The 71,633-nt window shown below is 41.1% G+C and overlaps 1 protein-coding gene across 1 annotated transcript; it reads left to right on the forward strand.

Moving 5' to 3' along the window:
- Positions 1-37,638: 37,638 nt before the first annotated feature.
- LOC122549562 (tyrosine-protein kinase FRK-like) lies at positions 37,639-54,626 on the forward strand. The gene is made up of 8 exons (XM_043689403.2): positions 37,639-38,138; positions 39,948-40,069; positions 41,711-41,874; positions 49,712-49,877; positions 52,355-52,513; positions 52,644-52,822; positions 54,014-54,170; positions 54,253-54,626. The coding sequence occupies exons 1-8, from the start codon at positions 37,651-37,653 to the stop codon at positions 54,444-54,446; spliced, it is 1,629 nt and encodes a 542-aa protein (XP_043545338.2). The 5' UTR covers positions 37,639-37,650; the 3' UTR covers positions 54,447-54,626.
- Positions 54,627-71,633: the final 17,007 nt, after the last annotated feature.

A 71,633-nucleotide genomic window follows, 5' to 3' on the forward strand; every position in this document is an offset into this window, starting at 1 on the left:
GCTACAGCCAGTGAAAAGGTAAATTAAAAAGAGGGTTAAATTAAATGATGGTAGGTATATGGAATTATAGGTGAGGACAGATCAAGGATTTCGGATTTGTGATTTAACTGGTGAGAAGGTTTCATTGTCTAATGTTATTAAGACACAATGCAAGACTTACTAATAGAAAACTAACACAATTATAGCTCTTTTGCTGCTTTATTGGCAAGTTATTCCTGTCATTTTAATTGCATTAAGCATCATTCAGCAAGGCAGTTGAGTAAAAGAAGTATTCACTACTGCTCTTTGATAATTCTAAAGTAAGCGTGAGGGAATCCACAGGTGATAGCCCCTAAGCAAGGCATCTAGGACAAATGGGCATGTGTTACTTGCACAATGTGATGCAGCCGGTTCACCAACTTCTTACTGACTATAGATTATAGTGATCAGGTAGTGCGAAGCATGGTACTTACTAACAACTGTACACATGACAAAGAGACCCAAAATTATAAGAGGCTAACGCCAATTGAAACAAGCCTGCGTAAAACAAGTCTGTGACTTAATATAATGTGTGTTGGTTAATATATTGTGGCTAAAGCAGGTATTGGAAGTTGTTCTAAAACTGATTCTGAACTGTGAAATACAGAGAAATGGAACATCATTGCACACAGAAAACTTCAAGTCTTGGATAATGTGCTGGAAGTTCCAGGAGAGATGATGGAAAGGAGGAGTGATATCATGTGTCTGCAGAGAGCCAGGCATTGTTCCATTAGCAAGTTCAGAAAATATTCATGGTGTTCAACATTCTGAGGACCTAGCTGCCACCTGACAAATGCTATGTGAACTCACATGAACACACAAGATTTGTGAAAGAATCTGCAAATGTGATATCCTAGCAACAGTGCATTAGCTTCACTCATTGCACAGTTCACCACAGCTCTACCAGTCTGCAAACAAAACTCTATCAATTAGGAGATAGCAAACATTCACCTTCACTTCATCCTCACACACTTAGAGTTACCGCAAGTACATACCCACATCTCATAGTGTACACATATTACTAGATATTAAGGCAACCCACACACACACAGACACACACACGCACACAACTCTCTTTCTCTCTGCATTTCATACAACATGGAGGCTGCCGTGGAATTATTTCTTCAATACCTCAAGATAACAACTGTGGTAAAAGTCCATTCATGCCAGGCGAAAGAATATTCTGATTACATGTGAGTTACAACTTTAAATCATAGAATCATACAGTACAGAAGAGGCCCTTTGGCCCGTCGAGATGTTTCACCAAAAAACTGTCGTCACCATTCCTACTTTCAAGCACTCAGCTCGTAGCCTTGAATGTTATGACACTTCATTTACTCATTCAAGTAATGGTTAGAAGTTGTGAAACTTCCTCACTCAATTACCCTCTGAGGAAACGCATTTCAGGATCCCACTATCCCCAGGTGAAAAGGTTTTCCCTCAAATTACCTCTAAACCTCCTGCTTTTTACTTCAGGATTATGGTCCCTTTTTTTATTGACCCCACAATTAAAGAGTATACCTGTTTTCTAGTCTCCCTATCCATGTCCCTTATAGTTTTGCACACCTCTAGCAGCTCCCTTCTCAATCTTCTCTGGTTTAAAGAAAAGAGCCTGAGCTTATCCAGCCTCATGGCATAGCGGAAATTCTCCATTCCCAACAAAGTCCTGTTGAATTTCCTTTGCATTCCCTCAAGTACAATCATAATCTTTCTACAATGTGGTGTCCAGAATAACAAGCAGAACCCCAACTGGGGCCTAACTAAGTTCTGGGAGAAAGTGAGGACTGCAGATGCTGGAGATCAGAGTAAAAAAATTGCAGTGCTGGAAAAGCACAGCCAGTCAGGCAGCAGCTGAGGAGCAGGAGAATCAACATTTCAAGCACAAGCTCTTCCTGATGAAGAGCTCTTCTGCTCCTCAGATGCTGCCTGACCGGCTGTGCTTTTCCAGCACCACACTTTTTAACCCTAACCAAAATTCTGTACCATTTCAACATGACCTCCCTGCTTTTATAATCTATGCCACAACTGATAAAGGCAAGCATTCCATGTGCCTTCTTAACTACCCTATTAACCTGTCCTGACACTTTCAGGAATCTGTGGATAAACATCCCAAGGTGCCCCTGTTCCTCTGAGCTTCCTAGTGTCTTGCCATTTCTTGAGTGTTCCCTTGCCTTGTTCTCTATTCCAAAATTTCACACTTCACATTTAACAAGGTGAAATTCCAGTCATCACTGATCTGCTTATCTGACCAATCTGGTCATATCCTCCTGCGACCTAAGAGCTTCCTCCTCGCTGCCAACCATCTGGCCGGACTTTGTGTCATCCACAAACTTACTTATCATCAGCCCCATACTTTCATTTACATCATTTATGAATATCACAAATTAATACTGGACCCGTCACCAATCTCTATGATACACTACTGCAAAGAGTGCTCCAACCCAACAAACAGCCTTTTATCAACACCATCTGACTTCTATCACTGAGCCAATTTTGGATCCATCTTACCAAGTTACCCTGGATCCCATGTGGCACCTTATCAAAGGCCTTGCTGAAATCTATATAAACCACATCAATTGCACTATCCTCATCCAAATACTCAGTCATCTCCTTGAAGTATTCCACCAGATTTGTTCGACACTACCTCCTTCTGACAAAACCATGCTGACTATTCCTGATCACACCTTGCCTCTCTAAATGGGAATTAATTTTCTCGTTCACTATTTTCTCCAATAGATTCATTGATCTATACTTTCCTCATCTATCACTACTGCTTTTCTTGTAAAGTTGAACCACATTAGTTGTCCTCCTATCCTCTGGCACTTTCCTGTGGCCAGAGGAAATTTAAAAATTTGGTTCAACAAACTACAACACAACCTACCAGACCTCAGATGTGCACACTTGTAAATCCTCCAAAATTTCTAGTATCTCCTCACTTCTTTTATCAATCTGCCCACAAACTTCACAGGAGAAAGTGAGGTCTGCAGATGCTGGGGATCAGAGCTGAAAATGTGTTGCTGGAAAAGCGCAGCAGGTCAGGCAGCATCCAGGGAACAGGAGAATCGACATTTCGGGCATAAGCCTTTTCCAGCAACACATTTTCAGCCACAAACTTCACAGTCTGTCTCCTTGATTTCCACACATGCATCCTCCCTTTCTCGAGAAAAGACAGATATGAAGTATTTATTTAAATGTGCCACTGTTCTCCAGCTTCATGTTCAGATTGACCTCATGGTCCCTACTCTGTCTCTGGTTATTCTCTTTCCCTTGATATACTTGTAAAATATCTTGGGATATTCTCATGTCCCTCTTTGCTCTCCTAATTGCTTTCTTAAATTCACCCCTGCAGTTCTATACTCCCTGGGACGTCCATTAGTTTGCTCCCTTTGTAACTGTCATTTCTCTTTTCCTTTTTATTCAGTCCTGAATATTCCTAGACATCCATGGTTCTCTGGACTGGGATAATGTTGGAGCCGTGGCTGAGATACATGGAGCAGTGTGTATAAAAGGTTACAGCTGAGGATCTGGGCTGACTTACTTGAGAGTTGGACCCTGTGGGGGAAGTTCACAGTGAGTTTACATCTGAGAATAAATTCACTCATCCTGAAAGAGGAAAAGAAATTCAGATTGAAAATCAGTGAGCAGATTGGCTATTAAGGGAACAAGTTTAAGGAACTCTCCCTAACTTGCAGTTATTTTAAAGAAGTGCGAAGCTATTTAGGGATAATTTGAACTTGTAAGACTAAGGAAGTATGAGGGATTAGGCATGTCACTGAGCAGCTGCAGGGCATCCTGAAATAAGAGTGTGATAAGACAGAGGTCATGGTACATATTAGTACATATTGACAAAGGTGGAATGAGTGATAAGGCCTTGCACCAAGCGTTCAGGGAGCTGGGCAATAGTTTAAGAAGCAGGATCACAAAGTTTGGAATCTTGGGTATACTATTGATGCCACGAGCTAACAAGTACAGAAATAGGGGAATATAGCAGATGAATGCGTGGCTCAAGAATTCATGCAGGAGAGGAGAGGGTTACATTCCTGGATCACTGGAACTGTTTCTAGGGAAGGTGGGACCTTTCCAAATGAGGTGGTCTGCACCTGAACCAGACTGGCAACAACATCCTTGTGGGAGCGTTTGCTAGTGCTGCGTGAGGTGTCTAAACTATTTTGGTGGGGACAGGGGACACAATATGTTAATTCAGTTGTGACACAGCATGCTCTACTGAAGGAGGCAAGACAGAGGGTGGTCACAGTTTGCAGTCACACCTTTTAACTCTGGCACATTACGCAGTGAGGGACAAAGGGGACAATAATCAAGGGAAGGTTCAGCACAACATTATTGAACACTTCATCAAGGAATAATAATTTTATCAGTCTCTACTATTGTACTTTAATATAGGTCTATCAAACTCCAGCAATCTCTTCACACAACTTTTCAGTAAACTGTCTTAAATCTCTAAGTGAACAGTCTCAAATCTACTTTTGACACACTTCAGAGAATTCACATCACCATCTCCACAAGACTGTACCACTGTATTTGAATTGTAAGTCTGAAAGAACTGATAGTACTCCTTGATAAGGCTGTTCCTCAGACTTTGAGGGTTGGCTAATGATTCAGGATCTTGCGATTGTCGATTTGGGCTTATCCTGTCATCTAGGTCCGGTCTTTGAGGTGTCTCACTGAGGTGGTCTCTCTGGGTCTGGCCAGCCTGGTTGTGCTCCCCATGAGGTACTAGGAGCTGGAGAAGCTGTGCAGCTTGTTACCAGTCGAAGGTCCTCTCTGAAGGCACTGTTGATGAAGCTCCAAGAAGAAGTGTGAGCTGTGACTCCAATTTGCCCCTTTTATTCACCCTGATCACGTCTTTCTCGAAGATTCCAAAATCTGTGTCCTGTGTCCAATGCTAGCATCAAATGGGGGGCAGGAAGATCCTATAAGGGGACTACCTTCTATTTTTAGATGTGACAGAACATGGTTTTGAACTGTCCTTGACACACAATGCCTCTAGCCTCCTACTGAACAGTATGCCACCAAGCAGGTTCACTGGATACATAAACAACAGTTCATTCTGAGAAATGGCCATTAGCACAGGGCCAGGTGGCTCCAGGCCTATCTGATTTCAACAGGACTTTGATTGTCCAAGTTCTGGTTGCATGAATAATGTCTGGTTCAGCTCTGCAATTTGCAATTTGCAGAGTCCAGTTACATTTAAACTTGGCTTCCCCATTTTGAGATCTTATCCATGGGCATGAAAAATATCAATATTTCTGAAATAATCCTGGAGGTCATTGGTTACCTGACCACATTCCTTTCTGTTCATTCAGTGAGCATCAAGTGAGTTGGATTGCAGTTGCCGAAGTCATTACACAGTTAACCACCAGGTTTCCAGACAAAGGAACACTAACACTAATCTACGCTATCTTATAATAATACTGTTAATGAAATAACAATGGAAAAGAACAATGAAGGAAAACATTCATTAGTCAATTCTGAAATATTGCACAAATAACTATGTACGTGGTAATGCAGAATCTGGAGAGCAGCGGTTATTTATTTACAAGTTGTTTGGGATATTATACACAAGAAATTAAGGTACCTGATGTTGGCTGAGCAGGAGTCTCTGCTCGTGCCTGTTCAGCATTGATTGTACATTCAGGAACTTAGTGAGTTCCCTTTTCCACTGAAACATTTTACTGCCAGGAGGTTATAAATATTGAAGCAAATAAAATGCAGAACACACTGAGGTGTGATAGCAGGTGAATCCAAAAAAATTTGTATATTTAAACGAGTCATCCCATCAATTGGTATCTTCAATTTCTTTAACGCCTTTTTATATTTTCTGTTTGCTGGATTATCATCATGATTTTTTTTGTGCATTAGTCAATGTGTCTGGAACGTTTATAATTTTTCTGGTAGAACTTCAATAACAGCATCAAACTTTTCCAGATAATCTCCTAAAATCTGTCAGAGTTCATAACTGTTGTTAACAAAGATCTCATTTCTTCTGTGTATGTCTATGAATTCAGTGAGGCCTGCACTGGTTGGTATGTGGGGCTTAAGGCAGACAACACTGGTGAAGGGTCTGTATCGTTAATATGTTTGGGACATTGTGATGTAGTGTTTTCCCTCAGGTGATGTAAGTGTCCAGGCCAAGATTTCTATGGTACTGTTTAACTTGATGTTTGTCCAAACAAACCAGACAAGACATGTTCATCTGAATACATTGGATAGGGCACACAATTACTTGTTTGGTTTGCTAACATTTATTAAGAGTGGTATCTCTAAGCCTTTTTCAAGCATGTACAGTATTCTAATGACATTCCCTCTCAGATAACCGTGATATTTTCAACCTCAAAGTAGTCTACCTGATTGTTGCATCTATAAATTATGGCATGGTCTGGTTGGACTTGGCCGCTGTGGCAACAGAGAACTGCATATAGCCCAGCTGGTTCTCTCTGGGTTTGACTGGTCTCTCGAAGGTGAAGTAAACAATAACAAGAAGGGCTGTCTGCTATTTGCCACTTGATTCCTGAAAGAGGCCCAGGAAGCATCTGTCACTATCATATTTCAAAGAATTAGTTCATCCCAATTCCTCTCATCATTCAAACATTTGGTCTGCTGTCAATTTCTTGTTCAGGAATTAACCCAATGTTTGGAGTTGGAGTGCTATGGATGCCTTTGAGAAATGTTTAATGAACGATAAACAATTTTAAGTCTACAGGCACCAGAATGGTGCTGTGGAAATGATAATAAACATGATGAAAGGATGAAAAGTGATCAAAATTTTAAAAATTCAATGAAGCCCGCAGATACAAAGACCGTGTTGTGAGGTTATAAATCTGGAGAATGATGGCAAAGCTTCACAGACTTCAAAAGAGTGCAGGATTACGATGGTTACTAATCGTAATGTTGCATGATGTGGCTTGCTGATGACCAATACCAGTCATACTTGGATAATGTGACGGTGGGCTGTAAGACCAAGATTCTGAGCTGTTGTGTGACAAAAATGGATACGTTGTCTAGGGGTTGCAGTTAATGGGCAACCCTGTGGCTATGGGTGGCAGGGTGGCTCAGTGGTTAGCACTGCTGCCTCATAGCGTCAGGGGTCCAAGTTCGATTCCACCTACGGGCTACTGTCTGTGTGGAGTTTGCACATTCTCCCCGTGGGTTTCCTCCGGGTGCTCCGGTTTCCTCTTACAAAGATGTGCAGGTTAGGTGAATTGACCATACTAAATTGCCATATTGTTCAGGGATGGGTACGTTAGGGGTAAATGTAGAGTAATAGGGTACAGGAATGAGGCTGGGTGGGTTACTTTTCGGAGGATTGGTATAGACTTGGTGGGTGAAATGGCTTGTTTCTACAATGTAGTGATTCTATGAAATGATCAGATCAAAGACTGACAAATACTGTAGGCTCTAGGCTATTTGAAAAAAAAACAGACAGGAGGTGAAGGGTAGCTGAGAGTGGGTTGACCTCAGTAACACAGTCAGGTCAGTGTTTGATTCAGGCTCTCTGTGCAATACATGTGCTGGGGGAGTGTCCTGGCCTAAATGAGAGGACTCTGACTATCGGGGACTTGTTCCTCCATGACATCTCGGTGGAAGCACTGGAGGGAATGCTTCAGCAAAGGAACTATCTCATTCAAGACCTCTGGGCTAGGGCACTGCACTGGAGCCTTCCTCAAGTGGACTACTTTTATCCATCTCTTTCACATCAGGGCTGCTGCACATTGAGGCTTTACTATCCCAGCTGGGGTGGGTGGGGTCAACTGTGGGTTGGATATTGAGGTTGATACCTTGGAAGGGACTGTCCTCAGGGGTTGGCTCAGGATCAGGGCCTGGTTCAGTAACTGAGCCTTTCTCAACATCACAGGATTAGGACTGGGCTCTCTGTCCTCCAACCCATCTAAAAACAGGTTGAAATGGTGGCTATTGCTCTTGGCTCCATGCACCTTTAATTGTTTCACAAGATACCCAAGACTTCCCAATGCACATTTGCCATTTCTAAGGCACAAGTCAGCAGTGTGATGAAATGGTCTCCACTTTTCTGAATGGGTGCTGTTCTGACAAAGCTATAGAAGCTTGACATCGTGAATTCAAAGCAACCATTTACTCCCCTCACCACAGCAGCACTTTGTATCATCTGCAGGATACACACCAATAACTCATCAAGGTTCCTTAGATAACACCTTCCAAAGCAATGTTCAATACCATCTAGAATGACAAAGGCAGCAGATTTACAGGAACACCATCGCCAGTAAAGTTCCCCTCTGAACTCTTACCATCCTGAGTTTCAAACATATTGTTATTCATTCAGTTTCACTGGGTCTCTCTTCCCAACATCACTTGGCTGTTCATCACCACCTTCTCAAGGGTAATTAGAGATGGGCAATAAACGTTCACCTGGTCAATAACACATGAATGAGTTTTAAAAATCCATAAAAATTCAAGGTCACAGATTGACCGCACAGAACAGAAGATTAGATTTCTTGGAAAATACACTTCTTAAGATACGGAATTACTTCATAATTAAACATTACTTGAGGCTGAATAAGTTAATACTCTACTGCATTTGGCAGACAAAACAACAAAATACTAAGAGTCAGTGTCAGCACTGAAATAGCAAATCCTCCCATGCACAGGAAATGACCAATCATGACAAAACAATTTAACATTTTGTTACATTGTAGGCCACTTATCCATCATGCAGAAGTAGAACATCATTTCAGGAATTAGTGATGTAAGTAGTAAAGGTACAGCTACAATTACAAATTATTTTAATCTGCATATAGATTGGGCAAGTCAAATCAGTAACAATGCTGATTAAAAAATCAAATGGAAAACAGACCAATCTAGACTCGATGTTGAGTAATGAGAAAATAACCTGGATGTGTGAGGGTCTTTAGTGTGACATTGTCGATTCTGAAATTAGACCGTTGAATGGAAATAATTGAAATGATATTATGCGCCATGAGCTGGCTATGATAAATCAGAGGAGAAAGTGAGGTCTGCAGATGCTGGAGATCAGAGCTGGAAATGTGTTGCTGGAAAAGCGCAGCAGGTCAGGCAGCATCCATGGAACAGGAGAATCGACGTTTCGGGCATAAGCCCTTCTTCAGGAATGAGGAAAGTTTGTCCAGCAGGCTAAGATAAAAGGTAGGGAGGAGGGACTTGGGGGAGGGGCGTCGGAAATGTGATAGGTGGAAAGAGGTCAAGGTGAGGGTGATAGGTCAGACTGGGGTGGGGGCGGAGAGGTCGGGAAGAAGATTGCAGATTAGGAAGGCGGTGCTGAATTTGATGGATTTGACTGAGACAGGGTGGGGGGAGGGGAAATGAGGAAACTGGTGAAATCCAAGTTCATCCCTTGTGGTTGGAGGGTTCCTAGCCGGAAGATGAGGCGTTCTTCCTCCAACCATCGTTTTGTTGTGGTCTGACGATGGAGGAGTCCAAAGACCTGCATATCCTTGGTGGAGTGGGAGGGGGAATTGAAATGTTGAGCTACAGGGTGGTTGGGTTGGTTGGTCCGGGTGTCCCAGAGGTGTTCTCTGAAACGCTCCGCAAGTAGCCGGCCTGTCTCCCCAATATAGAGGAGGCCACATCGGGTGCAGAGGATGCAATAGATGATATGTGTAGAGGTGCAAGTGAATCTGTGGCGGATTAGTGAAAACAAATATAGATCCCTTATGATCAGTAAAAGGGGAAGTTATAATGGGGACCAAAGAGAAGCCAGCCCAATTAAATACACACTTCGGTTCCATATTCACAAAAGAGGACAAAAATTATGGCCTAAGCATATTGGGGACAGGATCGAATGAGAGTGAGAAACTGAAGAAAATCAATATTGGTTGCGACATTGATGCGATCAAAGATCAATAAATCCCTAGGGTCCGATAATCTACATCTCAGTGTACTTAAGGAAGTGCATTTTAAAAAGCATCTTAGAGGAAGAAAGTGGGCCAGGGAGGTGGGGAGGGATAGTCAGATCATTCCAAAGCCTGGAGCCCAGACAGTTGAAACCTTGGCCATTGGAGGTGAAGGAATTATGATCAGGAATACACAAATGACCAGAATGAAAGTTCAGATTCTCAGTGGGTTATGAGGTTGAAGGAGATTACAAAGATAGAACAGGGATTCAGAGGTTCAAAGACTACGAAGGGATTTGAAAACAAGGTGTCTGGCTTATTTGACAACCACAGTTCGTCTGGCAGTAAGGATAATCAACTTGGCGAGAGCATCCTAAACTAAGAAAGGAAAAATATGTCCAGCTGATACATCTGTATACATGGCTAAAAAAAGAATGTGTTTCTCTGTGCTTTCACTATGACAAAATCATCTGAAAGTACTCAAGAAAGCATTTCTTGAGAATGTGCTGTCAGCAAGGAACTTTACCAGCATGAAGAGCACATCGTATCAAAATTGTGAGTGCCCAGTTTTTTGTTGTGAATGTTAGTGGTGGACAGAAGTCCCCACCTCAATCACACACTCAATGCAAATATTTGCTATGAAAAGTGGCTAAAACACAGGACTGTTGAGAATTATCAGCACTTCTGAATCTATACAGACAACAAGGCTCAATACTCTTAGCAGAAAAGTAAGAAACTGGAATCATTCTGAAAAATATCAATTCCAGATTGAGCTCTTTAACTGAGTGTAAAAAAGAGCTTAGAAGCGAACCTGTGAAGGAACCTTGTAAAGAAATCCAGCTGTAATGCAGGGCAATAAGCTAAATGAGGTTAAAAAGCCCGAAAAAAATTAAATGAGTTCATTTATTTAGAGGGGTCATTACAGTTCACAATGCCTGAAAACAAGTTCTCACATATATTGTCAAGTCTCTCCTTGCAGCAGTAGGAGAATTCTTAATAAGAGGAATCCGGCCCCAAAGTTGTAGCACAACATATTTTCATTGCAATCTGTTTGAAGAGCCAACACAAATTAGTATTTAATAAAGTAAATTCATACTGATAATATCAGACCATTGTCAACTGGAATTGAAAGCTAATCTAAGAGCTACATTATAAATATTAAAACAAAGACATGTGATTGTGAACATATAGAATATGCAGCTTGTTTTCCATAGAATCTATTGGTCCCAAGGTTTGCAATTTCACAACTGAATAAACTGTATCTGATCAAAGAGACCCCAAAGCTACTTAGCTAATAATGGGGAGCAAAACCATTTTTGGAATATAAAGAAGCTAAATCTAATTGCTATTTAGATCCCACCCTATACAAAAAAATTTGTTTACAGCCCAAGACACACAGTGAGAGTTGACGACACCGAGTGGATGATCATGTTTTCTTAACTCACTTGAGTATCAGTCATGGTAAAGGTTCATCTCCTGGAACTCATCAAAGATAATGATTTTCTTACTTGAAACAGGGTGGAGTATTCACTTGGAGATAATGGTGAATGCTACTTTAATACTTAATGGATATCCTATGTACATAGTGAGCTGTAACAGTAATTAATTTTTATAACTGGATTCTCTATTAAAAATAAACTTGTATATTCTTTCTTTTCTAGAACCTGCTTAGCATTGAGATTGATTGTAAATTGCATGTTCTTTTTTTACTACAGATTGACACAACGTTGTGATGATATAGAATATGAACTATTGATTTTGAATTCCCTGGTCCAATAAATACGTGAGACTTTCATGGAATGAAATAGTTGTAAAGAAAGGACCAAAAATATTGACTTTTATGTTGACCACAGGCATCACTTGAGCACAGTTTCAACATAGATTAAACAACAGAAGATATCTGTGGTGAAATTAACACCTCCTTCCAAAGGCAAAGAAACTTGTTAACCACTGCCAGCAGGAGACACGATAAAAGTCTGTTCTATTTTTATGTTACTCATTAATGAGGATGTTTGCATGTTAAAGATGAAAACATCATTTGCAATCATCAAATTTAGAAACAATGAACAGAGAAATGCAAAAGCAAGCCTGCATTTCAAGAAGTTGCTTTTGACAGGAAGACAATAGAAACTAAGAGCTCAGAACTGAAAACTTATGGAACACTCCTGCTCTCTCTCTCTTCTTTTCTCTGTTTGTCTGTTTCTCAAGAATGAAAAATGTTAACTGTTAATACTGATTAAAAGGAAACATCAGAATGGCAAGAACCCAAAAGATAATTAAAATAATCATTAGCTTTGATTAGTGAAATAAACAAGCATGATCTCAGATGAAAACTTTATGTCTCAAGGACACATTAATAAGGAAATCAAACTGTGTATTCCTTCCACCCTTCCTTTGTAGTGGATATGATCCCTTTTTAACTTTTATCTATGCCTGGATGCTTTATGTTGCATATTTATTATTTTCCTCAGAATGAGCAGAAAATAAATTTGCTCTTTCTTTCATTCAAGCAAATCTTGTAATTGGCTCCTTGTTGTTACAATACAAATTAGTGAATTACATTTTAAATGGATAGAGTGCTAATTAGAATATAAGTCTTTGTTATGGCCAACTGGGGAGGTTGAAAAGAGTCGAACCAATTCACCACTCCCCACTTCATTATAGCAATAGTTTCAAATATATATTATTTTTTTACTTTTTGAACTATTGAATCATGAATCAATTCCATATCCATAACGATGGGGAGGACATTGCTGAGAATTTATATTTGGGTTCTAATAATATCCAGAGCTGAAAATGTGTTGCTGGAAAAGCGCAGCAGGTCAGGCAGCATCCAAGGAGCAGGAGAATCGACGTTTCGGGCATGAGCCCTTCTTCAGGAATGAGGAAAGTGTGTCCAGCAGGCTAAGATAAAAGGTAGGGAGGAGGGACTTGGGGGAGGGGCGTTGGAAATGTGATAGGTGGAAGGAGGTCAAGGTGAGGGTGATAGGCCGGAGTGGGGGTGGGGGCAGAGAGGTCAGGAAGAAGATTGCAGGTTAGGAAGGTGGTGCTGAGTTCGAGGGATTTGACTGAGACAAGGTGGGAGGAGGGGAAATGAGGAAACTGGAGAAATCTGAGTTCATCCCTTGTGGTTGGAGGGTTCCTAGGCGGAAGGTGAGGCACTCTTCCTCTAACCGTCGTGTTGCTATGGTCTGGCGATGGAGGAGTCCAAGGACCTGCATGTCCTTGGTGGAGTGGGAGGGGGAGTTGAAGTGTTGAGCCACAGGGTGGTTGGGTTGGTTGGTCCGGGTGTCCCAGAGGTGTTCTCTGAAACATTCCGCAAGTAGGCGGCCTGTCTCCCCAATATAGAGGAGGCCACATCGGGTGCTGCAGATGCAATAAATGATGTGTGTGGAGGTGCAGGTGAATTTGTGGCGGATATGAAAGGATTCCTTGGGGCCTTGGAGGGAAGTGAGGGGGGAGATATGGGCGCAAGTTTTGCATTTCTTGCGGTTGCAGAGGAAGGTGCTGAGAGTGGAGGTTGAGTTGGTGGGGGGTGTGGACCTGATGAGGGAGTCACAGAGGGAGTGGTTTTTTCGGAACGCTGATAGGGGAGGGGAGGGAAATATATCCTTGGTGGTAGGGTCCGTTTGGAGGTGGCGGAAATGACGACAGATGATACGATGTATTTGGAGGTTGGTGGGGTGGTAGGTGAGGACCAGTGGGGTTCTGTCCTGGTGGCGATTTGAGGGGCGGGGCTCAAGGGCGGAGGAGCGGTGGAGGGCATCGTCGACCACGTCTGGGGGGAAATTGCGGTCTTTGAAGAAGAAGGCCATCTGGGTTGTACGGTATTGGAACTGGTCCTCCTGGGAGTAGATGCAGTGGAGACGAAGGAATTGGGAACATGGGATGGCGTTTTTACAGGGGGCAGGGTGGGAGGAGGTGTAGTATAGGTAGCTGTGGGAGTCGGTTGGTTTATAGTAGATGTCCGTGTTGATTCGGTCGCCCGAGATAGAAATGGAAAGGTCTAGGAAGGGGAGGGAGGAGTCTGAGACCGTCCAGGTGAATTTGAGGTCGGGGTGGAAGGTGTTGGTAAAGTGGATGAACTGTTCAACCTCCTCGTGGGTGCACGAGGTAGCGCCGATACAGTCATCGACGTAGTGAAGGAAAAGTTGGGGGTGGTGCCAGTGTAGCTGCGGAAGATGGACTGTTCCACATATCCTACGAAGAGGCAGGCGTAGCTGGGGCCCATGCAGGTGCCCATGGCTACTCCTTTGGTTTGGAGGAAGTGGGAGGATTGGAAAGAGAAGTTGTTCAGGGTGAGGACCAGTTCAGTCAGTCGAAGAGGGTGTCAGTGGAAGGGTACTGGTTGGTAGGGCGGGAAAGGAAGAAGCGGAGGTCTTTGAGTCCTTCGTGATGGGGGATGGAGATGTGCAGGGACTGGATGTACATGGTGAAGATAAGGCGTTGGGGACCAGGGAAGCGAAAATCATGGAGGAGGTGGAGGACGTGGGTCGTGTCCCGAACGTAGGTGGGGAGTTCTTGGATTAAGGGGGACAGGACCGTGTCGAGGTATGCAGAGATGAGTTCGGTGGGGTAGGAACAGGCTGAGACAATGGGTCGGCTGGGCCAGTCAGGTTTGTGGATTTTGGGCAGAAGGTAGAAACGGGCGGTGCGGGGTTGTGGGACTATGAGGTTGGAGGCGGTGGATGGGAGATCCCCTGAGGTGATGAGGTTATGGATGATCTGGGAAATGATGGTTTGGTGATGGGAGGTGGGGTCATGGTCAAGGGGGCAGTAGGAGGAGGTGTCCGCGAGCTTGCGTTTAGCCTCAGCGGTGTAAAGGTTGGTGTGCCAAACTACTACTGCGCCTCCCTTGTCTGCCTGTTTGATACTGAGGTTGGGGTTGGAACAGAGGGAGTGGAGGGCTGCACGTTCCGAGGGTGAGAGGTTGGAGTGGGTGAGAGGGGTGGAGAGGTTGAGGCAGTTAATGTCACGGCGGCAGTTGGCTATGAAGAGATCGAGGGCAGGTAAGAGGCCAGCATGGGGTGTCCAGGTGGATGGGGTGTGTTGGAGGTGGGAGAAGAGGTCATCAGAGGGTGGGCGAGAATCCTGGTTGAAGAAGTAGGCGTGGAGGCGAAGGGGGCGGAAGAATTGTTCGATGTCTCGCCTCGTGTTGAACTCGTTAATCCGAGAGCGTAGGGGAATGAAGGTGAGGCCGCTGCCGAGGACTGATCTTTCATCCTCAGAGAGAGGTAGTTCTGGAGGGATGGTAAAAACATGGCAGGGCTGGGAGCTAGGACCTGGTGTGGGGCTGGAGCTGGGAGTGGGTGCAGGGTTGGGCGTGGGGGCTGGGACGGAGATCGGCGTAGGGGCGGGGTTATGGAGCGAAGGATCCGGAGGGAGGTCTGTTGCTGGAGGCTTCGGATTTGTTGTAGGTACTGGTTGTCCTGGTTGGGTCCAAATTTTGTTGGTCTGAACGTAGTCCGGAGTCCGTGCGGGGTCAGTCGGTTCCGTAGGCAGGTGCTGAGGAAGGAGATGTGGCTGTGGTAGCGAGTCTGTTTGAGAATGTGGCTGAAGAGCTTCTGGGCAGAGGAGATGACCTGGGGGGTGCAGTGAGAGAGGGACTCACTGAAATCCTTGTAGAGGGAGGAAGAGAGCTTCTTCAAGGAAGGCATCCTTGCAAGAAGATTCGCAGTAAGTTAAAATCTTTGAGGAGAAAGTGAGGACTGCAGATGCTGGAGATCAGAGCTGAAAATGTGTTGCTGGAAAAGCGCAGCAGGGCTCATGCCCGAAACGTCGATTCTCCTGCTCCTCGGAACTAATCACATTTCCAACACCCCTCCCCCAAGTCCCTCCTCCCTACCTTTTATCTTAGCCTGCTGGACACACTTTCCTCATTCCTGAAGAAGGGCTCATGCCCGAAACGTCAATTCTCCTGCTCCTTGGATGCTGCCTGACCTGCTGCGCTTTTCTAGCAACACATTTTCAGCTCTGATCTCCAGCATCTGCAGTCCTCACTTTCTCCTCCTAATAATATCCAGCCTTGATGATAGGAGACAGAGGACATTGGTAGAGGCGTGTTGCTCAAGCTGCAGGCCCATGACCAGCAATGCACCGCATGGTTTGCTGGTGGGCTGACTGTAGTTCGTTATTTATATCAACCATTTGGATTAGATTATAGGAGGTATGGTTGATAAATTTGCAGATTACACCATTGGTGGTATACTGGATAGTGAAGAAGGGTATCTAAGAGTACAACAGGATCTGATCGACTGGGCCAGTGGGCCAGGAATGGCAGATGGAGTTTAATTTAGACGAATGTGAGATTTTGCATTTTGGAAAGAAAACCAGGACAGGACTTATGCAGTTATTAGTAGGGCTCCAAAGAGTGTTGTCGAATAGACAAACCTCGAGGTGCAGACACAAAGTTCCTTTAAAGTGTCCATCACCCCGGCACCTCACTCCCTCTCCCACTGCACATCGCCATATGATCCTAGAGGTGTTGACAGCAAAATGACAACTTCCGTCAGCTCCAATTAGTAAAACAATCAGAGGTTTTGGAAATACTGCCAAAGCATATAGCTGACATTTAAAAATGGCATCAGCACCTGAGTTGCCACCAGTGGACATACAATTTCTGCTGACTTTCCTGTATTTATGACTTAAGGTAAAGGTACATCACTGCTCCTCTTAACTGGTTAGCTATTACATCTTACATTTGACCTGCCACTTCTGCCAGCAAAGCAGCAAAGCAACCCATTCTCGGTTCACTGCTGGAACTGAGAACTTACAATCTAGCCCTGACCTTTTCTAAGTCAGGTCTCTTCTATAGCCACATCATCACACTTCCATGTAACTACCTATACCTGAAAATCACCAGCTTTGTTAACCGTACTGCAAGCATTCACACATATACACAATAACCTAATTTAGGATATCCGCATTCCTTGATACTCTGACCTTACCTAATGCTTGACTATATATTATTCTAGCTCTTTCTATATCTCACAGCTTTTCATGTACTTTATTTCTTCGCTCCCATGGTACCTCCATGTTCCCATTCTCTGTCAGAATATGCTCAGAGCCATCCTTATAACAACGATGAAAGATAAGCCTTCATCTCCTCCATCTTTCTATTATATACTGACCAAAGTATGCCATATATTACATTTTTGGAATTAGAATTAGCATTAACTTTGTTATCACATGTACTCAAATGAGTACAGTGAAAAGTTTGTAAGTCGCCACTTAGACCATCTTAGGTAGATAGGTACCTAGGTGCAGATTCTTGAGTACAAATTCTTAAGGAAAGAAAAGAAAAATAAAGAAATAACAAGTTCAGAGTAACAGTCCTTCCACAATAGTATAATAAGAAAATAAGTTAATAAAAGAGAATTTAAGGCAAAGTTCATCTCAGTCTGTTTCATGGCTCTGGGCTCGAGGACCCAACCCATCCATTGGAATCCCAGGCCGGATCATCATGATGCTGACGAAAAAACTGCATAGATTCACAGACCCAACACTGAAGCCATCACAGGGAGACCCAGACCACATACGTAGGGTGTGGGCATTGCTGGCTGGGACAGCAAATATCACCCATCCCTGGTTGCCCTTGAGAAGGTGGGAAAGAGCTTCCTTCTCTAAGTGTTGTTCAGGAGGAGTTCCAGAAATTTGAACCAACAACATTGAAGGAGCAGTGATAAATTTCCAAGTCAGGATGGTGAGTGGTTTGAAGCAAAACTTGGAGATGTTGGTGTTGGTGAATCTCTTCTTCATTCTGTCTATGACAGTTGCATCCTTCTTATAGTATGAAACCAGAACTTCATGCAGTACTTCATCTAACTAACATCTATGCAGCTCCATCATAACCTCTCTGCTCTAGTATTTAATGCCTCATCTAATAAAGACAAAGATTTCATATTTCTCCTTAATCACCTTATCCACCTGTCTTGTTATTTTCAAGAATCTGTGGACATGCACAATAAGGTCTCTCTGATCCTTTGTCACCCTAGAATTATCATTCATCATGTACTTTTTTTGCCTTAGTCGTCCTCTCAAATGCATCACCTCACACTTTTCCGATTAAATTCCATTTGCCACTGTTCAACTCATCTGATCAACTCACTTATTATCATCCTGTAGAGTAAAGCTTTCTTCCTCACTATTTACCACCCCACCAATGTTTATGTCATCCACAAATTTGAACATCAATACACCCAAGCACTGAACGCTGAGGCACACCACTGTAAACAAAAACAATCTTTGACTTTCATCCTCCAAACACTAAACCAATTTTGCATTCAATTTTCCAAATTTGCTGAAGATTGCATGGGATATTGCACTCGACTATCTGCCATTTGGAACCCTCCCAAATGATTTACTGACCTCCATGTAGGCTACATCAACTGTACAATTGTCATCTACACACCTAGTTACCTCCTTGAAAAACTGTATCAGCCTTATCAGGCAAGACTTCCCCCTTACAAAGCCATGCTGACTATTCTAGATTAATCCTTTTCTCTCCAGGAGGGAATTAATTCTATCCCTCAGAATTTCTTCTAAAATTTTCCCTACACTAATGTTCGACTCACTGGCCTGAGGTCCTAGTTTATTTCATACCACCCTTCCTAGAAAATGGTAACACTTCAGCTGTTCCCCAGTCCCCTGGCATGCCTCCTGTGGCCAAAGAGGATTTGAAAATTAATGTCAGTGTCGATGCAATTACTCCCTTGCCTCTCACAGCAACCTGGGATGTATTACCTCTCGTTCTATGGTCTTATCCAATTTAGAGGCTTCTAAAATTGTTAATACCTCCTCTCTCTCATTTTTAATTAAAGTGAATCATAGTTCCCCCTCCCTGGCTTGATAGGCTAGGACTTTTCTCACTGGAGCATTAGAGCTTGACAGGTGACCTTATATAGGTTTATAAAATCATGACGGGCATGGATAAAGGGAACAGCAAACGTCTTTTCCCTGGGGTGAGCAAGTTAAAACTGGAGGGCATACTTTTAAGGTGAGAGGAGAAAGATTTAAAAGGAAACCTGAGGGGCAACTTTTCCACATAGAGGTTGGTTCGTGTGTGAAATGAACTGTCTGAGGAAGTGGTAGATGCAGATACAGTTACAACACTTAAAAAGCATTTGGACAGATTCATGAATAGGAAAAGTTTAGAGGGATATTGGCCAAACCACAGGCAACTGGGGCTAGTTTAGTTTGGAAAACATGGTCAGCTTGGATGAGTTAGACCAAAGGGTCTGTTTCATGCTGGATGACACTATGACTCTAAATTAGCTATTAATGCAGTTGTTAAATGCAACATTTCTCATTGATTACTTGTCTGCATAATGCACATTTTGTTTTTAGAAGAGGAGTGTCCTAATCTGTTCTGCCCTTTATTTGGTGTCCAATCTGTTTGTTATTTAAAATGCTGTTTTCACTGTAATGTTCAGTGTTTATTCACCATAATGGCATCTTCATAGAGACGAATGAAGACATTCCTGACCAAAGATGGCTGAATAATTCTAAAGGAGCTCGTCTAAACCTGTGTAGAAGGGAATAAAAAGTTAACAGTGTGAGAGAAGAAAATAGTAATTTTAAGCACTTTTTTCTAAAATCCACAACTAAAGATTGAACCAGTAGCTTCATATAGATTTGAACAAGAATGGAGATTTAAACTTGACAGGCTTACTCATTATAGCATAATCACTTTGGTTGTGTAATATACATTTTGATAAAGTTACATTTCTCAGATCTCCGTATTGAGGTATGCTGTTGGCCTTGTGAACCCATACTGTGTCAGCATATAACATGGAGCTTCATTGTGATTGATGCGAATCCTCAGGAGTATCATTGGTGAAATGGTTCTCTTATTCTGATGCTCCCCACAGGGTTATCTGCTCACATATCTGATATGGACAGTGCTTTGGCTGGATTCCTTGTGACATTTCTTCCAATGTGAAAACATTGAAGGAGCAAACTACAATATCATCAATAAACCCAGCAAGAACAGCAATCGCCAATGACTGTCACACAATCTCCAGAAGGAGAAGCAAATGGAGAAGATCCACTAAAGAGCTGCAGGGAAATGATGTAACCCTGAATTTATGAATCTCGTTGTTATTTTCTGCATCTCTCAGAAACTTGCCAGGCACAGATTAAGTAAGCTGAGCCTTCTCACTGAACTATACAGCTGCTGGAAAAGGACTTGTGCTCAGAAAGATTGGGTGGTAATTCCACCTTGATAACTGTCAGAGTTACAGCCACCTTCAACTTTCATGCTAGCAGTTTATTTCAGGATCTATATGGCTTCTCCCAGTCCTCAATCCAAGGATCCATCTGGGATGTCATGGATGCCATTTTCTCCAGATTTATCTCCTTCTCCCATGATAGGACCGAGCAAAAATCCTTATCATTTAAAATACTGGAGAAGACCCTGGACTTTTCCAATATCTAAAATACTGAGCAAAGCCCTAGACTGAGGCTGCAACAAACAGACAACAGAGGCAGCTTATATTTCAAATCAGTGTTTTTCTCAGTAGTGAGCTAGTATTCCTGAGACTCCAAAGTTCTGACCTAGCTAGCAGAGAGGTGTGGGCAGTTGGTGACAGTGCGTTGGGACGCCAAGGGTAGGATGCCTGCTTAAAGATTCTATATCTAAAACTGTTGTTTTTTGGTTCTAGAACTGTCTAAACTAGCTAATAGTGTATTTACTAGCATTACTGTCCTCTGTATAGTTGATTGTGTCAATTTCCCAGTTCATTCCATGTGCCGAGATTTTTATATTGTACTTACCTTTTGTATTTTAACTAAATGCAGAAATTCTTTTGCCCTGAAACACCTATCTATTGTCTTCTTCATATTGCATTCCCTAAATTAGTCCAGTGTCCAGAACCAGGGATGTGCGGTAATTCAAATCACTTAAAAACAGAAAATAACTGTTCGCACACCAGAACCCTAGAGGACAGTTAAGAAACCTGGGGAGTGGAATTCTTCAACATCACTGGCTTCCTTCAGATGCTAAACTACAAGGCCAACGAGTCGAGCACTGTGGTGCTGGAAAAGCACAGATGGTCAGACAGCATCCGAGGAGCAGGAGGATCGACATTTTAGACATAAGCCCTTCATCAGGAATCCACAAGGCAAACGAGCAATACTCTGAACCATAAAGCTCTAGCTGAAGGGTAAAGCATAACAAAGGCAAAACAGAGAGACTGTGAGCATCCAGGTAGGTATAAAGTGAGCATGCAAATGTAAAACCTTGAGATGCATCCTGTCTCTGCCACAAAGTGTCCTTGAGGCAGCAGTCCAAACAGAAGGGTTTGTGCTCTCCAGGGGACAGCATTAAATTGCAGAAGTGTACTTTAAGTGTATCAGAGATGTACCACAACCAAGTGGAGAGGCTGATAAATATCAGATGCCAGCCTTTGTAAATGTAAAACATAAGCAGTCACTGCCCATTTGATCATGTCCAGACAATTTGATGTCAGATGTCCGAGGTGAAGGTCTGGAGGAGCAAACAGTGATGCAGAGTCACAAGGTACTTGCTCTGACTTTCATGTTCGGATTGTTTGGCATGTGGTTTCTGACTAGAGGGGGTAAAGTGGGAAGTTGCATACTCATAAGGTGATATTATTTAATAATGAGGACAATAATGGAGACATTTCCTATAATTAGGCCTCTTCATTTTCCATAGAGAGAATCTTGTCTCAAAATCCAGAATTTAATTTGAAAATTCAACTTGTTATCTTCAATGTTGCGGAAGCTTGTTCAGCAATTTATGTGTTTCTCCCAAATTACTTGTTATAGCCCACATTATTTCAGGTCTTGGAAAATCCCACCCAGATAAAATGGGAGAAAAGATTTAGTCAAGGAAAACAAGTTCAGACAACAAAATTGAAATGAATTGTTCTCATAATCCTCTTAATCCTTATCGCTAATGGCACAATATTATTTGCAAAACATTGGAGAGTCTTTAGTTCAATAATAAAGACAGAAAGTGCTAGAAAAACCCAGAATCTCTTTCAGCATCTGTGGAGAGAGAAAGAGAGTCCACTCCTTAATCAGAACACAAACAAGACAGTGTTTATCTCACTTGTTAACCGATTTGACTCACTGTCTTTCCTTTAAGTTTTAGACTTCTTTCTTACAGCGTCTCTGAATGTAGCATTTTCTGTTCTTTTGACATAGAGTAGGAGCAACATACTATAGAGAAAGGGGAAAAAGAGAGGATGTTTCCTGCAGGTTTCTGTTTGCTTTACACTCATAAGATCTGTATTAAGCCACAGCTGGACCAATCAGAAAGCTGTTACTATGCTAAACTCCCTGAGCTCACGAAAGATGGTGTCAGTTTTACTGAAGTCACAGTCCACATTGTCTCTTTGACATCAATTAGACTCACATTTTCTTTTAAGTTGCAAACGAATTCCTTGCAGGCGTGTTTTTTCCTTTTTCAAAAGCCTGGCAAATTTTTTTCATTTTTAGTCCACAATCTAAAATAAGAAAGATGTGGTCTTTATAATAATTAATGAGATGAACAGAAGATGATTGCATGAGAACAATCACTCTTGGCCATGGTGAATTGGGCACTACAAATCTTAACTGAAAATGCATCATGCTTCAAACTAGGGAATGTCAATCTAATAGATCCCATTCCAGCTTTGACCATCAATTATGTATTTTGATAGGAGAATATGGGTCATTTCATGTTCTAGACAGGAATTGAGTGTGATTCAGAAGGAAACATTAATAGGTACACTCATTTGTACAAAAACAAGTATCATAACTTCCTCTTAGAGATAATAGAATGAAATGGCAGTAACCTTGAGAAAACAATTGGCTTATAATTTTGCGGCCCAATAGATGTTGCAGGAGAAAGCAGCTAAGCCTAATTTGGGAAAACAATACAGAAATTAATTTAAACATTCTGATTAGGTGCAGCAGGAAATGATGCAGAGGAAAGTGTGTGTAAAGAAGGAGGAAGTATCTACCCTTTTATGTGTTGTGTCGTAAAGTTTCCCACATTTTTAACTTTGATTTTATACTTGCAATTTTTTATTTATTCCTTCATACTCTAAGTTTACAGCTGACTGTTAATATTTCTGTCGATGTGACTAGATAGACAAAAGGTCATCTCTTTTTATGTTTGTGATTGCATTGGAGATCTAACTTAGTTTCTGGTACCATTATAGACCTTCGTTTTGGTAAACCTACTTGATATCATCAAGCCTGAAGTTGTAGCGGATGTGATTTCATAATTAGTCACTTTCATACTTCTTTATGACTTGCAGATCTAAGAGTACAGTTTATGGGCTGGTAACATTGAAGGCGAAAGAATAGGTTGGGGAGGATTTCGACACGAAAGTACCCCAAATCATGCCACCTCCTCCCTTACATACAAATATGCACACAGACACACATACATGCACAAATACAAGTATAAAATGTTGAAAATAAATTTGAAAACTTCTAACTCGCATGAGATTTTAAAATATTAATTGTTTCCATTACCCACACTTCCTAACAGGCTTCCCATTTTTTTTTTAGCAATCCCTAAATTGGCAGTCAATGGTTCTACTGAAATTGCACAAATTGGCGCCTGGCACAACTGATTTTAAATTTCTTCATGAAGACACCACCATAAGTAACATCAGTTGATTCCACAGAAAAAATAGCCCCAATCATGTTGAGTCATTGTACAGTGAAAACACCAATCATTTCCAGATTGAAATAATTTATTCACAATAATTAAATATGAAAATACACATATTGAAATAATAATCTGCAATTTTCTTTTATTTATGCTCTATTGTTTTCAGAATAATTAATGGAAGGGAGATTTAACGGGTCCACATATCGGTACATTGCTCGACTGATATTATAGTTTACTGAGAGCCTAAGATTGTGAACCATTATGGAAGAGCAGAAGCAACATATTACTGACTGTCATTGACTTCTTAGGATCTTTCAGTAATGATGGTTACTTGTTTGAAATAGAACTCAACGCCAATAATATAGAAAATATCAATTGTCATTGACTTATATCTTAAAAATACATTGTACATTCCAGCAGTTTTCATAACATGTATATCATTACTAGATCCCTATGATTTATCTCCATTTTATCTCCAACATAGACTCCCAAAACATGCATAGTAAACTTGATGATCATTATGAACATGTTGCCACTGAATTTTTACATGATCGACTCCTTGCAGGTATTTTTTCTTTATCTTTAAGATAGGTGTCTTTTTCTACTTCAAGTAATGTTATAATATCAGTACATGCCAGCTAAAGTTCAAATTCAAATCCAGGAGAGTCATTTCATAGAACAGAATAATACATTGTTTTGTCAATGGAGGGATAATGGGTTACTCACACCATTTTTCACTTTTTTGTGAAAACAATTAACCCTGCTAGATATAGCTACTTCACTGATCTGGCAGTTCCCCTGTGTATGTAATTGTGAAGTAGGTGCATCCAGTTTGATTATAGTTTCATAAGATATTTCCATAATTGGACATTAAACCTAAATTTTCAGAATAGCTATCAGCAGTGCAATTCCTAGGATTTTTTTCCAAGGTCACCTCAGATGTTAAAGGGTAATTCTGGCACTCCTCTCTTTACATGTTGAGTATGATACTGGTAGATTTCACCGTCCTCATTAACATGATAACTCACTGGCTCAAGCAGCTGGACTATTAGTAGCGTAAGTCAAAAGTGAGCTCATTCAAAAGTTGGAAAAGAAGGAAATCAATTTCTACCTTTAGGTAAGAGACAAATCCTTTGGGCCCAGAAATTGTAATATTATTGAATGTCATCACTAGAAGATCTTTTAGATAACTCTGTAGAGATGGTGCAGCATAATATACATTGATGTAAAGGTTTTAGTAAAGTTCCACTGTTTCATGACTTTCCAGTGGAATAAAGATTCACTCCATTACCGCACATACAGGCTCTATAAAATCATTAGCATCTAAATAGTTACTAAAAATATTAACCAGTGAATATGTTTGTCATGTTATTTGCTGTTTCTGGCTGATTGGAGGACGAACAGTTCTAATGTACTTCCTGATTTTCCTTCAGTTTATTTGCTCATCCGGAACTGCACAGGAAAAGTGAAATTGATGAAATGTGAACTGAAAGACACATTAAAATTAACAGTATTACAAAAAGAGAAATAGGATTTTACTGAGAGAATTGTACCACTAAGGCATGGTTCATACAAAGGAGAAAGCAGTATTGTTAATCTGGCTGAAAATGACAGAGTGAGTTTGTTGTCCCAGCTTCAGCTGCTGTACTGGTAAATTGTTGGATTTACCAGGTTCATTATTCCATTCAAATCTTCTGGCACTGATTTTTTTCCCCCAAAACTGATAAAACTGCTTACTAAAAACAGACAAAGCTGTATGAGTCATTAAGGTAAAAATGCAGTTCTGGTCAGAGCCTCAGGCACAATATGAGCGGAACTTTATAAACTCTGCAGGATGGGATAAGAGATGTCAAGGGTAGAAAGGACCCAGTGGTGGGTGGGCTCTTCGCTGTGTATGAAGAATACCAGGTGAATATCACACTGGCAGTCTCTTTGTGAACCACCAGACAGCCCCTCCTGAACAGGCACCAGCTGATTCATATGAGGGTCACCTTGATCCAATAGCCAACACTGGGGTAACCTCTTACTCCTCTTCTCACCAGAGCCCCTGTCCTTGTTGCCAGGATTTGCCCAATGATGCATGTAATTGGATAGGAGAGTGTCAGTCTTGTATAGTTTCCCTTTCTTCCAGGCACAGTGTCAGCTGTAGCCTTCACGTCCAGTTGTGTTATTGGCACTGAATAGCAGCCATCCCTCTGATTGGCCAGTAACTCTTGGGGGTGTATTCTCAAGTCTTAATGCTTCATGGAGGATGGGAAAAAGTTGAGGCTGTAAGAGCTCTTCCATTTTTTAGGTATTTTCAGTGTTGGACTGATTTCCTCAAATTTTTAGAGCAGAAATTATTGTTTTATAAGCAGTGTTTTGGAATTTTGGAAAAAAGAGATCAAAATACCAGCGCTTTAAAAAAGGGAGAAACCAGGAAGTATGTGGGAGGTGAAATAACAAGCAGTAAATCTGCACAGCTGTGTGACCAAGCAGAGAATCTGCTGACTGCTTCTGCTGTTTAGTTTCAAGTATCTCTGGACTTCAGAGTTCATTCTAAGAAAAATAAACAAACAGTGAAATTCATGCAGAGGGTGGTGCATGTATTGAATGAACTGCCAAAAGAAGTGGTGCAACCTGGTACAATTACAACATCTGGATGGGTATATGAATAGAAAGGGAAATGGGCCAAATGCTGGCAAGTGGGACTAGATTACTTTAGGATCTCTGGTCGACATGGGCAAGTTGGACCAAAGGGTCTGTGTCCATGCTGTACAGCTCCACGACTCTATGAGTCTATAACCCCACGACAACTCATCTACTGCCCAAATGCAGCCAAAGCTCCTCCAAACAATCATGTCAGGGTTGTCTCAGCCTTCTGGTTAACCACCAACCTACAAAAATCAAGCCTTCTCTGTTAGAATGTGCTCTGGAAATCCTCTGGAAAAGCTGACACATGCTGTATACAAAGTTAAAGTGGCAGTTGTATCAATATGTCACCAAATTTGTCTGTGATCGATCACCTTTGCTCAAATACCTGGTGGAATTAACTAAATATATTCAGAAAGATCAGAAATGATCATTATTAATGACTTGACTGAGGGGATTGAAGGATGGGTCAGCAAGTTTGCAGATGACACAAAGGTTGGAGGTGTCGTTGACAGTATAGAGGGCTGTTGTAGGCTGCAGCGGGACATTGACAGGATGCAAAGATGGGCTGAGATGTGGCAGATGGAGTTCAACCTGGATAAATGCGAGGTGATGCATTTTGGAAGGTCGAATTTGAAAGCTGAGTACAGGATTAAGGATAGGATTCTTGGCAGTGTGGAGGAACAGAGGGATCTTGGTGTGCAGGTACATAGATCCCTTAAAATGGCCACCCAAGTGGACAGGGTTGTTAAGAAAGCATATGGTGTTTTGGCTTTCATTAACAGGGGGATTGAGTTTAAGAGTCGTGAGATCTTGTTGCAGCTCTATAAAACTTTGGTTAGACCGCACTTGGAATACTGCGTCCAGTTCTGGTCGCCCTATTATAGGAAAGATGTGGATGCTTTGGAGAGGGTTCAGAGGAGGTTTACCAGGATGCTGCCTGGACTGGAGGGCTTATCTTATGAAGAGAGGTTGACTGAGCTCGGACTTTTTTCATTGGAGAAAAGGAGGAGAGACGGGACCTAATTGAGGTATACAAGATAATGAGAGACATAGATAGAGTTGATAGCAGAGACTATTTCCCAGGGCAGAAATGACTAACACGAGGGGTCATTGTTTTAAGCTGGTTGGAGGAAAGTATAGAGGGGATGTCAGAGGCGGTTCTTTACACAGAGAGTTGTGAGAGCATGGAATGCCTTGCCAGCAGCAGTTGTGGAAGCAAGGTCATTGGGGACATTTAAGAGACTACTGGACATGCATATGGCCACAGAAATTTGAGGATGCATACATGAGGATAAGTGGTCGGCACAACATCGTGGGCTGAAGGGCCTGTTCTGTGCTGTACTGTTCTATGTTTTATGTTCTATGTTCTAAAAGTCAGGAGTTGAAGGATATCCAAAGTTGAGTTTAATTCAATCTGCTGGATTGTCAATGTGAGAATCCTTATCCAACTATGGATAGGAATTTTTTCCTATGCTTTGGTTATTATGCAGTTGGTGTTTGTGATATACTTGTTAATAATGAACAATAGACTGTATCAAAATGCAACATAACAATTTATTTCCAAAACTGTCTTTTATTTGCAAAAACTGAAATTCCTCAAACAGGTCTATTGGAATTGTGACCAATGGATCCAGCCACAGCAGATGTCATCGTCGCTATGGTCCCACTACAATGAATGTGGAGAAACATTGAAGTCAAATAAATGCATTAGCAAGGCCAGGGTGAGCAGCAGCCTTAACATAAGGCAGCTGAAGGCCTCTTTGAGATGCATGGAAGCCTAGTTTCAATTGTCCTTGATTCCACTTCCTCCAGAAGTGCACAGTGCATTGCTGCTACAGTCTGAAGGTGTCCTGGGGCCACCGTCACCGAATTGTTTCTTCAGTTGGAGCAGCACATGTGACCATGAGGCATGAGAATGGCCATAAAGGAGACACCACACCACCCACGTGCCCCCTCCACAGACATTGTCTGCCCCATCTATGGTTAACTGTCCCATGACCTCCAGGATTGTTACAGAAATATTGATATCGTCCATGAGTATGGATTAAAAACCTGAAATGTGGAAGCCAAGTTAAAACCTAGTTGGACCTTGCAATTTGCAAACTTCAGAGCTGGAACATACATATTCATGTACCCAGGCCTTGGCCAATCAACTTCCCATTGAAAGTAGGCAGGTCTGGAAATGCCTGGCCAGGTGCTCACAGCCACACTGTTTCAGAACAAACCGTTGTTTACATCTCCAGGGAACCTGTTTTGTTATTACACAAACTTAGTGGCACCCAGCTCAATAGCAGGCCAGAGGTATAGCATGACAAGGACAACATTTGGCAGGTGAAGGCTCAAAACCATGTTCTGCAAACTCCAAATATGGAAAATAGTCACCTCATTTGATCTTCCCGCCTCTGCGCAATGCTAGCATTGGGCACAGGTCACAGAATCTTCAATGAGAGCATGAAGAGTGAGATAAAAGGGACAACCTTGAGTCCCCAGCAGCTCCCTGCATTTTTCACGTTCATCAACGGCATTTCCAGAGAGACCACCTTGGTGAGACAATCCAAGACCAGAACCAGCCCTACATGAATGAAGAACCCCCAGACGATGGCAGCAGCTCCTGAAACACCAGCCAACTCTCAAAGGCCAAGAAACAGCCTGTCCCAGCCTTGTGAATGGGTACTGCCCATTCAGCCAAACAGCTCAAAGAGAGTGGGAGACACCTGTAGAAAGGCTGTGATGAATCCTCAAGTGTGTGGCAGGAATAGATAGCTAGAGTAGATTTGAAACTGTTCACTTAGAGATTTAAGACTGTTTCCAGAACAGTACTGTGAAGAGATTGATAGAGTTTGATGGAATTTAGTTAAAGTACAATAGTAGAGTCTGATAAATAGCTTTTCCTTGATAAAGTGTTCATTAAAGTTATGTTGAACCATCCCCTGACTCTTGTTCCCCTTTGTCTATCTCACTGCATAACACACCTGAGTTAAAAAGGGTTACTGCAAACTAGTCAGCATTAGTCAGGGCACAATCACCCACCATTCATTTTACAATATTAGCATCCCTGGCTGAGTCTAATAAATGATTGAAAAGGTAATCTGGTAAATGAGACCTCACCAGCGAGGAAAGGTACTCGATGAGAAATTGAGTAGAACAAGGTGCCTCCATTTTGAGACACAAGCCATAAAGGGGAAGATAAAGTATATGCTATGGCCAGCAGCATGAAATGGGAGAAATATTATCTAAATAACTAAATAAGAAGTACCCCAAGTGGATAAAATTTGTGATAAATTAGCATCGGCTCTGGGGTCAAAGGGTCAGAACTGTTGGAGGAAGTGCATCGCTGTTTAGAGAAGCACGTTTTCAAAATAACTAAAATCTTAGCTGTATGATACAACTTTGTGGTAATGAAGTGGTGATTGTAAATTTAAAGAAGCATGCAAAGAATGAGAAAGAAGAAACAGTTAACGTCCTGTGAGAATTTAAGAAGAAGTTAGGGGAGAGAGAGAGAGAGAAAGAGAGAGGAAGAGCGAGAGAGATCCTCAGGCATAAGGAGAAGTTGCAGGAAGCAAGGTTATAATTAAAAAGAATGAATTTAACGTTCCTGGAGCAAAGGCATTGCAGTTAAACAAACCGACTGCATGTGGGACTGTTTCAGGTCCAGTTTGAGAAGGCCTACCAGCCAGAGCAGTGGGTGACTGGAGATTGTGACGCTGACCAGAGAAACATGGCTAAGCATAGAATACTATAAGGTCCACAAGCAGCGATCAGAATCCACATCAAGCAAGGTCAAGAAAATCAAACCCACACTGCTGATCACTTAAAGTGCCAGAGCAAGAACAGCAGACTTAAATCATTATTGTCAGTACAGAGGGGTATAATGTGCACTTTGACAGTATGGATCCCAGGACATAGCACCCACATCGCAGACTGGGATTGTTTAGAGAAGGAAGCACACCGGTATCCCATCCTTAATACTGAAGGGAACCTCCCCCACACCTCCTATACGCCTACCCATGGTACCCCACCACCCCTTCCAACCCAGTACAGCCTCCTACCGAAAGGTTCGAGAACAGCTTCTTCCCCACTCTTGTGAAACTTCTGAATTTTCAAATTTCAAATCTTACATTGATCTTGCTTTTGTGCACCTTCTTTGCAGCTCTAACATTGTACTCCTTGCTCTGTTCAATCATTAATGATCTTTGTGTCTTTGTATGTTATGATCTACTGAATTGCATGTAAAACAAAGCTTTTCAATGCACTTAGATTTATTTATCAAAGCAAATCCTGTCCCTGTACAGCCTTCCATCCCAGTACAGCCTCCCATCCCTGCACAGCCTTCCATCCCTGTACAGCCTCCCATCCCAGTACAGTCTCCCATCCTTGTACAGCCTCCCATCCCAGTACAGTCTCCCATCCCTGCACAGCCTTCCAGCCCTGTACAGCCTCCCATCCCAGTACAGTCTCCCATCCCTGTACAGCCTCCCATCCCAGTACAGCTTCCCATTCCAGTACAGCCTCCCATCCCAGTACAGCCTTCCATCCCTGTACAGCCGCCATCCCAGTACCGTCTCCCATCCCTGTACAGTCTCCCATCCCAGTACAGCTTCCCATTCCAGTACAGCCTCCCATCCCAGTACAGCCACCCATCCTAATTGAAACTCCTGCCCTGAAGCAACCTGAACCCCCAGACTCCAGAGTTCAGCGATCTCCTCTCCTTATATCTGTCCCAAAGAACCCTCTGACCACTCGCCACCAGAATGGTCAGAACGTTATTTGTCACCACCAGCAGTATGCTAGTGAGTCTCCACTCAGAGGAAAAATACATCCTGGTCTTGAACATTATGTGAAAGTGTCATTTGAATTGAATTAACATTATTGTTGCATGTTCTCACGTGAGTACGGTGAAAAGTTTACAAGTCACCAATTACGGCACCATCTTAGGTACTGAGGTACCTCAGTATAGATTTTTGAGCAGAAAAAAAAATTGAAAAATAAGAAAATAAAAAGTTCAGCAATACAGAAATTCAAAAGTACACAACCACAGCAATAAATTAGAACAATAAAGAAATAAGAATTTCAGAATAAGCAGTGCTTCCACCATAACAATACAATTTTAAGAAGAGAATTTAAGACAGTCCACCTAGTCCATGTCACAGCTCTGGTTTCGAGTACCTGACAACTGCCCCCCACCGATCCGCACATCCCCCCATGTTGGAATCCCAGGCTGGATCCACCACAATGCCAAAGAAATTGCTGCACAGAGTCACAGGCTGACTGAAGCCGCTACAAGGACCCCAGACCGAAGCCGAAGAAAATAGCTATGGAAGCTGCTGGAAGGGTTTCCAGGCCACCGTCAAAGCCACCTAAAGGAATCCCAGGCTGTGCCAGACCAACTGTGCTGTCACACAGACACAGTGCAAAGGCTTCAAGGAAAACCAGGGCCATTGGAATTCTGGCCTGGACACCTCTCTTCTTCTTGCTGACACCGAAGCAACCCATCAAAGGATCTATCAGGATGCAACCCAAAGGAACAGTTGGATCCACTCCGCATTTTCTACTGCAGCAGCCTCATGGAGCATCCTTCCTCATCCGAAGCTGCCAAAAGGAGGTAAGATGAACTAGATGTTGAGTTGGCACTGGATCGCCTCAACAGAAGTCGCCGGAAACCTGAACTTGCCATCAAATCACGGCCACCAAGTCCCCGTTGGTGGACACACTTGTCACTACCAATGCCATTGCTGCAACTGAGCTCTTTACTAAGAGGTAAGTAAAATAAAAGATTAATGAAAGTGAGAGAAGTAAAAAAATAAGTACATTAAGGGCAAAAAAGTAACTAAGGAGAGACTAGGACCCCTTAAAGATCAGCGTGGCTGTCTATGTGCTGAACCACAGGAGATGAATGGGATGTTCATTGAATATTTTGCCTCAGTATTTACTACAGAGAAGGATGTGGAAGCTAGGCAACTTGGGGAAATGAGTAGTGATGTCTTGAAAAGAATTCATATTCAAGAAGAGGAGCTGCTAGAAGTCTTAAAGTGCATACAGGTAGGAAATCCTCAAGACATGATCAGGCATTTCCCAGAGGTTTGTGGGAAGCTAGGGAAGTAATTGCTGGGCCCCTTGCTGAGAGGAGAAAGTGAGGACTGTAGATGCTGGAGATCAGAGCTGAAAATGTGTTGCTGGAAAAGCGCAGCAGGTCAGGCACCATCTAAAGAAGGAGAAAGTGAGGTCTGCAGATGCTGGAGATCAGAGCTGGAAATGTGTTGCTGGAAAAGCGCAGCAGGTCAGGCAGCATCCAGGGAACAGGAGAATCGACGTTTCGGGCATAAGCGGCTTATGCCCGAAACGTCGATTCTCCTGTTCCTTGGATGCTGCCTGACCTGCTGCGCTTTTCCAGCAACACATTTTCAGCATCTGTGGAGAGTCATGGAGTCATAGAGTTATGCATCATGGAAACAGCCCCTTCAGTCCAACTCATTCAGACTGACTCATCATCCCAATCTGACCTTGTGCCATTTGCCAGCATTTGGCTAATATCCCTCCAGACTTTTCCTATTCATATATCAATCCCATTCCCTTTTAAATGTTTTAATTGTACCAACTTTCACAGGTCCACCGAGTCCTCATACACGCACCACCCTCTGTGTGAAAAAGTTATCCCTTAGGTCCTTTTTAAATCTTTCCTCTCTCACCTTAAACCTATGCCCTTGAGGTTTTGACTCCCATGTCCTGGGAAAAAGACCTTGGCTATTCACCCTATCCATGCCACTCATGATTTTATTAATCTCTGTAAGTTCACCCCCTCAGCCTCTGACACACCAGGGAGAAAGGGCCTCAGCCTATTTAGCCTCTCCCTGTCACTCAAACCCTCCAATCCTGGCAACATCTCTGTAAATCTTTTCTGAACCCTTTCAAGTTTAACAACATCTTTCAGAATTGAACACAGTATTCCAAAAGTAGCCTCACCATTGTCCTGCACAGCTGCGATATGATTTCCCAACTCTAAATACCTTCTTCACCACTGTGCATACCTGTGGTTCTACTTTCAAGGAACTGTGCACCTGTTCCCCTTGGCCTCTTTGTTTGGCAACACTCCCCAGGGCCCCACGATTAAGTGCATAAATTCTGCCCTGATTTGCCTTATCAAATATATCACCTCACATTTATCTAAATTAAACTCCACCTTCCACTCCCTAACCCATTGGCCCAATTTTCTTCACTGTCCACTACACCACCTATTTTTGTGTCACCACGCCATCTATATTCATATCTAAATCATTTATATAGATGACAAAACGTAGTGAGCCCAGTACTGATCCTTGTGGCACACCGCTTGTCATAGGCCTCCAGTCCGAAAAGCAATTCTCTTCCACCTCCCTCTGTCTCATACCTTCAAGCAAGTTTTGTATCCAATTGGCTAGCTCCTCCTGGATCCCATGTGATCTAATCTCGCCAACCAGTCTACCATGTGGAACTTTGCTCAACTTTTGCTAACGTCCATATTGATGTGTACTGCTCTGCTTTCATCAATCTTCTTCGTCACCTCTTCAGAAAACTTAATCAAGTAAGTGAAACATGATTTCTCATTCACAAAGTTATGTTGACTATATCTAGGGATGGCTTGGTGATTCAGTCGTTAGCAATGCTGCCTGAGAACACCAGGGACTTGGGTTCAATTCTGCTCTTGGATGACTGTCCGTGTGGAGTTTACATGTTCTCCCCGTGTCTCCATGGGTTTCCACTGGATGCTCCAGTTTGCTCCTGTTCCTTGGATGCTGCCTGACCTGCTGCACTTTTCCAGCAACACATTTTCAGCTCTGATCTCCAGCATCTGCAGTCCTCACTTTCTCCTCTCGACAGATGCTACCAGACCTGCTGAGTTTTCCCAGTGATGTCTGTTTTGGTTTCTGATTTCCAACATCCAACATTCCAACATCATCAGGAATGGCTTTTGCCTGAACCATCGATGCTCCTGTTCCTCAGATGCTCCCTGATCTGCTGTGCTTTTCCAGCACCACACTCGCGACTCTAATCTCCAGCATCTGCAGTCCTCACTTTCACCTACCAAAAGACAGGACGTGAACCACAGAGTCAAACTCCTGGTCGAATTACTGCTACTGCTCCCCATTAAAATGAGCATTCAGGCTGCTGAGCTAGCAATTGTAGCATATGTGGCAACCATAGTGACAATAATCTTGGTACAGTATGATTGATAGTAATCATTAGCCTTTCATTTTACAAAGTCTGTGAACCTTTACAGTCATTTTTTATATTTATAACCTCACAACATGATTTTTGTGTATTTGGAATTCATCGAATTTTTAAAATTTCGGCCACTTTGCATCTTTTCATCATGCTCATTGTCATTCCCATAGCACTACTCTGGTGCCTGTGGACTTAAAATTGTTTTCCATTTATTAAACATTTCTTGAAGGTGTCCACACAGCAACCCACTCCAACTCCAAACTTTGGGTTAAATCCTGAACAATCATGAGGAGAAATTTGTACCTGACCAAAATTTGCAATTTTAGAATAAAAAAGGGAGAATTGAGAGGAACTAAATCTTTGAAACAAGATAGTAACTGATGCTACCTGGACCTTTTCAGGAATCGAGTAGCATGTAGCAGACAGCCCTTCTTGTTATTGTCTACTTCACTTTCAGGAGACCAGTGAAACCAGGAAAGAACCAGCCTGGCTACACATGGTTCTCTTCTGCCACAGCAGCTGAATGTATTGATGGTAGTCAGAGTCCAGCCAGACCACATGGTAACAAGCAGGTGGACTATTTTGAGTTTGAAAATATTGGCATCATCAAGAGGGAATCTGGCTAGAATATGATGACACAAAGTGGGAACACTTGTAGGCACCACTTTGGATAAATGTCAGCAAACCAAACAAGACATTGTGTATCCTACTAATTATTTAGATGAATATGACTTGCATGGTTTTTCTAAGGCATCAATTTAAACTGTACCCTAGAAATCTGGGTCTGCACACTGATGTCACCTGAGTAGTGTACAGCAGAGAGGGAGAATAATGCATCACAACTTCCTGAAAACATTATGAGTACAGAATTGCTTGTGACATCTATGGCACCACTATCTGCATTAGGCCACACATACCAGCCAGCATAGGCCGAATTGAACACATTGACATACACAGGAGAAGTGAGAACTTTGTTAACTCTGACAGATTTTAGGAGATTATTTGAAAAAAAACTAGACATTGATATATTCAAATCTAACCAGAAAAATTACAATAGGTCTGGACAGAACTGGCTAACCTACAAAAACTTTTAGAACTCTTGTCGAACAGACAGAGCAAGTACAAATAGACATTAAAGAAATTGAAGACACCAACTGATGTGATGCCATTTGGATTTTAATTATACAAATAACTCTTGGTTTGCCTGCTCTCACACCTCACTGTATTGTTCATTCTATTTTCTTTAGTGTGTATAACCATCCTGACAGTTAAATGTTTAAGTGGAAAAGAGAACTGAGTTCCTGAATATACAATCAATGCTGAACAGGCACGAGCAGAGACTCCTGCTCAGCCAACACCTTGACTTATTGTATCCCAAACAACTTATAAATAATTGAATCACTGCTGCTCTCCAGTCTCAACAATACCATGTACATATTTATTTGTATGATATTTCAGAATCAACTAATATATGTTTTCCTTCATTTGTTTTCCTCTTGCTATTATTTTATTAACTGTGTTCTCATGAGATAGTGTAGATTAATGTTAGCTTTCCTTCATGTGGAAACCTGGTAGTTACATGTGCAATGGCTTCAACAGTGCTGTGATCCAACTCATTTGATGCTCACTTAATCAACAGGAGGGAATGTGGTCAGGTGATCTCCTGGATTGGTATGGAAATATTGATTTATTTTTCATGACCATGGATAAAAACTTAAAATGTGGAAGCCAAGTTTAAACCTAGCTGGACTCTGCAAACTGCCGAGCTGGAACATTTCGCATTCATGCAACCAGACTTGGACAATCAACTTCCTGTTGAAACCAGACATGCATGGAACAGCCTGGCCAGGTGTTAACGGTCACACTGTTTTAGAACAGACTGTAGTTTATGTCTCCAGTGAACCTGCTTTGTTAGAAGAATGCTACACAGATTTGATAGCATCCAGTTCAGCAGGAGGCCATAAGCATAGCGTGACAAGGACAGCACTTGACAGTTCAAGGTTCAAAATCATGTTCTGCGACTTCTAACTATGAAAATTAGTCACCTTAGTGGATTTTCTTGCCCCTGCCCACTGCCAGAATTGTACACAAGCCACAGACTCTTGAGAAGGGCACAAAGAAAGAATAAAAGGGGTAATTTGGAACACTAGCATCCTCTGCATTTTGCATCTTCATCAATGGTGTCTCCAGAGAGACCAACTTGGTGAGACAACCCAAAGACCAGATGATACGGAAAGCGCAAGTCGATGACTGAAGATCCAGAAATATTAGTCAACCCTCAAAGATTAAGGAACAGCTCTTTCCAGCCTTATTCAATGGGTATTATCAGTCCTTTCAGGCAAACTAGATAGCTATTGTAGATTTGAGTTTGTTGACTTACCGATTTATTGAAGTTTATTGAAGAGTCCTGTAAAGAGATCAATAGAATTTAATTTTAAAAGGGAATATACTTCACTCTGATAAATATTGTTTCTCCCTGATAAGGAGGTTATGTTGGCCTTTCCACATCTTTTTTTCTCTTTGTCTATCTCACCGTGTAAAATGCCTGTATTATGTGGGTTACTACAAACAGTTGTGGCGAATTGAACCACCCTTTCACTTTGCAACGCATCCATGCCACACCATGTTGTGTGCTTATCCCATTATACCTTGTCCCCCCCAATGGTAATCAATGCTAGTTCAGTCACGAACCCTTGCCTTATAACTATCATGCTAACTCACTTAGTACATAAAATGGAGAAGCCTCAAGAACGATATGAGCAAAGAGCAAGAGGTGGCCACTCAGCCCTTTGAGTCTGTTTTGCCATTCAATAAGATCTGGTCTGATTTTAACATCAACTCTACATTCACACATAATCTGGCTCCTGTCTGTTGAGTAAGGAACATTGGCAGTTCATTTAAGGCCAATCTGGAAATCATGTCGCCTTGACAATGGGCAATAGCATTCTTTAAAAACATCTCTGTTGCCTGTCACTTCAGTTTCTAACATGAACAATGAAGAGAAACCCATAAACAATCTACTACATTTGATCAACTTGCTATTTCATACTCTTGTGCTGCAATATTAAATGCATGCTAACTTGTCTATATTTTTATATTGTTTTTATTGTATGTGCACACAAAATGATCTAATAGAAAATTACATATTCTAAATGTTTATAAACCCACAAGGAATTCCCCATTTGAATCAAACGCACTTCCTCACTTCAGACTTAAACGTCCAATTGGTTAAAATGCACTGCTTATGTTGGTGTAAGAACAGTTCTGCAAAGCAAGCAATTATTTTGACTCGTTTGCATCAGCACAATGGAAGTTTTATGCTCTTGCTGCTGTTGTTTTAGCAATCCTGCAATGACAAATACCACTTCAGAGGATGGTAGAAAGGCAAAGCCAGAAGGATTGACAATCTGTAACACAATTGACAACCCTGAAGTTGGAATATTCACTCATGAAGCGAAGCCTTTACCTCTCCCAGAGACGATCGCTGTTCACCAGAATGTACAAAATACATGTTGTGGTTCTGCAAGCTCATGTGCTGATAAAGAAGACAAGGAGTTATGCAAGAATGAAGTTCCACATTCCCCAGAGATTCATATAGTGCAATTTGATTATATGGCAAGGAGCCATGAGGAGCTGAGTGTGAGAGAAGGAGAGTGTCTGGAAATACTCAGCAAAGAAGGGGATTGGTGGCTCGCTCAGAAAGTTTGGAAAGGTTCAAACAAACAAAAAAATCCCTGCTCTGGGTTTGTGCCTGTTGAAATACTTGCAAAAGAGAAGAGCTTGGAGGGAGAACCGTGAGTATTTATTGCATGAAAATCAATGGGACTAGTTTGGAGGCAGGGTTTGGGGTTTTAGTCACTTAACTGGGCATGTGAATTCCTTCCTGGGATACAAGAGAGTCTTTCACTCATGGGGACTCTGTGTCTGATTGAGGAATCTGGCATCAAGAAAGGAGGAAGAGGTCTCATAGAAAGGCACCACATCAGCACCTCCGTCCCCACAGCCTTGTTCAAAAACTGTTGTAAGGCTAATCCTGGAAATTATAGAGCAATTAGTTAATTTCAGTGGTGGGAAAACATTTAGAAACAAATTAGTAGTCACGTGGAAAAACATAGGTTGATTAGGAATAGTCAGCATGGATTCTAAAGGGGAAATCATGGTTAACTAACTTAGTGCAGCTTTTTGAAGAGGTAATGGAAAAGATTCGTGAAAGTGGTATGATGTGGTCTTTATGGATTTACAGACAGCATTTGCTGCACTGACTCATAACAGACTTGTGAAGAAAATTCTAGATAATGGCATAAAAGGAATAATGGCCAAAAAATTAGCTAGTAATAGAGCGTAAAGGTCAATGGATCTTTTTCTGGCTGGTGGAAGGGTTGTTGTGGAGTTTTGCAGGAATTAACATTAGAACTCTTGCATTTCTTTACATATATATGTATATATTAATGACTTGGAACTTGGTATGCAGAGAATAATTTCCAGTTTTGCAGAAGGCAATAGATTTGGAAGATTTGTAAACTGTGAGGAGGACAGTATGGAACTCCAAAAGGACACTAACAAGTTAGTCAGGCGGGCAGAGAGCGGCGGATGAGGTTCAGTGTACAGAAGTGTGAGATGATCCACACTTTGGTTGAAAGAACACTGAAAAGACAATACAAAATAAGGGGTGAAACTCTAAAAGTGTGCAGGAGCAAAGGGACCTGAGTGTACATGTGCTCAAATCATTGAAGGTGGCAGAGCAGGTGGAGAGACCAGTAAATAAAGTGTACAGCATCCTCAGTTTTATTAATAGGGGCTCAAAATAAAAGAGCAAAGAGGTGTTGTTGAACTTGTATAAGATACTTGTTAGACCTCAGTTGAAGTATTGTGTACAGTTGTAGGTGCCACGTTATTCAAAAGATGTGAATGCATTGGAGAAACCTTCAGTTATGAGGATAAATTGATGAAGTTGGACAAAAAAAGGCTGAAAGGGTATCTGAGTGAGGTTTTCAAAATCATGAATATGTTAAACAGAATAGATAGGAAGTGCCTGTTTTTGCTTGTAAAAGAAACAAGAAAAAGAGAACTTAGATTTAAAGAGGTGTGCAAATGGAGCAAGGTTGATGTGAGAAAAAACTTTTTCACTCAGCAAGTAGTTAGGGTATGGAATATACTGCCTAAAATGTAATGGAAACAGGTTCAATTGATACATTCAAGAGGGTGTTGACTGTTTTTTGAATAGTATTGGTGTGCAGGGATATTGGGGAAAGGCAGAAGTTTTGCATTCCTTAATATATTTCAAAGATAAATTTAACCCTCATTAGTTTGCAGATTTCAAGGATATAAAGTTATATTTCAAGTCTAATAGCCTTATCCCATGCCTTTTGTTCTTAAGTGAATTAAAATATCTTCATTGTTTAGACTTTTGGGCAACTTCCATATCAGTGCAAATTGTAAAATGTAGATTTTTGTGAATTCATCAGTGTGCTGAAAATTGCAAATTATGCAAAGACCTAAGATATTAATGAATAATCTAACTTTGTATGGTAAACTATTGCATAATAAAGTAAGATGTTATATCTTATATAGCCTAATTAATGTCATACTCATTGCAATTCTAGCTGGTATTGTGGAAAAATGACCAGGTTTGAGGCAGAAAACCATCTCCTTTCTTCCAATCAAATTGTTGACATGTTTCTTGTCCGCAAAAGTGAGACATTTCAGAACTCATATGTATTGTCAGGTAAGAAATCTACAACAGATTAGAAATGAGGTAGAAATAAGACTGCTACCAAATGGTAGGATGAAAACAACATATATATGCAACGTCACAACCTGCATGTTCCCCTCCAAACCACTCACCGACATAAATTGGAAATAGATCACCGTTCTTGTTGCTGGGTCAAAACCTTAGAATTCCTAATGGTATTGTGGGTCTACCTACACCACATGGACTGCTGTGGTTCAAGAAGGCAGCACACCACTACCTTCTCAAGGGCAATAAATACTGGCCCAGCGAGCAATTCCCATATCACACAAGTAAATTTTAAAAACTGAACTTGTGTCAACAAACAAAAAAGAAGTCAACCAATGAGTTTAAGGTAGCGTCATAAGGTGCAAACACAAGCCCAAAATATTCACCATTTGAATCACTTGATTTGATTTGCCATATAGCTGGGTTATTTTGTTTTGTTTTGTGTATAGTAATTTTTATATTTCACATGTGTTTTTACTGGTCTTTATCTGAAATTTGCATACATGCAATTATCTCCTATTTGTTTCTAAACATACTTCTTTAGTCAAATTGCTATGGTATATGAGCTTTGCCTGAATGTAGACTCATTGTCGTCTAATGTTTCATCGTCAGCTGTTTCCTTGGCAGTTGTTATTGGTGGTTTACTATTTCCTTCTACTCATTGGGACAGGGCAAGGAAGCAAATTGCAAGCCTGTATCAGCTGGAACAAAAATCATACATAATATCATTCTGAACTACACACTAGCAATCTAGATAAATGAACTAACGATCCTGCATCAAAATTGTAGTCTTAAGTAGTTTTGCAAAGAGAGCCTCATAAAAACATTAATCCAATGATAAAGGATCTAATGCCCACTTGAGGGATGCACCCTGGACACCTACAAAGAAACCTCTACCACATTGACAGATGACAAACATGCTGGCGCCATACACATCCTTAGGCCATTATTTCTAAGTCTGGGAAGTGGGCAAAGAATTTGACAATTTCTAGGCCAGTGACTCTATAATTGGGATTTGGTATGTGCTTCCAATGATGTTCCAATGGTTTTGAAGGAGCACCTTCAAAGCCGTTCCTGGTCAATACTGGGTCACTACTAAGGGAGCTTAGCTTTTTACTTCAGCAATTTGAGCAATTTACATTGGTATTAAGTCGAGAATCTATAAAACTAAGGCTGATTCTGACTCTTGAATGTTCAATCATACCCTTTTAAGATTGTTCAGGATTCTTCAGTGGGATTAGTGCTGGAGTACAGTCAGTTCTGCTATAATGCAGGGGTCCTGTTCTCGTGCAATCCCGTGTTTTAAGAAAATTGCATAATATCAGCATGATTTAAACTAAGGGCCGGAATCATGTTATAACTAACACACACTTTAAAAATTTGCGCTTTAGAAACAGTGTCCCCACTTCATCAATCGTGTTATTGTGAATTCACATTAATGAAATGTGTGTTATAGCAAAACAACCTGTAAGTCTCTTTGAGGTTAGCACAACTGTATTGTTATTTCCATACATGAAAAGTGAAAATTGGCACCCCATGTTTCTCTGGCATTGACATTCATATCAATTTGAATTGAAAAATTCATGATAATCACATTTGTTGGCCAATTATTATCACCATTTGTTTCAGCTAAAAATGGAGAGTCGATCACTCATGTTGTGATTTTACAAAAAGAAAATGGTCGATATTACATCACAGAAGACAGAGATTTTCACAACATTCACGAGCTGATTGAATATTATCAACATAATACAATACAGTATGATACTCGATTAAACAGACCCAGCAAAAAGGTAAGTACAAAAGCAAAATATATTCAAATAATTTATATAGAATATTAAAATGTTGTTCTTTCAGTTCTCTCTGGGCTATAAGGAAATGAGAAAACAATGGGATGCTAAATGTTTTAACCCCAGAAATTCTTGAAACATAAAGCTAGGAATATCATAACTTCCCGTATTGATCCCACTGGAACATCAAGGAACAATATACACCCAGATGTACTTGGCATGAACATTCAAGCCTTAAGTTATCTATGACTGACCAAGTTCGGTGGCACCACTTAAGCAATTGTTTGTTAATAGCAGAAACTAGCAAAGACAGTATTAATGAATTTTTTGTGTTAAATCTATGATGAGAGCTGAAAAATGAATCTGCAAATACATAATACTTTGTAAGCTAAACACATGCAGTGCAGCGATCAAGTACAAACACAGAGAATGCTGGAGAAATGGAGCAGGTCTAGCAGCATCTGTGGAGTGAGCAACAAAGTTAATATTTCAAACCCAGTATGATTCTTCTTCTCAACTGAAAGATGTTCAAAACATTGTTTTTCTTATACGTTTGATATAGGCAGAGCTCTAGTGCAGATAATAAAGGATTTTTAATAGCAGAGGAAGAGAGAAAGAGACATAAACTGGATGGAAATTAAACTGTTTTTTCAGATTAGATTACTTACAGTGTGGAAACAGGCCCTTCGGCCCAACAAGTCCAAACTGACCCATCGAAGCGCAACCCACCCAGACCCATTCCCCTACATTTATCCCTTCACCTAACACTACGGGCAATTTAGCATGGCCAATTCACCTAACCTGCACATTTTTGGACTGTGGGGGGAAACCGGAGCACCCGGAGGTAACCCACGCAGACACGGGAAGAATGTGCAAACTCCACACAGTCAGTTGCCTGAGGCGGGAATTGAACCCGGGTCTCTGGCGCTGTGAGGCAGCAGTGCCACCGTGCCACCCGTTCTCCGAGCTTATGTTGTGCTTCATTAGAACATTTCTGCAGGCCCAGGAGAGAAACATTAGCATGAAATTAAAGTGGTTTATTGAAATGCCAAAGAACTATATGGTCAGGGTCATTCCTCGTGACAAAGTGAAGGAGTTCCACAAAGCCGCCACCCAGTCTGCATTTGATCTCACCAATGTAATGGACACTATATTGTGAACAGCAAATACGATAGTCTAGATTGAAAGAAGTACAAGTGAAATGCTGTTTCACCTGGAATTCACCTGTGTATGGACAATTCAGAGGATAGTAAATGAGTAAGTGTTTCTCCAGCAATTGTATGAGAATGTGCCATGGTTAAGTGAGAAGTGTTAGGAGTGATGAAGGAATGGACCACTGTGTCACTAAAAGGAGAAGATGTGTTTACTGATAGTGGTGGAAGTTGCAGAAGATGATTCTTTGAATGCAGAAACTAATGAAATGGATATTAATATGTACATAGATCTTTGAAGGTTGCCACTCAGGTGGATAGAGTTTGTAAGAAGGCCTATGGAGTATTATCGTTCATTAGCAGAGGGATTGAATTCAAGAGTCGTGAAGTGATGTTGCAGCTGTACAGGACTTTGGTTAGGCCACAGTTGGAGTACTGTGTGCAGTTCTGGTCGCCTCACTTTAGGAAAGATGTGGAAGCTTTGGAGAGGGTGCAGAGAAGATTTACCAGGATGTTGCCTGGAATGGAGAGGAAGTCGTACGAGGATAGGTTGAGAGTTCTTGGCCTTTTCTCGTTGGAACGGCGAAGGATGAGGGGTGACTTGATAGAGGTTTATAAGATGATCAGAGGAATAGATAGAGTAGACAGTCAGAAACTTTTTCCCCGGGTACAACAGAGTGTTACAAGGGGACATAAATTTAAGGTGAAGGGTGGAAGGTATAGGGGAGATGTCAGGGGTGGGTTCTTTACCCAGAGAGTGGTGGGGGCATGGAATGCGCTGCCCGTGGGAGTGGTAGAGTCGGAATCATTGGCGACCTTTAAGCGGCATTTGGATAGGTACACGGATGGGTACTTAATCTAGGTTAGAAGTTCAGCACAACATCGTGGGTCGAAGGGCCTGTTCTGTGCTGTATTGTTCTATGTTCTATGTTCTATCAAGGGAACCCAATTGTCATTGTTTGGGAGATGCGGCTGAGAGTCCTCTCAACCATATTGGTGGGAAATGCTTGACCTAAGAAAAAGGAGTTCATGTCAGAGGCACCCTGGTGGAGGGTGACGTCATCAGAACAGATGCAACAGAAATAGAGAAACTGAGAGAATAGAATGGAATCTTTGTAGGACACTAGGGCATTAGGAGCTGTAGTTGTGGTAACTGCAGGAGTTGATGTATTTGTAGGGGATGTTGGTGGACAGCCTATCCCCAGAAATGAAAAAAATGAAGTAAAGAAAAGGAAGGGAAGAGTCAGTGATGGACCAATTGAAGATGATGGGAGGGTGGAATTGGAAACAAAACTGTTTATTTCTTCCAATTCCAGAAAAGTGCAGGAGGCATCACTGAAGACGTCATTAATCTATCGGAAATTCAATCGTGTCTTTCAAGATTGGATAAGGGACAAAAGAAATGTAGTGCTATAAAGTATAGACAGGGAAATGATATTAGCTGAGTTAATCCTGGAGAGTGTTGGTACAGAAGTGGACCAGACAGTGAAAGCTTCCACAAGTATATAAAAAAGCAAAAGGATAGTTAAAGTCTTTGTTGGTCCCAGAGAAGATGAAACGTAGGGAATTAATAATGGGAAACAAGGAAATGTCAGACTTGGAACAAACATTTTATTCACATCAGAAAACACACAAAGAATTCCAAAAATAGTAGAAATCAAGACAAGAAAGGAAAGGAGGAAGTTAAAACAATCACAGTCACAATGGGAAAAGTAATCAGAAAGCTAATGGGACTAAAGGCTGACAAGCCTGCTCAAGCTGATAATCTGATTCTTAAAGTCTTAAAGATAGATATATGAGTGCATTGTGATGTACCAGTATACTGGAAAATCAAAAATATACCATCTTTATTCAAGAAAGGAAGGAAAATGAAAACAGGGAGCTGGATTAACATTCTTGTGAGTTGGAAGGCATGTGTTTCTTGTTATATCCACTGGTTACCTGCCTGCTCTGACCAACCACAATTTTACCACCAGCGGGGATGGTATCAGGTGGACCACATACCAGTGGACCACCTTGGACCCTTAAGCAGCAATTGGTGCCTATTTAAGGACCTCATCCTGCACTGCCAAGATTAAATTGGCAACAAGAAAGGCCCATAAAAAACGGCGGCTAGAATGGCAATTTTCATTGTGCTAACTCATGGTGGAGATAGTTAATCCCTCCTTGGGAGACCCGTATATGTCAAACAACCCACACTCCCCAACCATGTCTCTGCCCAAACCCTGAAAGTCTCCTCCCCCTTGGCCTCTCAAGCTCTTGTCCCACCTCACCTTGCTGATCATCAAACGCTTACAAATTTTAGACCCACTACAGCTCAGCTCCCGATCACCTGAGAGGGCTGTTGGCAAGTGGCCACCACTTTCCTACTGGCATTACCAGTACTGGAAACAATTGTCAAACCCATAACAGGCAGCACCTCACAGAAGCAGGATGTTCTGTCCCTAAGGGGTGAAAATCTTCCCTCCATCCTACCTATCGCCAGTTAGCCAGTAAATAACATTTTCCTTGAGCATTCCTCAACATTTTAGCTGGAGGTTTGGGGATCACATAATTAAGCTTTAATTTAGCTGTAGGCTAGTTAAGGTAATATTGAGAATGCAGAAAACAGAAGACAAATTAATCATTTTGACATTGGCAAACAAACACGTTGATCAATGTTGATTAATTATTAATGATCTATCCTTATCAACTGAGTTGAAAGGATCATCTGTATTGTGGCCCAATTTGCTGACAGTACAAATATGGTCCAGAAAACAAGTTTGAGGGGGGCACAGAATCTGCAAAAAGATGTCAATAGATTAAGTGAGTAACTGCTAGGGCATTGGCAAAACTGCACCTAGAATACCTTATGCGGTTTTGATCTCTTTATTTAATGAGGATATAATTTCATTGAACCAGTTCAGAGAAGGTTTATTATGTTAATACCCAAGTTGTAGAGGCTGTGGTTTGAGAGAAATTTGACAAAATTGGGTCTATTTTCTTTGGGTGTTGGGTAGGGAGGAGTAGGCAGGAAAAGAGAGTTAAAGCCACACATCAGCTCAGACAATGTTATTGAATGTAAAATGAGCAAGCTCAAGGGGCATATTCTTGCTCATATTCCTCATGAATTTATGATCAAATTATCTCTTGTGTGTAATCATTTGATGATTTTACAATTGTGAACAATGCTCACCTCTATCAGGCTGATCTTAATGTGATTGAGATTAAACTTATTACATGGTATACAACTGGGATAAGTGCAGTGTTATGCATTAAGGTAAGAAAATGTGTAATAGTCATACACACTTCAAATTTTTAAAAAAGCCAATGGAGAAGAAAGAAGATTGGAACTTTCTATTGTCCACATATCTAAAAGTTTGTGAACAATTCCGTGAAGTGCTTGCTAAAACAAAAAGCTAATTTGCTTATACTTATAGCACAACTGACTTTAAGAAACATACTTTTTCTGTACTTTTGCAAGTTGTTTCAAGCGTCCAATATTAGTCACCTTATATACTAGATGATATTGAGACTTTGGAAAAGAAAGAGTCACAAGATGAATTCCCTGGGTCAAGTAGAATAAAAGAATTGGACTTTACACTTTAGAGAGGCATTTACTTAGGATTGATCTAGAAGAGGTCTATAAAGTCACAAAGAGAATGGATTGTTCATGCTATCCAGTCAGTCCTGAAAGGCATTATCAATAGTATTCACTCGTCATTTTCTTCCAATTAAATAGTGCAGGAAGAACAATTTAAAGTTGGACAAGGTGAGATCTTAATTTGACATTAGATGTCAGTGATTTGTTTGCAGAGTTATCTCTGCAAACTGGTATCTCTGTAATAGGCTGCTGTTGCTTGTGACAAATGCTGATTAAAAGAGTCATAGAGCCATACAGATTTGGTCCAATCAATCCAAACTAAACTAGTCCCACCTGCCTGCATTTGGCTCATATCCCTCCAAACATTTCACATTCATGTACTTATCCAAATGTCTTTTAAACATTGTAACTGTACCTGCATCTACCACTTCTGGCAGTTCATTCCACACACTAACTACTCTCTGTGTAAAATATTTGCCTGTCGTGTCTTTTCAAATCTTTCTCCTCTCACCTTAAAAAATGCCCCCTAGTTTTGAACTCTCCCACCTTAGGGAAAAGACCTTTACTGTTCATCTTATCTATACTCCTTATGATTATATAAACCTCTATGACGTCACCTCCTCAAACTCCCACATGCCAATGAAACAGTTTGACAACCCAGAAAAACACTCTTCAGCCCATCAAGTTTCTGCTCAACAACAGCTTCACTATTCTAATCCTATTTTCTAGCATGTGGCCCATAGCATTGTGTGCCTTGTTATTGCCATCATTGCTTCATCCTCAGAATATCTGTGCTAAACAATTAGACGATGCATCAAGGCTCTACAATGAATAATGAAGATCCATGAGAGCTGCAAAAGATGAGGATCAGCATGTTCAATATCCTACAGCACCATGACATCCAAAGCGACAGAGGCAGGTCATTTTTGTTAACATCGTTCAATGGTCCACTTCTGCAGGAAGTCACCTTTCCCACTTTGCAACTGTTTTAATATCACTGAGGCTAATATTCCCTGTATAATGCCAACTGCAAATGCAACTTAATGCAATGATATTTCAAAAATGCTCATGCTGTTTAATAAAAGTTAAGACTGCAAAAGGAAGGAGGCTTTCACAACATCCAATTCTACTTTAGTCATTCATGACAGAATTTCATGCTAGATTGGGTACTAAAGAAAGAATAGCTATCCCTTCAATAAACCTACCTGCTGTTCCTGCATTTACCTGTGCACTTGGATAAAGTTATAACTGGTCATCACCATCGGGGGCTCTGCTGCCTGAGGTCTGGTCTCCAGTAGACTGCTGGCTTCCAGTGACTTGACAGCTTTCTTCCTTAATCAGCTATGAAGACATGGCAGTGATATGCTCAGAAGTATGCACTCCTGATTCTAATCAAGCTAACTCGCCAACAGAGGTACCGGCATCTGACCCGGTGCAGGGTAAAAGAGACAGTCTTGTTAGTGCTTCTTCTCAGAGTTCTGTGGCTACTTCTTCCAAATGGAGGAGATGCTGGGAGGTGGAAAGGCTGCTTGAGCCTGCTTCGCCATTCAATAACATTATGGCTGATCTGATTGCATCATTGCATTCTCAGTCAACCATGATAACCATTTACCCGCTTGATTAACGAGAATCCATTAACCCTGCCTTAAAAATATTCAGTGGTTCTGCTTCTACCATTTACAGGATTAAGGGATGACTTGATTGAAATTATAAAACTATTAAGGAGGATAGATAATGTAGATTAGGAGAAACTATATCCAAAAGTTGAAGAGTCAAGTGCAAGAAAGGTCATCTATAACTTGGAGCCAGACCATGGAGGAATGAAACTGGAAACAATTCTTCACACAGTCTTATGAAGAGAGATTTAGCAGTCTAGGCCTCAGGTTTAGAAGAATGAGAGGAGACCAACTTGCGGCATATAAGGTGTCAAAGGGGATTAACAAAGTAGACATAGAAAAGATATTTCTGCTTTGGGGGAACCTGGAAAGAAAATTGATAGTTTTGGAATAAGGCATAGAAGATGTAAAACAGAGATGAGAAGAAATTACTTCTCTCAGAATGTCATGAATCCGTGGAATTTGCTGATCCAGAATGTGGTGGATGCAGGGATACTGTGTAAATTTAAGAAGGAGATAGATTGCTCTTTAGTTAGTCATGTGTTAAAGGGTTATGCAGAGCTGACAGGAATGTGAAGGTGAGGCCGAGATGAGATCAGCCATGATCATATCAAATGGTGGAGTAGACTCAAGGGGCTGAATTGCCCACTCCTGCTCCTCGCTCTTCTGTTCTTATTTTCTAAATGGTGGGCGAATTTTGAAATACTCTTCAGTGAACAGCAATTAGTGATTTTCAGTTCTGAAGAAGAGTCTAATCATCCTTGAAATATTAATTATGTTTCTCTCTCCACAGATACTGCCAGACCCGCTGAGTTTCTCCAGCACGTCTCTGTGTTTGTTAGCAATTTATGCTAGATCAAACATTATTTGTAAAACTGAGATTGTTAGATTTTTATGAATACAGTTGTTAAGGAATGTTAAACATAGAAGCTAGATTTATAAAGTTAGTTTGTAGATCAGCCTTGATCACATTTAACCAATAACAAAAGGCTTTGTGGGCTAAATGGTCTAATCCTGTTTTATGTTCCAAACACTAAACTCAGAAAATGGAATGGAGAGGAGAGGAATTTCTCAGATATGTTTCCACAAATTTATATCTGTGTTTTTGGCTGGTTGCCATAACCACCCAAGTTATTATGTTGTATGAAACAGGTTTTGGTTTGTGATTTTTGAGATTTGTAGCTCAGGTTGAGGTTCAGGTTATAAGTTTGCTCACTGAGCAGGAAGGTTTGTCCTTAGATGTTTCACCACGAAGTGAGTTAACATCATCAGTGAGCCTCCAGTGAAACTTCCGTGAGCCCCAGAAGCTCACTGATGATGTTACCGATCATGGTGACGAAACGTCTGGAAACAAATCTTCGAAGCTCAGCGAGCAAACTTACAACCTAAGGTTAGATGGTTCAGAGGGTCTTTACCTATTCATCAATCATCTCAAATATCCTATTTAACTTAATTTATTTCTTTCTAAGTCAATAATTGTTTATCAACAGAAAAAGCCATCACTTCGTCACTTATCATATAACACAGTGGACAAATGGGAAAGACCGAAAGAAGAATTTACTTTGATAAAGTGCATAGGATCTGGTAATTATGGAGAAGTGTGGAAAGCCATCTGGAATGACAGTGTACCTGTTGCAATTAAAATGTTGAAAGAAGGTAAGCATATTATTTCAGAACAATTATTTTACTGTTATAGTTTTTTTAATTCACTCATGGGATATGGACATCACAGCCTAGACCAATGTTTATTATTTAGTCCTAAATGCCCTGAACCTAACTGAATGGCTCAATAGGCCATTTCAGAGGGCAGTTAAGAGACATGCTGTATATCTGAAGTTATATGTTGGCCAAACCAACAAATTTTATTCCTAAAGAAACCAGATGTGTTTTTGCAACAAAGGACAATGATTACATGGCACCGTTAAACTAGTTTGGCATTCCACTAATTTTATAGAATTAAAATGGTAGATTATAAACCACACAGGAGACTAATAAATAAAATTAGTCTACATGTGACAAGAGGAAAAATACCAACATGGATTGAGAATTGGTTAGCAGACAAAAAGCAGAAAGTAGGAAATGGACGATACTCACAATGGCAAGCTGTCCTTTTTAGTGGACCACAGTGACCAGTGCTTGGTCCACAATTGTAAACAAACTATATAAATGGTTTGGATCTGGGGACTAAGTTTGCTAATGACATTAAACTGGGTGGGAACACAAATTGTGAGGAGGATACAAGATGGTTTCAAGAGAACCTGGTAGGTTAAGTGAATTGGTTAGAAAATGACAGATGGATTATAATGTGAATAAATGTGATGTTGTTCACTTTGGTAGGGAAAACAGAGAGTCAGACTATTTCTTCAATAATTGGGAAGTGTAAGCATCCAAAGAGACCTGGATGTCCTTGTTCATGAGTCAATTAAAGTTAGTAATCAGTTACAAGTAATTAGAAATGCAAATGTTATGTTGGCCTTCATTGCAAGGCGATTTGAGTACAGAAGAAAAGATATCTTATTGTAATTGTGTGGAGACTTGGTAAGGCCTCATCTGAAGTATTGTGTATGACTTTGGCTCCTTTATCTTAGGAGGAAAGTACTTGCTAGAGAGGGAGTGCAATGGAGATTCACCAGGTTAATCTCTCGGGTTGTCATATGGAGAGAGATTGAAGAGACTAGGTCTGTATTATTTAAAGTTTCGAAGAATGAGAGGTGATCTAATTTAAACATACAAAATTATAACATGGTCTGACAGTGAATATAAATAGGATATTTTACATAGCTACTGACTCTAGAAATAGAGGACATAATTTCAGGATAAGAGACAGGCCATTTCAGACAGAGCTGAGGAAGAATATCTTTGCTCAGAGATTGTAAATCTTTAGAATTCTCTACCTTGAAGTCTGCTAAAGTTCAATCATTGAACATTTTCAAGAAGAGACTGCTTTCTAGAGACTAATGACATTTAGGAGCATGGAGATAGTAAGAGATTGTGGTATTCGGGTAAATTCTCAGCTATGATCAAATGAATGGCCAAGCAGGTCAATGGGCTAGATGACCTACTCCTGGTTCTGTGTTGCTATGCACCATGTCATAGAGTCATAGAGATGTACAGCATGGAAACAGATCCTCCGGTCCAACCCGTCCATGCTGACCAGATATCCCAACCGCATATTGGAGGTAAACAGCACTCACAGCACTGAAATATCAGTTGCTGTTGAATCAAAATCTCTAGCATATAGTTTTTAAGCTTGCTCCATTAATCTTGTTGCCTCTCATAGCTCTGTGAACACCTGTAAATTTTGACCAATTTGTGTTGGCATACTGATTCATTGTAAATGATCAACAAGAGTAGTTTCAATATCAAGCTCTGGAAGTCAACTTACTTAAGAATTGCATCCTCTCCTTCTGTGTTATCATTAAAGTTTGTACCCCATCAACTGTGGTGCGCAGAAATTCTGACTGACAACAAATATACACAGCATATGCCAAGAAAGATGGAACCACTTAACTTCCCTATTTGTAATCCATGTCTGTTCAGTTATGACAGTGTTATATTTTGTACCATCCATGTCCTGACTTAGCGCTCTTTCTCAGTGGGACAGGCAAAAAGAGAGATAGCTTGCTACTTCATAAAAGAGGGCTTCTTTTTATTTATTGCAAAAATATACTTTATTCGTCAAAATAAATCTTTGGTACCTGTGCAGTTAATAGAGCCGTTCATATCTATACCCTCTTACCTTACAGAGAACAAATTCAATCTTTGATGGTCACTATTCTCTACATTTGTAGTCAAACTCTTGACATTTAGCTGAGGCATCAGCAGGGCCCAATTACTAAACTGACCCCTGTTATTCTTCAGCAAAAGGACCTTACATGGTGGTCTTTTCCCCATTGCGCCTTGGCGGCAGCTAATGCAAGGTTTAGCTTAGGACTTAATACCACACTTGTTAGGACTCCTAATCTGAATTTTCACCCACTATTTGCTGGACTATGAGTTGACCCTGCCACTTTTGTGCTAACTGATTAGTCCTGTAATTTTCTAAGAAAAATTAAACTGGATCACCACTTTGAGCAGTAATGTTTCACTTGTATTTTAAATTAGGTCTACTGAATCAATTTATGTATTTACAGAGGTTAAAGATTCCAGCAATCTTCTGAAAGAAGCACAAATTATGAAGAACTTCCAGCATGAGAATCTGGTCCCCCTCTATGCTGTATGCACCATAAAGCAACCTTTCTTCATTGTCACTGAATTGTTGAAACATGGAGATCTCTTGAATTATTTAAGGGGTTAGTATCTGGAATACTTTAAAGCTAAACAGATTTTGAAGTCACTCTGACCAGCAACTGTTGTGTTTTGAGAATATATTCAAGTACTTGCTTTGTGGTTTTTTGACAGCTGTGTGTATCTTTTTTACAGAATCTGAGGGTTGTTTTACAATTGCACAGTTAATTGAAATGGCAATTCAGATTGCTACTGGAATGTTGTACCTTGAATCCAAACAATATATTCATCGGGACTTAGCAGCAAGAAATGTTCTTGTGGGAGACAATATTGTTTGCAAAATTTCAGACTTTGGGCTTACTAGATTGCTTAAGGTATATATTTGTGTATAAAATTATGAGGAAGAACTTAACGGTGCTTTAAGCTTATGGCTTGAATAACTTAACTCATATTTAAAACTGCATTTGAACATTATTGTTTTAATTTGAATGTTATATTTTGTTTCACCTGGAAATGGGATAGTTTCAAATTAGTTTATGATTTTCTGCTTCAAATCTATGATCTTTGATTTTTCTTTACCTAATTTCTATTTATGTGCTCTTAATCTAGGGAATGAAAATTTTTCATTTCTTGGCCCCCTCAGTGCTCCTAGTTTGGTTATAACATGTCGTGACTGACAAATTGAAGTTGTGAGAAGAATGTTCCAAATCTCTCAACCTCAAAGATGCCATCCCGCTCCTGGTTTGGTTATAGCATGTCATGATTGAGAAAGGGAAGCTGTTATAAGAATGTTCCCAATCCCTCACCACGTTTATAATTACCTGTTCTCCTTTTGGAAAAATTATTTTAGGTCAAAATTCAGCCTTGATCTTAGTGAATAACAGAGCATGTTCAAGAGGCCACAAGACACACCTTCTACTTCTTATAGTCTTAAGTGTTCTCGGAATGATATTTCAAACTAGATTGCCATGGTGAAAAACAAAAATTAATTTTTAAGATGGAATCCAAATTTTACACTTGCACTTCGGAGCTCTATAGCTGATATATTAGATTAGATTACATTACAATGTGGAAACAGGCCCTTCGGCCCAACAAGTCCACACCGACCCGCCGAAGCGCAACCCACCCATACCCCTACATTTACCCCTTACCTAACACTACGGGCAATTTAGCATGGCCAATTCACCTGACCTGCACATCTTTGGACTGTGAGAGGAAACCGGAGCACCCGGAGGAAACCCACGCAGACACGGGGAGAATGTGCAAACTCCACACAGTCAGTCGCCTGAGGCGGGAATTGAACCCGGGTCTCTGGCGCTGTGAGGCAGCAGTTAGAGCTATGAGTGCACAAGCCACATGATTTTCTAACCATTTAAATGATTTGAAGCTACATTAAAAGAGAGGATGTCTTACAAATGTGATAAATACCTGTATGTCAACGTATTTCACTATTGCAATCAAGTACTTTCAAATTATTCTTATGATTCCAGGTTTGTTATTAAAATATGAACACTTGATTATGAAATGAACATAAATCTATTAAAGTTTCATGCTTTTCATAACAGGATGCCACAACTGGTAGCATACCTGACAGTCAACTTCCTATTAAATGGACAGCTCCAGAATTAGCAAGTATGAATCAAGCTTCGCTGAAATCTGATGTCTGGTCTTTTGGTATTCTTCTGTTTGAGATTACCACAAATGGGAAGATACCATATCCTGGTAAGTTTTTAATATATATTTTGTTTCATTCTGCTATTAGACTATTCACTTCAACAGAGACTGACATTTTCTGACCTTGCAGGAATGACAAATAAAATGGTCTTATCTGAACTACTACAAGGCTACAGGATGCCATGTCCAAATGGCTGTCCACAACCCATTTATAACATTATGAGACAATGCTGGAATGAAATTCCATCTCAAAGGCCATCATTTAGTATACTGAAACTACAGCTTGAAGAGTTCATCATAACCAATTACAATCCTCTGTATTAACTCTCTTCAAAATGAGGAAAGTGTTTATTTAAAGCTACGAACAAAAGAAGATAGGTTTCAAAATGTATTGGACTGAATGGTGCAGGATGAATGAAACTAATTACATGGATTGTTATAGATGGAAATTGAGAATAGCTTGTGGTCACTATTAAATGTGCCATTAAATATGAAAGTTGTTGACTGAAGTGTGCTTTCTTTTCAATGTATTTATAAAGTTACAGTATTAGAAATACATATTCTTCAATAGTTTTACATTTAATAGTACACAGCATAATTTAGACCATTATCAATTCAGCTTCTCTGATGCAGCAGTATAATATCTTCTTTTGAGTACTTACTTCCTTGTTTTTTACACCAGATTTGAGTTAGCTTTCAAATGAGGAAATAACAAAATGCTTCCAAATGCATCAGCAGCACAGATCCTGTCATATCAATATATGTCAAACTGAAGCAAAAAGAACAATAGCAAAAGCTTTGAAAAAGTTGTGACTACCCTCCAAAAAGCTTAAAACTAAAGCTATTTACCTGTGTTGTAGATATATCCAACATTCAATTCAGCAGGACACAATCAGCGCATGTGGCTATTTAGAAATTTCTGAAGATGGATGTGAGTGCTGCTTATACTCCTCAGAGTACTTGGTGCCTGATTTCAGGCATTTATTACTGTAGTGGAAATGTTTGCTGTGCAAGCACAAGACAATGAAAATAATAGATTTAGAGAATGTTCCCCTTACCTCAAAACATAGGACTGAGAAAAATAAATACATAAAGCAATAGTCTGTCATACATCAAAAAGCTATGTTTTAAGAAACGTATATGCTATGTTTTAATAGATTTTTAATGTCCTGATTGTATGGAGAAATGAAACAATCTATTTAATAAACAAGATATCCATAACTTCAGCTGATTATCAGTTCACGTTAACTAATTCTGCCTGAAGTCTGATTGCTCGTGTCCTGTCTTCCAATCAGTCAGCGTCTGACTGACTTTGGACCCAACTAGTGAATCATCTTAATGGGCTGGATTTTCCAAAAGTGACAATCTCTCAGAAGTCACTAATCCTCACCTCTTTTTCACTCCACCAATGAGGTCCACATTTCTTAGAGGAGATTCTGATCAGGGCTCTGTCATGTTTGCAACAAGGTCAGTGGCATATGAGTTCCCTGACTGGGGCTGTTAATCTATCAATCAAGGAGCCCTGGCTGACAGATATAAACAAGAGTGTCAGAGGTTCTATTCACTCTGAGAGCTGCCTCTGAGGAGTTGGATCAATGTCAAGGATTCTCCCCATGTAAATAAAGGGTGACTTGGTATGGGATACTGGCCTCTGTGGAGTTACTTCAGTAGTGACGGGAGAAAGGCACGATCCTAAGAGATTTACCTGCAATAGTTGTCTTTGAGTTGGGTAAGCATCTTTGGTATCATGCCATTAATTGAGAAGCATGAGTCATTTGATCCGACCATCAAAGACTGGGCCCAGTATGTGGAAAGAATGCATTTTATTTTCCAGGCAGACACTGGGGCAGATGAAAAGCAACAAGTAATTAATTCCTCTGACAGCTTGTGGACCTGCAGTTTTGTTTTAGTTATTAGGAGCCTGATTTTTTTCTGAGGCACCGGATACTAATTGACAAACTTAATTAAGGAATATTACGACCCCCAATTCTCCTCTAATTCTGAGACACTATCAGTTTTACTTGGAAATGTGAGAACCAGGGGAACCTATATCGGAATTTCTGACAAAGTTAAGATGATTGGCAGAAGCATGTGATTTTTGTTTAACCCTTAAAGTGATGATGAGAGACTGTTTGACATGTGGGCTTAAATGATGTAAACAGACAAAAGCATCTACCAGTGGAAGCCCACCTGGACTTCAAGCAGTCACCACAACTGGCCTTATTGTTGGAAAATGCGGCATGTAGAGCACATAAGTTGCAAGCATTCCAATGGAAGTGGACATCCTTGTCCATCTGACTGAGTTCGAGAAACACCATTTGAGTGAAGGTGATTGCACGGCCTTGCTCAGGACTTATACTGAACAAAGGGCCTCTAGGTCAGCTAGATTGAGAATCTATACTGGCGGGGAACCTTTACAGATTAAGAATACAATATTGGTTCTGGTCTCTTATGAGAAGCAGCTGTTTGGTTACCACTGATTGTAGTAAAATGTTCATCCCATTCTTGATGGGTGAAATTGGTTGACAAAGATTCACTGAGTCTGCTTAACTGGAGGCTGGGATGTTAAATGTCTTCAAGGCAGAGATTGATGAATTCCAATCTCGCAAGGAATTAAGAGATACGGGGACAGTGCGGGTAAGTGGTGTTGAAATGCCCATCAGCCATGATTGAATGGTGGAGCGGACTCCTTGGGCTGAATGGCCTTACTTCCACTCCTGTTTCTTATGGTCTTGTGGTCTTAACATTTTTTGATTAGAAAATGGCTGCCTGAGTGAAGTCCTAATTAAATGCCAGAAAGTTTTACAGGAAGGTCTAGAACTGGAGTTTAATTTAGATAAATGGGAGGTGCTACATTTTGGTAGAGCAAACTTATACACCAAATGGTAAGCTCCTGGGGAATGGTGCTGACCAAAGAAACATTGGATTGCAGATTCATAGCTCCTTGAAGGTAGACAGAGTAGTGATGGAAGTTTTTGGTACGTTTAATTTTATTCGTCAGTGCTTTCAATTCTGATCTCTCTGTATCGGAAATATGTTGTGAAACATGAAAGGGCTCAGAAAACATTTACAAAGGTGTCACTAGGATTGGAGGTTTCTAGCTGTAGGGAGAGGCTAAGTAGGCTGGAGGTGTTTGCCCTGGAACATTGGAGGCTGAAAGGTGACTCTTTAAAGGTTCATAAAATCAGGAGGGGTATGGATAGGATGAATAGTCAAGGTCTTTTCCTCAGCGTAGGGGGGTCCAAAACTAGACGGCACAGGCTTAAAGTGAGAGGGGAACAATTTAAAATGGACCTAAGTGGCAACCTTTTCACAGAGAATGTATGGAATAAACTGCCAGAGGAAGTGGTAGAGGCTAGTACAATGACAACATTTAAGAGTTGTATATGAATAGGAAAGGTTTAGAGGGATGTAGACCAAATGCTGGCAAATGGGACTAGATTAATTTAGGATATCTGGGCAGCATGGAAGAGTTGGACCAAAGGGTCAGTTTCTGTGCTATACATCTCTATGATTCTATGACTATTAAAGGAGCCAAGGCCACTCGCTTGTGGCCAGGCAGCAATTCCACAATTCTGCAAGACCCACCCAGTGCCTTAGGTAAATGTGGAGGAAGAAATCAGAAGGCTGGAAAGTGAAGGAATCATCAATCAAGGTTCTGCCACGGAATGGGCAGCAACAGTCATACCAATTGCAAATCCCAACAGGTTAGTTCACCTTTACGGGGAATTTTAACAAACAGTAAACCACTTTTCACACCCAACTCCTTGCATAGAGGATTTATACACAAATCTGGCAGGGGACTGTTCTTTCCGAAGCTGGGCATGAGCCATGCATATATACAATTGTGGTTAGATGAGGATTCTCGAAGGTATGCCACAATTAATTCCAAAAAAGGTTTGTACCAATATACAAGACTGCCACTTGTGGTATTGTCAGCCTGTGCCATTTTTTAGCAGACAATGGAGAACATTTTACAAGGTCAACCCCAGACTGCCATTTATCTAGATGATGGGATAATAACAGGGAAGGCCAATAAGGAGCACTTGGACATACCATTTAAATGTTTCTCCCAGGCAGGCATACCCTTAGAAAGGAAAATTGTGTGTTCCAGGCACCCTATGTCACTACTTGCATTATAGAGTCAACATTACACCCATTGGAAGATAAAGTGAGGGCGATCAAAGGTGACCCGGCTCTCACGTCAGTACCGGAGCTTAGTTCTTTCCTTGGCTTGGTGAATTATTATGGAAAGTTCATACATAAACTGGCCTCCATCCTGGTACCTTTGCCTCAACTCTTACAAAAAGGGATTAGCCTTGGAAATTGTTGCTTATCCAAACCATAGTCTTCAGAGAAATGAAGAAACAGCTATCATCCTCTGAGGTCTTGGCACATTATGAAACCAAGCAAGATCTGATATTGACATGCGATGACATAGGGGTAGTATTAACTCCTAGGTGGACCAATGGTGAGGAATGCTCAATAGTATATGCATCCAGGACTTCAGCTAATGCAGTGTAAATTTGCCCAGATAGAGAAGGAAGGTTTGGTAGTCACATTTAGAGTCAGGAATTTCCACCAATACCTTTACAGACATAAATCTACAAAAATAACAGACCACAAGGACACCTGTTAGGTCTACTTAAAGAGGACAAGGCAGTGCTGCCCCTAGCTTCAGGCCAAATTCAGCGGTGGGCCGTAATGTGTATAATTAAAAGTTGGAACACTTCGTCTCGAAGGCCTAGTAGAAAATACAGATGCATTGAGTTGCCTCCCATTAGAAGATACACCACCAGTGGTATCATCACAAGAAGAGTCTGTAATGGTTCTAAATTTTCTGGACACATTTCCAATCACAGCTAACAATATCAGACTTTGGGCACAGAAAGATCTGGTCCTGGCAAAACTGAAACAGCTCGTGGTTAAGGGGGAAATCAAAGGGGTGTCACAATTAGATATGAAATCTTTTTGGACCCGGTGAGACCAGAGTAGTGTTGCCATATTGGTATAGGGAAGAAGAGTAATTGTCCTAAGCACAGGTTACTGCCAGATACTAGCTGGACTCCACCAGGGTCATCCAAGAATGTCTAACATTAAAATGTTGATGAGAAGTTATGTGAGGTGGCAGACATAGCTGCCTTGGTGCCCAGAATGCTAACAAGGACAAAAATTACCACGAGCAGCTCCTCATGTTCGTGGGAATGGCTGGCTAAATTCTGGACTCGGTTACACATCAACTGTGTAAGTCCCTTTTTGTGCTCAATTTTATCAGAATTGCTTCTATCAGAATCCGTACAGTGGAAACAGGGCATTTGGCCCATCAAGTCCACATCGACCCTCCTTAAAGCATTTCACCCACCACCTACCCTGGCCTTGTAATTGCATTTCCCCTGGCTAATTTACCTTGCTTGTGCACCCTTGGAAACTATGGGCAATCTAGCATGGCACACACAGCACCCAGAAGAAACCCACGCAGACATGGGGAGAATGTGCAAATTTCACTCAGACAGTCATTGTGGGCATTCACTCAATGTGGATGTGCATAGAGTTCGTTTGTCAAAAAAGGGGACAACGTAAGAAAAACTGTGTGTATCTTTTGCAATACATAGATTCTTTGACACGTTGGTCACAGATAAACGGCCATCATTTACCAGCAGGGAATTTGAGCATTTCTGAAAGTTGAGTGATATTCGTCGTATGAGGACAGCTGCATACCATCTATCATCCAATGGTCTGGCAGAAAGTGTAGTCCAAAGTTTGAAGACAGGCTTAAAGAAACAGCCTACAGCTTCACTGGAGACCAAACTGTCCCTGGTTTGCATTTGATTAAAGGACCATCCCTTATGCAACTACAGGGATAGCTCCAACAGAATTGCTAATGGGGAGAAGACTCCGCACCAGGTTATCTGATCTTCATGGACCTGCAGGGAGGGACAGAGAGGATGGATTGGAGTGGAGTTTTATTTTTGTAAATGGAGTCTTTGAATGCCGAAAAGCAAGTTGTCTCAAACCTTTGCAAATCACAGTTGGCTCTCAGCTGGGGTGTGCACAGAGCATCACACTCCAGGAAAAATGTCAAGATCTTGAACAGAGTGCAGATGAGGTGACCAATCTGTGTTACTTTCCTTCCTCATTTGAATCATAGTGATGCAATTGAAATTTCAAATACTGCACCGCACACAGATTGGGTGGGATGAGTGTTTCCTTTCAATCCAAAGGTTCAGCCTCCACTTCTGAATGATGCACTGCCCTTCAAGCAATAATTGCATTAATCAGATCCATACAGATTTACCATGTAATTATACATGTGAAATACATATATTGCTTAACTATGTGGAGTACAAATCCTGGCCACAAGCAATTTTGGCCATCTTATTGCTTATTACAGATTGATCATATCCATTGCTATGAACAAGACTTAACCACAGATGAGCTTAGAAGTGTCTTGTGTGAGCTACAATTCAGAAGGACAGGAAAGATCTCTTGTGGTCTGCCATAACAGTTGGGAGAATAAAGTGACTGCAGAGTTGGAGAAGTAGGCTTTGTGAAACTAACAAGCTATGAAGTTACACTGAGGGGAAGGGGAATTTCTGTAGAAAATCCCTCTTTATTGTTCCCTTAATGATCTCAGACAAGGGGCTGCTCTGGAAAAGTTGAAAGGAGGCAGGAAGACATCAAGAAACTAGTCAAGTTGGTTTTTTTTTTGTCACCTCCCTGCTGCCTCCAAACTTACCTGCATTAGTCTGAGGTCATTCTTGCCGTTATTCTATGACCCATCTGTTGCAACTACGTACCAATCAGTTGAGACTTGCAAATGGTTGGTTTCTTATGTCCTCCACCCCCATTCTGTTTATGAAATCTTAAGGCATTCCTCTCTCTTTAAAAGGTGTATGTGCATTTCCAGCCTCCCCACTCAACACATGTTGTTAACAATGCTAGTAGATTTGCAAATAATGTGGCACATAATTTTATGACAAGGTTAAAACTGGTGTGGCTCAGCATGTGCTTGTCCTTTCTTTGCAGATCAAATTGCCCTAAAGAATTTTGAGTCCTTACTATTTACAAACAGATATCCTCAAGAAAATTTCAACCATATTATCACCTCACAGACTTTGGAATCAGTGATTGAAAATGCTTTGCTTACAATTCTGACTATGTTGAGTCAAAAGTTCTGAAAAGTTGTCCTTGCCTTTTATCTATACAATTGTTTTTTTGCTGACGTAAGTGAAGTGCAAATATTTCTCAATAGCATCTGAGCTATTATGAATCACTGTTCATGTAAGGTTTATGCCAGAAGTGATTAATGGCTGTGAGGCAATACAAGTCAAAAACAAAACATTTTTACTGCCAAAGCTTCCATGATACATTTTAACCCATCAGGGTCATACTGAGAAATTGAGACATTTCAAGGGCTACCAGGAATGGATGCAAGGTGTTGTCAGAGATGTATTTTCCAATGCTGATATCCTTTGCCTTGACAAAAGAAAAATCAGAAACATTTTTATTAGATATCATTGTATGTGTTGCCTAATGCTCCGAATTACCCAAATACGGCATAAACGTTGGGCTCACCAACTATGCTGCGTCCTATTGCACTGACTGCTTCTTGCCCGCAGAGTAAGTTCTAGGTTAGCACTCATACAATTTTAAGGCTCTTGCTTTCTTAAAAATATTTTTGAGATGGTCAGAACTTTTTAGGTAATTTCCTTATTTAAGGTCGTTTATTGGAGGGATGTAGAACTTTTAATGGTTGTTAATCATGTCATTTTAATGTGGTAAAACATGCAGGTGATCTTCTCTTAAATAATATTACAACATATGAGGTTTTGGGGTACAGTTGTACAATGACTTTTGCATATTTCATTTTTTCCTACATTACAGTGGCTACACTTCATAAGCATTTCATTGGCTGTAAAGTCCTTTGAGATATCCTGAGGTTATGAAAAATGCTACCTAAGTGCAAATCTTTATTTTTATTGCAGTAGTTAAATATATACAGGAGCATTTAATCACAGGATCTGAACTTTGACATGAAAACAATAATTTGTATTTATGCAGTGCTTTTAACATTGAAAAGCCATGCCATGCTACTTCACAAAAGTGAAATTGTAGTGAAAACTGAGGATGGAGCTAATTGGAGTATAATTAAAAACTCCATCCAACAAAGTCTAAAAATAGAAAGAGAGTCACGGTGATAGAGGGGAGGCTATCCAGCCTTTGGACCTAATATTTGAATGCACAGCCACCAGTGATGGAAGGAATTTGGGGAATGCATAAACGTTAATCAGAAACAGTGATTGTTGGAGGTGGTGAGGTGTTTGGTGTCGAGACCTATCAGCACATGGGCCAGTGGCCCACAATCTCAGATAATGTTTGCAATATTTACAAACAGATATATTTACAAACCAGATGATATTCTAAAGCAGCTGGGATTCTGTGGAAACCTGACTGAATTTCCTATTGCCTATTGGATACTGTCTTCCAGGATGACCCTTTATTAATGTGCAAGATGCTTTCTTCCGGCTCTAGGCTTTACACTGGTGTTGCACCACTTCATGGATTTGGGCTGAAATATCCAAAGGGACAATAAATGTATGCTTTTTCACCTGGCCCCAAGGTGAGCTAGGCTTTGTGTAGTATAGAATTGAAACTAGAATATTGAATTAGTTAAAAGGGTGGCAAATTGAAAGCTATCCACAAGAGACTAGAAATGTCGAACTTGGAGCTGAGAAGGACACAAGTGAGATTAACAGTGGCAAATGAATGGGTTGAGGAAGATGTGGAGCTGACTGATGGCAGAGAGATCATGCAGTCTCCTATGTGAGCAGTAGCTTAGCTTTAACTAAAGTAAAGTCTGGTTTTGCCCTGTGCATGACAGGGAAAGTGAAAGAGGAGGTTACAAGGGTGTACTTTTTGTTTGGAATAAAATGATGTCTTTCAGTAACAAGACTTTTTTATGGAACATGTAACCAGTAATACATACTTTACATCAACATTGCATGCATACATGCTGATCTTTAATTTGGCCTTTTAACACAAATAAGTTAATTTCTTCAAATGTAGCTATTTGAATACAGACTACCTCAAAGGTAGAAGACAGAAGGTGGTGGTGGAGGGTTGCCTTTCAGACTGGAGGCCTGTGACCAGTGGTGTGTCACAAGGATCGCTCTTTTTCATCATTTATATAAATGATTTGGATGCGAACATAGGAGGTATAGTTGGTAAATTTGCAGATGACACCAAAATTGGAGGTGTAGTGGCCAGCAAAAAAGGTTACCTCAGAAGGATCCCTCAATGGGACCTTGATCAGATGGAGTGGCAGGTGGAGTTTAATTTAGATATCTATGAGGTGCTGTATTTTGGAAAGGTAAATCAGAGGCATAGGTTTCGGGTGGAATGGGCAAGATTTAAAAGGCTACATTTTCACGCGGGGGTGGTGCATATATGGAATGAACTGCCACAGATATTGGTGGCGGCTGATACAATTACAACATTTAAAAGGCAACTAGATGGGTATATGAATAGGAAGGGTTTAGAGGGATATGGGCCAAATGCGACTAGATTAGGTTGGGATATCTGGTCAGCATGGACAAGTTGGACTGAAGGGTATGTTTTCATGCTGTACATCTCTATGACTCTATTACTCGAACTGCAATTTCTCCGGCTCTTCCTTCAACTAAAGTGATTCTTTTTCTCATTTGTATAATTCTGCTACGTGAATTTTACTTCTTTCTGTGTTTACCCAACTTCACACAATTGGTTTTCAGAGAGCAGCTTTACAACATCCATTAAAGCTTCTACAATCCACTCCATTTATATTGTTTATCAGTACAACTATTGCCAATTATATCATGGCAAGTTGAATATTGGCATGGCAGTGGATTGAGGACCAAGAGGCTAAAGATGTAACTCAATCCTCAGTCATTTCTGAAATGAAGTCTTCGACCTAACACGTGTTCATAGAACTGGCTTTTCTAAGGCATGACATTTAAAGGCAGAGAAAGACACACGATATGAAAGATTAAACTAGCTGCAGTATATTCAGTTGTATAAAGATACACATTGCGAAGTTTGTTGCTACCACCTCCACTTTATGGGTCTAACGTTAATAAAGATATTTTTTTTTAAATAAAGTGGGCAAAGGAGAGCTCTTTGATTAGGGATGAGTTAAATGAATTGAAATCTTTCACAAAAGATTGGATTGATAAGTTTGTGGGCAATTTTAAGCAATAAAGCAAAGAATGTGTTGCTCCCCTGAGAGTTTGGTGGAACTGTTATGCTGGAACCCGAGTGTGCCTTAATGAAGAAGCATGGACTCAATCACAAATGGTACTTGTATATCGGCAAAAAGCACATGGTGTTTGTAAGGAATATATTGATGGCCACCTGATTGCTCAGGAGGAATGCTGGACCAATTCCATATTATTTTGATGGAAAAGAGAAGGCTGAATAAGGGCCTAAAAGCTTTTGAGGAGATTTTTCCATGATCTATTACCTATAGCAATAGCTGTGGGTCTGTGATCTCAAACTTCAAACATCTCACAAATAGATAGAATTGACAAAAGAAATCTGGATATGTGAGACTGGGGGATAGAGACCAGTCTAGGAATTTGTTTATGCTTGTTTTTAATTATATTTCCACCACATTATCTCTGGACAAGATCTATGATCTAGACTGTCGTACAGCTATTAATGTCACAGAAATTATGTTGGACAATAAAAGTAAACTAATAACTTTATATCAGCTCTGGCTTTTTGGATCACAGATCTTACCTTTTGTCTTGAATAAAGTGCATTAAGTTTCAAAAATGCACACAATTTTTCACAATATCAACAGAAAGTTATCATTCAAATTCCAACTAATTATTCAGAACAAATGTAGATAAGAAAGGAAATGGTCACTACAAGTATATTCAATAAATAAAAATGCAAAATTCAAGCCATCAATTGTGATGTTTTATAATTAAACTCAAAAAATTAAAGAAAATAATGTCTAAACCTATTCAGAGTGAAACCATTACTGTCTACACCTGTGTATACCTCAGGATATTGACTGAGAGAATTCTACCAGGGTTTTGAGACCACCTACAATACTGCACTTATCTCTGCTCATCTCATTTGCATGAGCTTTTTTGTCCAGGAGGTTCTTTTATATCCTATGTGTACCAGCTACATTTGAAGGGAGCCTACAAGTTCATGTCACATAGCACAGTGAATACAACAGTGGACACTGTCATGAACTTTCAATAGAGTGAACAAATGAAAAACACTAAGTTACCAGTTCCAATTTTACTGGCATCATGGTTTCTCAGATGAGATTCAAGGCAATTGTTCTGCCATGGCCCATGTAGATGTATCCCATATAATCTTCTACTCTTCAGCTCATTAATTATGTAATTATGTTTCTTTAGCACCATCTCATGGAATCATGCAGTAGGAGATGCAAAACCCAGGATGTTGAGACACTCATATCATTGCTATCATGTTTAAGCTCAATCCCACAGCACTTCAGGTGTTGCTTCTACATTATTACTGATCATAGGGCTCACAAAGGAAAGCTCACCCCCATTTTGCTGACAGAAAAATACAGCTGGATGAGGTGGTGAAAAGGTAGAACTTTCAGCTGACCGCCAAAGGAAGCCATGCTGGCAGACACAGCCAGGCTGCATTAAGGTAGCGGCTCAAGCTAGGACAATGTTTTGAGTGAAACACCATGCACAACAATGCAAGAAGAAGGTAAATTATCTTCTTCCTTCCTCAAGAGTAAGCACCACCATTTTCTCTGCAGTACCTCATTCTCAAAGGACTACCACTCACTGTAACTCTACCACTGCACATGTACTATAATGCACTATGAGATGGAAATGTGTTGCTGGAGAAGCGCAGCAGGTCAGGCAGCATCTAGGGAACAGGAGAATCGACGTTTCGGGCATTAGCCCTTCTTCAGGAATGAGGAAAGTTTGTCCAGCAGGCTAAGATAAAAGATAGGGAGGAGGGACTTGGGGGAGGGGCGTCGGAAATGTGATAGGTGGAAAAAGGTCAAGGTGAGGGTGATAGGACAGATTGGGGTGGGGGCGGAGAGGTCGGGAAGAAGATTGCAGGTTAGGGAGGCGGTGCTGAATTTGATGGATTTGACTGAGACAGGCTGGGGGGAGGGGAAATGAGGAAACTGGTGAAATCCGAGTTCATCCCTTGCGGTTGGAGGGTTCCTAGCCGGAAGATGAGGCGTTCTTCCTCCAACCGTCGTTTCGCTGTGGTCTGACGATGGAGGAGTCCAAAGACCTGCATATCCTGGTGGAGTGGGAGGGGGAATTGAAATGTTGAGCTACAGGGTGGTTGGGTTGGTTGGTCCGGGTGTCCCAGAGGTGTTCTCTGAAACGCTCCGCAAGTAGGCGGCCTGTCTCCCCAATATAGAGGAGGCCACATCGGGTACAGAGGATGCAATAGATGATATGTGTGGAGGTACAGGTGAATCTGTGGCGGATATGGAAGTTTCCTTTGGGGCCTTGGAGGGAGGTGAGAGGGGAGGTGTGGGCGCAAGTCTTGCACCTCCTGTGGTTGCAGGGGAAGGTGCCGGGAGTGGAGGTTGGGTTGGTGGGGGGTGTGGACCTGACGAGGGAGTCACGGAGGGAGTGGTCTTTACGGAATGCTGATAGGGGAGGGGAGGGAAATATATCCTTGGTGGTGGGGTCCGTTTGGAGGTGGCGGAAATGACGGCGGATGATGCGCTGTACATGGAGGTTAGTGGGGTGGTAGGTGAGGACCAGTGGGGTTCTGTCCTGGTGGCGGTTGGAAGGGCGGGGTTCAAGGGCGGAGGATCGGGAAGTGGAAGAGATGCAGTGGAGGGCATCGTCGATCACGTCGGGGGGGGAAATTGCGGTCCTTGAAGAAGGAGGCCATCTGGGATGTGCGTTTTTGGAACTGGTCCTCTTGGGAGCAGATGCGGCGGAGTCGAAGGAATTGGGAGAATGGGATGGCGTTTTTGCAGGGGGCAGGATGGGAGGAGGTGTAGTCCAGGTAGCTGTTGGAGTCGGTCGGTTTGTATCATGACTAATGGCTTTCCCAAACACTTTCATCAGACTCAATCCCTCCATTTCTCCCCTTACACAACAGGGCTGGGGCAGCTGTAAGAGGAGGAGGGTGGTTTGGTGGACATAAGGCTCCCTAGGATACATAAGGATAAATGGTGGATTTCTCTCAACAGAAGTATGACCATTCATTTGGGAATATGGAGAGCTCCACAGGCAATCAACCCAAAGAGTTTCATTCTGCTGTCCTGTGCTGCTGTCCCATTGCCAAAAAATACTAAACCATTTTTATTCTCTTTGGACAAATAATTTCCTCTCTTTTTAATGCAGGCATAATGAGTCCATTGAAACATTGCAAACAATATAGTCAGTGCCAGAAATCTTCAGCTCCACATCTGCCTCTAAGGAGGAAGCCACTTAACCTTCAGAAGATGCACTAGAAAGGTTTTCACCTGAGCTATCTGTCAGAGCAGAGATTTTCACTTCTGTGTGTACTCTTTTTGAATATGCTCCGGTCCAGAATCCTATCAGAAAAAAAACCCCTCAGCTATATTTGGCATAACATGCTTATCTAAAAAGAATTTCCAAAGATACAAATCAAATTCACCCCTGTGCATATCAAGTGCACCTTTCTTGGTGGTGCTTTTGCATACACTGCTAGTCCAACAAAATGGCTGGATTATGACTAGTGGAAGATTGCTGACTTTGATTGGGTGAGACAGTAGATGGTAGTTCCTTACAATTTAAAGACACATCAAAACACGTTACAGTCAATGATTTACTTTTGCAAGTCATAACTGAGTCACTGTTGTAACAAGCATTTTCCATGCATCAAGGTCATCCTGACATGAATGTGACAAAAACAAATAGTCTGTTTTAGTATCGTCAATTAAGATATATATATTGGCCAAGCCACCATAGAGAACATGTTCTTCATCAAAATACAGCCATATGAGATTTTTCAAATAAAAAGAAAACACTGTAGATGCTGGAAATCTGAAATCTACACAAACTTTTGTCCTTCTTAAATAGGTAATTCTTACTTTTCCCTTATGCAGGCTCTAGTAGAACCCAATGAACGTCCACAAAGATATTAGTGCTGAAATCCCTCAGCTTCACCTTCAAACCTAAGAAGGAAACCACTAGCCGTTTCATCAGCAAGTCTTCACCCCCATCCTCCATTAATTTGGAAACTTCTCTCAGACTTTTAGATTACTTACAGTGTGGAAACAGGCCCTTCGGCCCAACAAGTCCACACCGACCCGACGAAGCGCAACCCACCCATTCCCCTACATTTACCCCTTTTACCTAATACCATGGGCAATTTAGCATGGCCAATTCACCTGACCTGCACATCTTTGGACTGTAGGAGGAAACCCACGCAGACACGGGGAGAATGTGCAAACTCCACACAGTCCGTCGCCTGAGTCGGGAATTGAACCTGGGTCTCTGGCGCTGTGAGGCAGCAGTGCTAACCACTGTGCCACCGTGCCGCCCCCTTCTAACTTTGTGGATTCTCTAGCTAGTGAGCAATCTAGTCAGCAGATTGCTGACACATCTCTGCAGTTAGTCAAGAACGAAACTCCCAAGCTCAATGATGCTCGAAGGACAACTGAAGACCAGGCATGCATTCAACAACAGATAGTAGTGTCTCCTAACCTCAGGGGTGAGATAAATTGTCTCTCACAATTCCTTTTGATTTCAACAATGATAACATCCTATTATTTTTAAAGCAATAGTAATTTTTCACTTAGATAGTTAATTTGATCGAACTAGGCCATTTCATTTCAGAATCTTTTTTTAATCTACCTTAATATTTCTGTCTTTTCACCTGCACAGGCAGAGAGGGTGGTGTGAGTTAGAGGGAGATGTCCTAACGCTCTGGATGTCTCTGGCTACCCTTGCACTTATAGCTTTGAAGCAAACTGCATCTCAACTAATCAGAGGGCTGTCATCAGGATGACTCTGCGAGATTCAAAAGACTCTTGCTCCACACTGCCTCCACTCTCACCCCTCTCACTGCTTCCAAAAGCAATATTGTCTTGCAAGCTAAAATTTGCACCACTTGATTTTCCATATTGCGTGATCAACCAATACCTTCCTAGTGAGGGAGGAGAAGTAGTAAGTGGGATCACCATGGTTGGCATCTGCACTGAATGTGGTTGTTAAGTGTTGTGTCTCACTCCATTATAAATGTAAGTATCTTTTGGGTGTGATTCATCCCATGGCATAGAGATAGGACAGCAAGGATTGAATTTGTGCTTATTGTGCAATAATCTATTCTGCCTGCTCTTCAGCTGAGGTTAGTACTGGTATCTACATAGATAATCACTTCTCTGCGAGTGGCTCCTTTCCTGATCCTAGCTGCCCATCTTTACCCCGGATCCAGATGATGTTATTACACATATTAAAGAACGGCAGTTGGGGTTGGTCACTAGTAAGCCTCCTCAAATCCATCCATGTATTTCCTCCTTCACTGTTCCAGCTATATGATCTTTCAGCTGCCTGTCTCTGGTTGATTTGAAGGAGGGATCCAGGGGGATGATGCAATTGAACAGCTTTACCAGTTCTAGGGATGTGGAGACTAAGACTTTTCCTTCAGTTTACTGCCACTCAGAAAAATTTTCTTATAGCTTGACAGGCTACTATTGTGCTAAAAAATCCATGTCAGGACCTCAACGATTCACTGTAGACTTCTTTCGACATCTACAATTCTCCTCAGCATTTTCCAATTGGACGTACTGCTCAGATGCTCCTCGTGTTGAAATCTTTGAATACGATAACCATTTGCTCATTCTCAGTCCAGTGATTGGTCACTAGGTCACTGGTCATCTCCAGTCTTCCCTCCAGTTTGTCCAGCTTTCTATCTGTTGGTAGGTAGACTGCCAATGGTGAGATATTCTATTCTTCCCCTGCCTCATTCCGGGATGGTACACAGGAAGTGGATTCCTGGTCACAACATTGATTCTCAGCTTTCTCCCATGAAGCCTATATCTCAAGTACAGCCACAGCTACTTGGGCCTACCTCACTGCAGAGGCAAATTTCAGTGCTTTCAAATCCTGTACCATCTTGGCCAGGCATCTTTCCATTTTGTTCATAATTCAATGCCTGTATTGTGGAATCCCACTTTTGATACCCTTGTGATTTCAGAACACAAATAAGGAAAATGATTTATTTATTTCATTTGTGTGAGACTTATATTAACTCTGAGAAGCAGCTATGTACAATGCATTTCCATGACTGAAGTTCCAGGTCCACCAGGAAACCATCAAGACTTTAACTCCAGATCTCGAATCAACCAGGTAGGACAATTCAGATGGCACAGTTACTGATGCTTATTTCCCATGAGCACATCAAACAGATCACTGTCTCTTACAAATAAACCTGGAATTCCTTTCTCTTTAACTTTTTAACTTCAGGGTGCTGTCTGGTGTGCAATATCTCTGGTTACTACCCATTTTAAGGGAAAGTGAGGACTGCAGATGCTGGAGATGAGAGTCAAAACATGTGGTGTTGGACAAACACAGGTGGTCAGGCAGCAGCTGAGGAGCAGGGGAGTCGACATTTCGAGCATAAGCTTTTCATTAAGAAGTCCTAATGAAGGACTTACGCTCATAATGTCGACTCTCTCCTGCTCCTCAGATGCTGCCTGATCAGCACCACACTTTTTGACTCCTACCTATTTTACCTCCTCTTTACAGTTCTCTAGTCACAGTCAGAGACTTATGTTGCTGTTTATATGACCTTGGCTGTGACTGTATTACAACTGACAGGTGCTTTACTCCTGCTCTGTGCTTCTCTCTCCCTCACCTCCCTGCATCTGTCTCTAATCCTCAATCTGCCAAAGAGTCTAATCCCTGTACATAGGGTCCTACAGAATCTGAGCAGTTTCCCTATTGATGCACTCCCCTGTCATCACCACTTTCTTCTGGAAGTTCTGTTAAATATATAGATTTTTCAACTTTAATTCACATCCTTTTTAGGAGCATGTTCTTATGATTTATTGATTGCCATCAAAATAAATATTTCAATCAATTCAACATTTATCTTCTGTTCATCAAGCAAGCACTAAGAAGTTGAGAAAAAAGGACTGGAGCTGTATAATGGATCTCTGTCTAGTTTATGACAACCAGTGATTAGCTTCAAGATCTTCCAGGAGCATATGACTTACTTGTATGTAAACCAGATACTAACAATGATCAACCGTGCAAATGATCCTGGCTTAAGGACGTCCTCTTGCTCGATTTTGTTGCCAGTATTTCTCCTTCATAAGTAAACCTGAGTTAAGCAAGTAGTAAAGTCACAAAGACCTACTAAGATGAGTGGCCTTTTTGTCATGTACTGTTCCTGGTCTTAGATTTGACAACCTTTTGACTACTGTTCCTTTACATTCCAATTGTTGCCAGCTTTTCTGTGCTGGGTACATATCAAGCAATAAAATGTGGTCACATTGCTACAAATTAAGCAAGAGTTAATATC

Source organism: Chiloscyllium plagiosum, unplaced genomic scaffold (assembly GCF_037043375.1).
Source record: "Chiloscyllium plagiosum isolate Xiang-an unplaced genomic scaffold, Cpla_swu_hap1 HiC_scaffold_4, whole genome shotgun sequence".
NCBI lineage: Eukaryota > Metazoa > Chordata > Chondrichthyes > Orectolobiformes > Hemiscylliidae > Chiloscyllium > Chiloscyllium plagiosum.

Excerpts from the sequence above, each read along its gene's own strand:
- LOC122549562 (XM_043689403.2), top strand. The coding sequence starts at position 37,651 with ATGGAAGTTTTATGCTCTTGCTGCTGTTGTTTTAGCAATCCTGCAATG. Across the intron at positions 41,875-49,711 it reads TAAACAGACCCAGCAAAAAG|AAAAAGCCATCACTTCGTCA; the intron begins GTAAGTACAAAA and ends GTTTATCAACAG. Across the intron at positions 52,823-54,013 it reads GGCTTACTAGATTGCTTAAG|GATGCCACAACTGGTAGCAT; the intron begins GTATATATTTGT and ends TTTTCATAACAG.